Raw genomic sequence first — 67,900 nt, 5'->3', positions numbered from 1 at the left:
CTGGGGTTCACAGGTGAGTTCGTCGGAGCTGACGAGTGGTCACCAAGCCAGAGGAAGAGCGCGGATGCGACTCTGGTCGCGCTGGCGTTGCCATTTTTGAGTAGTTTCCTAGTAGGCAAGGTGTACTCAATAAGAGGGTACTTTGTTGGTGAACCCGAGTGTGATCGAGGGGGGGCCCAGTTTTGCTACATTTTAGTAGGTGGCGTTCCCAAACTCAACATTAAGGACTGTCAGAGGTTACAGTTCTGCATGTTGGTGTGCGGTTTGCAGGAGCTTGGGCGTGCATGTGAGCTTCGTCCGAAGCATCACGATGGATGCGTGGAATGAGAAACAGAGGAAGATGATGACTCTGGGCGGCAATTCGCGATGTAACGACTTCTTCAGTGAACAGGTACGGTCTTGTGTCTGTTACGACCTCGGATGCTAACGGCGGTGACAGACGTTTTCCGGCAGATCGTTTGTAGGTGTCCACTCTAATTCGATCTGCGTCAGACTGCTCTTACTGTCAACCCCGAGGCGATGCCCCCAAAGTAATTTTCCCCCCTTTGTCGTGAGGCTGTTTTCATCTGCATTCATGTTTACGTGTGTTTTCGTGACCCCGTGATTTCTGTACAGGGTATCGCGGACCTTCCCATCAAAGAAAAGTACGGGACGAAGGCAGCCGCGTACTATAGGCAGCTGCTGAAGTCACAAGTGGAAGGTACCCCACCGCCTCCTCCTCTTCAGGGGACAGAAGGGAAGGAGCCGGAATTCGGTCCAGCTCGCAGCATGAGTGCGAAAAGTCGGTCAGGCTCGGGCTTGCGTTCCGTAGCTCCGCCGACTTCTTCTTCGTTTAACGAGAAAATGCAGCAGATGGCGGAAAACTCAGCAAGCAACAATGTAAACCGATCTGGCAACTCTAACTTTGAGGACAGCAAAGCGCTGGAACAACCTCGGAGGACGCAGTCGAGCTGGGCTGCTGGTTACGTGGGAGAGGGCGGCGCGAACGTCCTTGACACCCTTGGATCGGGCTTTGTGAATTTCGTTAGCGGCGCGAAAGACTACACGAATAGAGCGATTTCATCAGTTAGAGGGGACGGGTCTTCTTCAGAAGCAACAGAGGAAGCCGCGTCGTCAGGCCCCGGCCTTTTTGAGAAGGCTAAAGACACTCTTTCCAGTGTAAGGCGAGAAAACCTCGCAGTGCTTGGGGGGCGTTAGAGGGAATCTTGCTGTTGTTGATGATATCGAGGTACTGGTACAGTCTAGAAACAACACCAGAAGTCGGGCTGGCGTCGACGCTGTTGTGCCGGCTGAAGCTCACAGTCGCTTAGTCCTTGTTCTGTCCTTGAAGAGGAAAACATAATAAAGGATAGAGTCGAAAGCACGTTATATACAAGAGTCCGTTCCTAAATGAACGTCAGGTACGCCTCCCGGCGGTGTAGCCGCGTGGAGGGTCCAAACGGGTGCCTCCCTGGTGCGTGTTTGTCTCTTTGCCTTCCGCCTGTCCCTCGAGTTTGGTTATCCGGCTTGTACATGATTATGTGTGTTATACGTGCGTTGAGAGCGTACAACAGCACATACAGCTCGAAGCAGGACAATATTTGATGACGGAGGGCTGCTGCCGCGTGCTCTGGGGGCTCTTGATGCTGCTTGTTACGGTTCTTCAATGACCCGCTGAAAAGCTGCAGTGTTGTTTCGTGTGCTTTCTTTGTGTCTGCTGTTAGGGTAGCGAGTGGATTGCTCAGAAGAGCCGCGATTTCGCCAGCGGAGTTGCGACGGCGGCAACAGGCCCCTCAGGCCCTCCACCCCCCGGCGATGTCCCTGGTAATGGTAAGAACTGAGACATACACGGTGTCTCAATCAGTTCTTAGCCTCGCGTGTGCTTATCCTTCGGGTTACTTCTGTATATCACAGCCGGCGACATAGCCCGCCCAGACGGTATGCCCCGGAGGTAGACAGGTAGAGATGGATAGATATTCAGGTAGTGAATGCCCAAGGATCCTTTTGTCCTAGCTGAAAATCACTGGCACTTGACGACCTTAGGGTCTTGCTGGTGAGCCACGGGATCGCACCCTGGCATGCAGGCTAATTCGCTACAAGCAGTCTCCAGCAGCTGCCGTACGACCCATGCGCGGATGAAGCGTGGGGTGTGCGTAAACCTGACCTGTGGGTCTCGTGCGCGGGGGGTGTAGCTGGTTTCTCATTATGAACGTCCATGTAGTGGCTCTTTTTTTTTTGCCCAGGCACTCCTCCGGAGTCGGGAGCTGCCGGAGATGACGGTTCCGAGGTTAAGTCGCAGGGTTCCCGATCTGAGGGGGGTGGCCGTATGCTTGTGGGCTTCAACGCGGGTCTGCAGAATTTCGTGCAGGGAGCTAAGGAGTACACAGCGTCGGCTTACAATGCCGTGGCAAGCAGGGCTGAGGCCGAGACCAGCGAAGGCGGATTACTGGACAGAGCCAAGTCCACCTTTCATTCTGTGAGCCTCTCGTGTGAAGTGACAGTTTCGAACAACCACCGCGTGTTTGCTTCATTTTAAGCGTTCTTTTGTTCCTTTCTCCAGCGATTGCGGTCTTCAAGAGCTTCGTTGTTTTTCGATTGGACCCATCTGTAAAAAAGCCCCCCCATGATTGAGGAACGTGCCTACTTACTTGCTGGAGTACATGTAATTTCTCTCTAGCTGCCAGTTGTGTGGGCCACGCACCTGGACGTACAGTGGACCAGGCACGTGCACAGACATGCCCCATAGGGGTGCACAGATAATTATTGCGGCAGCGGACGTGATGCACTACGGAGTGAGAAGACCAGCTGCAAGTGGAATCTGTGCTTCTGAATGCCTGCCCGGTCAGCGGTAATGAACGACAAACCCGTTCAAGTGGCGCATCAGCTGAGTCAAATTGAGTCTTTTCTCCGGCATCACTATTCTTTCAGCCACAGTGTAGGCTGGGAATTTGCAAGGCTGGGCTTTTCGCCTGGCGTCTTTTCATGCAGACGATATTCTTGAAAAAGTGCAGAGGTACGCAGTTCCCGTGAAGCGCTGACACCCCGTTGTCGTGTTACATGTATCGCTTTCGAGCTGCGGAGTTCTTGTCGTGCTGCGTAGTCGTCCATATATCTCGAGCGTTCTCACTTTTTCGAACTCGGTCTCAGGTCTCCGCAGGCGTGTCGGACTGGCTACCAGGAGTGGGAGGAGCGGGGACAGGGGAGTCAGCAACTCCGCCTCAACAGGAACGTAAGGCTCTGAAACAGTGGCGGTTCGGGTACCACCGAGCCGTTACAGTGGTTTGTGATTTGATCCCGGTAGCTGTGGCTCACACTTCGCTTCCCGGTAGACAGCTCCTGTCTTGTGCGGGTGTGAACCATAAACTGCCGGAACCAGGCGCTTCGTAACGACGAGGCTTTTCCTTTTAAAGCACGAGCTCCAGCGATTGCTGTTACGACTTTCGTGTCCCGCACTGTATTGTGACGCTGCAAGAAGCTGTATGTCCACACACGCCGTAAGGTGCCTGCGCGTGAGCTGCACAGCAAGTACACCGATCTCTCGAAGCAGGCGGGTCGCAACGCGTTTCTTGATGATGTAGTAATGCTGCAATGTACGAGGCGGTACGTCCTCTTCTCTTTGGGATACTTTTCTCGACAGTTGTACCTCTTGGGTGTCGTAATCCAACGGTGTCGCGTGTGTGCCCATTGTCTTGTCCACTGTTAATTTTTCTTCAAAGAAAGTCTGCGGTTCGGAGCCGTTCAGTGTGCGAATTTTTGCATCTGCCTGCTCTCAGCATCCTTCTTTTCTCTCGGCACTCTCTTCCAGCAGAAAGGGGGATCAAGAGACATGCAGCGCGGCGGCTCGAGTGGCCACGGTCTACTCAATGAAGGCTACGGGTCTACTAGTGAAACGGCAGACGAACACCCTCCTTTCCCCACTTTGAACTCGCGGGGTTCCCGGGAGGAAGGGAAGAACATGATGCCTGCTGCTGCCTCCGGGAGCAGCAGCTGAGCCACAACAGGATGAGGACGAAGTTGTGTTTAAAAAAAAAGGATGATGGCGCTGTAGTTTCAACTAACGGGGGAGAAGAGGGAGCAGGTTGAAGGGCAGAATACAGCATGGCACCGGCTGGTGTGCGGTCATCCTCGTGTGTCATACTTTGCAAAAGCCCCGCCTTCCCGAATCGCACGGAAGGAAGAAAGGGTCAGCGGTCACGCCGGGATTCTTTTTTGGGCTTGCTGACAGAGAGCGCGAACGGTGAGTGGATGTGTGGCGTGCCTCCGTGTTGTCGCGCGTTGGAACGAGAGAGGGCGGAATGGAGTCAGAAGGCACCCAGACCCGGCGAATCGGTAGTTGCAGCATCCACAGCTCAGAAAGTTGACGGATTTTTGCATGGAACACGGAAAAGAGCATAGGGTCGGAATTTATGACATCACACGAGCTGTAAAGCGGAGTGCACGGTGCCAGTGACTGTGTTGTGAAATCGTTGCGAGTGCTAGGACTTTCCCGGACTTTCAGCGACTTGCCACCAGCTCGCACGGTGGGCGCATCGAATCGGATGAAAAAGCCAGGTGCGCCGAATGTGTCCCCGTCTTTGGAACACGTATGGAAACTTCAGCCCAGCGGCTGCTATTGTCTGCTGCATTGAAAAGCCTGCAGTTGGTGTTTCACAAAGTAGGCGTCTACCTCCCGGGGCGATTGTGTGTGCAAGGGATCTGCGAACCAGTGTGGTTCTCCAAACACGCCGCCAACAAGTGTCCTACAGTTGCGTGTTCTGATCAATCATTTTCAAAGAGACTGGTAGTGACTCATCAGTGAGCCACACCCGCATCTGCTCTGTGAGCAGATATACTATTCCGACAACGGCGAAGGCCGAGAACCAGGACCGCACTGTCGTCCGGTGCTTGCCCGACGAGCCGTATGGAGCGTGGGGGCAGCACCAAGACTTCGCGGGAGGTTTCGCATCCGGACACAGCTACAAGTGACACCAGGTTTCCTGCTTCGTATCTCAATGAGAGGGATATAACGCCGTCAGCCCGGCTGCGCGACGTGCGACTAGTGAGGTGTGTAGACATCAATTGTGACAATGTGAAGACTGATTGAGAAGTGGCCAGTCTTTCTTGAACAGCAAAAAGGACGGAGTTACGCAGTTATCGACGACTGCGCTGACGTTACATTGCTGTCACTATAAAACTCTGTGGCACGTTGTCCCAGGCGCCGACCGGTGACTGCGAGATCGGACTGGGGAGAACCCAGCAAACGAGTGCCGGTGGTAGCGGGCAGCAGCCCGCTACGGGGAAGGCGGAAAAGACGACTGACAAAAGGGTGTGCCCGCGTGTACAAACAGCTTCCAGTTAGGCGGACTTCTTCCCATGTGTCGTCCAAAAAGTTACGATGACAGCTTTGCCGGCCTCGTTTTAGTCCACCGCGGCGGCTTGCCTTTTGGCACTGACCGTGTCCTCACACTGAGCCACTCAGCCTCGCCAGGAGTTATTTTGGTTGCTCTCAACAAGCCGGTTATATCCATTTCCTGGAGAAGCACACAACACACGGACATCCTAGCTCCACTCCCATCTTACTGAGTAGTTATACCATTTCTATTTGTTGGTTTGTTATGTGTGCTGCCAAGGCACACTCGGTGACCGCGAGAGTGCAGGAACGTGTCACGGCGTTAGACACTTTCAGTCCTGCAGAGTCGCCCGACCACCGCAAGGAATGATCGCGTCCACCGGGTGTCGTTCCACACGGCACGACTCGGAGGGCCGGCGAAGTGTGGGTTGGCTTTTGTACGAGCTGATGAGTGAAAGCTACACCCCCTACCCCCGGTCGTTACACTTGTAGGGGGGCTTGCGGTGACGCTGGCCGTACGGGCTTGTCCGTACCTTTGCGTCTATCCATCCGCGCTGGAATTCGCGACGGGTATCAGTGATCACGTTCTGAAAAAGAGAGGAGACACACCACAATATTTCGGAGCCGCACTCACCAAGCGAGTCTAACGATTCTCGAGAGGGCGAAATGTTAGGTGCAACGCAAGGCTACGAAGATCCCCGCGGCGTTTCTGGGTGACTCCTCCCTATGAAGTAGTCAATGTGAAGCCTCTGTAAGCCGCGCCTGGCCGCCGACTGGAGCAGAGATGGTGCTACACCCGGAGATCATTCCGTGCGGTACTTTTTCCCACTATTGCTTACGTGTAGTCTTTCCACCTTCTTCAAGCCTTCCTCGGTCGCTTTCTGTTCAGGAAACGCACAGCGCGCGAAAAGTCTTTTTCAAGCTTCGTCTAGACGGCAGACCGGTAGTCTTACGACACCACACAAGTTCAGAGAACCCACATACTGTTCAGCCAAGAAGGGCCCATTGGAATTACCGCGAATGCCTCAGTCATGACGAAGGCCATCATTACCGGGGTTGTAGAAGACGATACTAGCAAGTCAAACACGCTGCTCTCTACGCACAACAGGGTCCAGGATGCATTCCACCAGGCGAAAGACCTTCTCGAGGCATACATACCCGGCCGTAAATCAATCCGTGGGGATGCTCGGGACCGGAGGACCCAAGCAGCCACAGTAACGGCACCCGCTTCCATGTCACCGTGACAGTGCAGTTCACTCCCGCCAAAACACAGATGGCGGACTGCGCTGTATATCATCTTCTCGTCTGGGCACTGTAAGCACGGCGACCAGCTTACCTCGACTTGGGATTTTTCGGCCTCGATTCTCTCTCTGTCTTGAATAACTCTCTCCTTTTCTGACCACGCTTCCTACACATATAAGCATCACAAGTCCGTTGCTAGGCGTTCGCCGCACCCTCTGCTTAAGTTCCCTTGTGGTAACGTGTACGGCCCTGTACATCCGGTAGGTGAACACCGCGCGCCTTCAGTGAAGGTAATGCGGCTATGAGGAGCTGTTCGGGCTCTTGACAGTGAGATAGCGCTGCCAGTCAGTCACACATCAGAGGTGGACGACGTCGCATTCGAGAATGCCACGCAAACGTGGACCATTTGCACTGCGCCACACTGCACTCTGCGGCCCGCCTGGGCGCAGGCTTCACTCTTTCACAGCTTGGTCGTCTGGACAATCGGGAAGCAAACGCCGTCCCAGAGTGCTCCCGTGAGGAACTGAAAGAGTATCAAAGGCGTACCCTATTCTTAGCCGAATCACACTGCTGCTGATGTAACAGCTGGATAAAGTATGGGCTGAAGCGTCTAAGTCCCGCAGTACGCGAAGTGACACGTGCAGCTCACCAGGTATTTCGCGTATTTCCGCTGGGCCTCATGTTGCTGCAAGCCAAAGCAAACAGTGTGCTAAAAACAGCCGCTCTACCTGCGCGACTCACAGAACTGGTTCGAAACTGACGAAGACAAGCCTCTCGTTGCGCATCCTAGCACATTACCTGATGTGACTAACCGTGATTGACCACAGCTCTTGGGCACAAGCACGCTCGTCACAGAAAGGTACTGTTTTGGTACCGGCCGCATGAGCTGCCACGGTTCGTGTTCTATGGCAGTTGCCGGTCATCCAGGCGACTACCCTCTCTTTACGTCCCGCTGTCCAGGCATATATGCAGTACGCGGCCTGACTGCGTGGCAAGCCGAAAAGACTTCAGCCGGGACATGGCAGCTACGAAATTGAAATTGCCAATCTGCCTCAGTGCACAATCTCGAAACGTCGGCGGGACGCTCGAGAGAGGGGAAGAGCCTCGACTCGGGACTACTGACAGGCTGCTTCCTCCCGTCCATCAAAGATAACCTGGAGACCATATGCTTCGGCAACCAAGAATAAAAATGACTCGGTATACTCCCGATACTTATTGTCGTTGCCCCTTCCGTGTACAGCCCTTTGCTCCGTACTAGCTTCGGTAGAGAAAGGAACTTCGCCCCGTTTGACAATACAGATATACATACGGATATGTGCCGGATCTATTGTGGAAGACGCGTTGTACCCTCATGTGCTTGGCGTGCACGGGGAACACGGGGATTGCCTTCTACCAGCGTAGATCGACATTGTGCATGCTAGACCTTGTCACCGTTGGCCGGACTGTAAAGAGATGCGCGCACGAAGCCGTTGTGAGAGAGAGGGACCCTAGTAGACTGTCGGAAGGCTTACCGTAGCAGCGACCTGTGTACTCAAGTCAGAGATTTCGTTCTTGAGCTCCATATTCAATTTCCTTCTACAAAAATCACAACTCGCCGCACACGAGACAAAACGCTTCTCTAACACAGACGCCCACAAGGGAGGTGTCCTTACGAAGTGGCCCGTTGCTTGGTCCCCACGCGGGAGACCGTCGTGTCTCGCTTCCTCGGACAACAGTATCCTGAACTCTACCCAAGTCAAATACATCTAGAAAGACAAAGGGATGGCGCAGCGGAGCCCCGGTCACACGCGAGGACAACACCGCCTAATGCATGACAGCACTCCTGCCTCTGAGTTTCCCCACAGTGATACCCTTTCCGTCAACGGATTCATCTGAATGGTACACGGGATGGTCTGCAATCATCGAAGCCTGTGCGTTGACTGCGCCCTACATCACAATGAGACCTAGGGCCCTAGCCCGGCACCACCGCTGTCGCTTCTTGCGCAGCTCGCAGAGCTCTTCGGTGTCCACACAACAACCCGGTAACACAAAGCCTCTCGCTAATACGACCGCCTTTCGAAATTGCCAGTGTTGCACTCCCGAGCTTCAAACCATACGATCAACCCGCCGAAAGTTGAGGGTTTTTGACTTCTGCAACCACCTGAGCGCCGAAGAGATGTCCAGCCTGACCAAACTGACATGCTCCTGCAACCTAAGGAGTACGTTTAACAGCACGAAACTGTACGCCACCGGCCCGTCCCCCCCCTGCCACCACAATGCGTGTCAACTGCAGTCTCTAATCAGGACAGATTAGCGTCTCTGGGCATCATCCCTTTAGCTGCGCAAAGTGAACGGGACCTCTGATGTCAAGCAATCTGGAGCGGAGGGACCTGCTGGTCGCGTTTCTCTCCGCTTCCTGCTCGAGTTTCCATCTCCGGTGTAAGCTACTGCCAAAACCTACTCTTTATCCCGGCGCCTCCTCGCAGCGATATACAGACTCTCTGCTTCATCCCTCTCTCGCTGCTCTGAAGAAGAAAGCACGCCGATAAGCACAGGACCGCATACTTCTACATCAACACATCCAAACAGCCTCCTGCTACTGGATGGAGCCAGACTGAAGTCCCACACCCAAGAACATTGCAAGCCACCAAACAACTTCGTCAGAGGAGCAGCTGCTTCTCTGAGTAACAGTTGTTTACTCACTTCAGGTGAAACGACCGGCGGAAAGTTGAGCTTTCGTCCAGATGCGTAAGCAGCGACTTGCGAATGCTTGCATTAGCCCGGCCGTTTCACACAGCACGGAAAAGCTCGCACCCACAGATGCTCCTTCTCACCACCAGATGGTAACAGTGACACGGCAAGATCACAGCAAACACGGCACTCGACTACCAGGTCATTCGACGGTGGGCGCCCCCGGAGGCAGCGCACAACGCGCACAGACCCCGGAGAGCTCCAGCTAGTCTCTTTTCCCAGCCCCATCGGAGGTACACCGACGCCGTGGCAACATACAGGAACTCTAGTTTGATGCATCAAGCGTTCCCGGAGTCCCCCCTATTTTTGCTTGTGACGGCTGTAGAATGACCTGCAGGACCCCGGCCGAACCTTAAACATAACCTGCGAGAGTCGGCTGTCGACGGGACTGTGGCAGACGCTTCGTCCGCACTTGCACTGCGGTGTTACCTTGCTTGTAGATAGCCAGAAGCTCTTCATACTCGCGCGCTTGCTGTTCCGCCTGGGCAGACAGCAGGCGTAGTTCCTCCGTCTCATCCTGAACATTCTGCCTGCGGCAAACGTATACGCAGTAAGCGACGACGCAGCGGCAAGAGCACGGTCCCCTTGGAACTGTGAACTGATGCCAGGCACAAGTCTATCTCTCGAGAAGCGCAGACGCTCTCGATACAACGGAGTAAGCTGACCCATCTATTACTCGAACCTGCTATACCTGTAGTATGGTGCATTCAAACATAAGCGCGCGTGTACTAGTAAGGAAACGAACTCAGCAGCCGAACAGCTGAGAAAGATTCAGCGCAAGTCTCTTCGACAACAGCAGCAGCGACCGAATGTGCCACTGGCTTTTGACAAGTGGTGCTGCGCCTGATCAGGACCCCCCTGGGCAAAGCTGTCTCTCGATGTGCAGTTAGGAGGGCGCTGCTTGAGCCTGACCTCTCCCGGGAGAGGTGCATCACACAACAGCCCGGCTATTTGCAACGCAGCCGGACGGAACTGAAGAGAGGTCGTGCCGTTGTCCCGGTCGCTGCAGGATAGCGTAGAGGAGTTCCTGGTGCCTCACCGATCTCTGGGCTACCTGATAAAGCTTTCGAAGAGGGCAAGTGCGAAGCACATCGACGCGGGGAATCTCTAGTGACCGTCTGTCGGTCACAGCACTAGACGCCGCGCTCATGACTTACTCAAGTTGATTGACTTCCTCTTGCCATGCCCTCGCAAGCTGGCCGTAGCGAACAACCTCCTGCTTGTACTTGTGGTTGCGGCTTGCCCATTCCCTTGCGTCATACTTCAAATACGATACCTTCTGCAGCTCATGTGTAAGCGGAGCGTCTACACTGTTGGACCGTAGCCAGCCAGCAGTCACTTGGTCTTTTGGAGGGATGATGACATCCGCCAGAGACGCAGTACCACTGCTGCTTCGAGTGGAGCAATCTGAAGAACCGCACCTCCCCCGCATCGCGTAGTAGGTCCGTACGACAGGCTTAAGCCACGCGTAGACTGCTCGGGACCAGCGGCAAGTCCCAGTCGTCCTAACGTGATAGCCCTTGGTTGGCTCACGTGTTCGAGGCTTAGAATGTTGAGGGTCACCCCTGGGTCCTCCTACCCGCCCGCAGCAGCTGCACAGGCTCTCTTGTACGGTGAAAAGAAAAAGGCATGGCAGGTGACAAGGGATATCAGCTTCTCAGTCGTCCCCGCAAATCGAGCAGCAGTGCTATGAGAGGCCGCAGCACGAGGTTTTTTTCATCGATACTGGCCAGGCCTGACAATCGCGGGTTTGCTACCTGAAGTCCTCGGCCCACACCATTCCTCGTACACCACGAAAACAAGGGTCAGTCCGCGTACAGGTAGCGACAAATGAACAGTGGTCTATGAAAAAAAATCTGGAACGCCAGTGGGATGCTTGGTTGTCTTGTCTGCTCGGATCGCCGACAATCGACGAAAGCGCACCGGACGAGGAGGCGTACACAGGCGACCCGACCGGGAAAGCCTACAGGCCAGAAATGGTGGCTTGCAGGGTTTCTACCCAAAAAAATCAGAAAGTGGCAACGGGGTGAAAAGTTGCTACGTCCGGTCTCAAACCAAGAGCGCTCGCTGCCCCGCCGCCAGCAGCTCGAAGTTCACTATCAGCGATGCAAGTCGGCCAGGGGAAAGCTCGACACGCGACTCGTCAACGAATCTGCATAGCCCGCGTGTCGGGCTGACCGCCTTGACGACAGTTTATGCAGTTCCTGCTTCAGAAAACGTGAAATCTTCCAAGCTTGGTGGCCTGGGAACCACGGAGGGAGTAGCTGGAACACAGTGCTACATGGAGGACATGCGGTGAAGGGCCACCACACGCCTACTGATCTTCCGCCAGCCACTGGCATTTCACCGGCCCCACCTGCAGTCGGAGGACTAGCTTGGTGAAGTAGCGATCAGTCAGTCTGATGAAATGTAGAGTGAAGCACTGAACTACGTTTCTATAGACAGTCCACCTGGGACCTTGGTGGCACCCTCTTGCTCGTGTTACCATTCTCACGATGGACGACGCGGCCCAGTGCTATGACCGACTTGCGCTTCGTCACCACAGCGCCGAGGGCACGGGCTCGTACGCTCCTGCCGGGCCCGTTGACTTTGCAAGCGAAGCGACTGCTTGGAACCAAGCCTGCATGGAAGCCTGGCTCCGTTGAGAGGCGCCGCTCTCCCAGCCAAGAGGAACGCTGCCGTATGACGCTGCGGACGCCCAGTACTCTGTCCGAGCCGCAGATGCTCTCCAGCGTGCTGTCCAAAACGGAAAGACTGATTCTAAGCAGACATCTGTCCACTGCCACTTCTCTCGTGAGGGCGGCAGTAACATATGCGAACTTGTCGACCCCCTCGTGACATATGAATAGTCCTATTTCGTCATTTATTCCAATACAAACGTCTTGAATCTTCGTTTTCAGCAAGGCTGCCTGGCATGGGAGGGAAAGAGCTAACCATTTCCCTCGGATCCTCTCTGTCCGGAAAGCTCGCCCAGCCCGTTGTCAGCTACATCACAGTATGTCGGGTTGCCTGGCTGTTTGTCTAGTTACGCGTTGTCATGTAAATGCCCCGGATACTCAGGTTACACACAACAGAAATCAGTAGTTCACTAAAATTTGCGCCATGGAGCGCACTCGGTCTCAGGCGGCTAAGACGACTTTTCGCCAGTGCGGGGCCTCGAAGGCTTCGCCTGCAAAGCTCCCTAATGCATGTCCCGAGGAGGTCACGATGGTGACAATGCTCTTGCCCCGTGGCCGTACTGGACTATTTTGTCGACCCGGCCGAAGAGAGCCTTCAGCGCAGTCACTGTCGGAACGCCATGGCGCTGCGTCAACCCGCTCACAGGGCCCTGCCGTGCTGGCCCGCTTCTGACCTATCACAGACTCAAGAGGGCTGGAGGCGCTGGGATACGTTGGATACGCGTTTTCAATCAGGCGGTGTCGACGCAGGCCGAAGCATAGACGCCGGGGACGCAGCAGCCAGTCCCGTCCTAGAGAGCGGGCCTTACTCCTCCTAGCGCACCTCTTCACGAGACTTTCAGTACTCCTATCGAGCCTCCTACAAGCGAAGCAACAAGGCGTGGCTTGCTGTCCCCAAATGAACGCTCTGCCCGGCTGCCTTCGGGCCCGCCGCCGGGCCCAACTGATGTCCCGGGACGGCAGGGACCCAGGGAGCCAAGCAGTTCTGTCTGTAGAACCTTCTGCTATCTGCTTTCCGAACGTTGCCCCCGGCAAAGAGTATAAAAAGTCGATCAACGTGCTAAATTGCTGCATAACACCTGCCGCCGTACAGCTCGTGTCCTGCTCCCCACAATGGTTCCGTGTAAAGCCAGAGAGGTTCATTATTCGGGGGCTGGGGTCTCAACGGGTCGAGCTATCGCTGACAGTTACCAGTCAGCCTCGTGGAGAACAGTACTCCGGAACGGCAATTCAGAGTGACAGCCGATTCCCTGATGAAGGAAAATGCATTACGACTGTTCTTACCTTGAAAACAAAGGACTTCCGAAAAAAAGTCCCGGTCTGTTTCACCTTGCAAAGAAAACGAAACATTGCATCCCACCAAAGGCAGCAGTCCGCTTCCATGGCACCCCCCTGCCCAGGGCCAGGACACAACACCGTTCCTCAACCAAGGCGCTCGCGGAGCCGTGCACCAGGCACCTGCAAGACGGGACCGCTCCAGCGGTGTAAAAGTGTCGACCCTCGACTACCAACAGGTACAGGGAGAGAAGGACCCCAGGCCCGTAGAAGAAGCTCAAGCGAAGCAAGCGCACGGTCACTCTCGCTACCGCTTCTCGAAAAAGAGACACGCCTATCATCGATCCATTCCACTTCAGTCGGGTACACCTTCACTATGGGGGGAAGAACTGTCGCAGATCCGCGGGCCGAAGCCTGTCAACCCAGCGCAGTTTGGGACGGTCCGCTCTACAGCCGAGAAGAGCCTTGTTCTTCGGCTGACGTGCAGTTACACAGCCAGCTTCCCCCACTGGGCATGCCCGATGCCACGACGGTCTGTTATACCACCCTAAGCTCGGAGGAATGCTGCCAAGAGTGTCTGCTTCGCGATAACGGGCAGCGCCTCGCGCCCTGGATGGTACCGACCGGCACGGCAGCAAGAATCATTGATGATGTGAGGGCAGATCTTCAGCAGGCCGTCAGACGAGCAGAGGAAGCAGAACGGAGGGAACGTCAGCTCCGATCTGCTGTCCAGGATGTGGAGCAGAAACAGACCGCGGTTGTTGCTGCACTTGAAGAATACAGGTCTCTTCGGCGGACCTCGGCCACGAGTTCTTTGATGCCCAGGGTACGAGAACTCGAGAACGACAACGAAGCACTACATCGCGCCGCGCAGAAGCTGGGATTTGATTTGGCGGAAAAAGACCGTCAAATTAAGTTACTCTGTAGCGAGAAAACACAGCTTAATCGCGAGCTACAGTCGTCCAGACAAGAGCTTGCGTGCATACGCCGGGCCGCTGATGCGGCTGTAGCAACCGCACGCCTTGTTCGCATACGTTCTTCTTCCGCCGGCCCGGCCTTTCCACGCTCCTGTGGCACAACTGAAAGTAGAGTGGTAACACACCGGTCACACAGTGTAATTTCTTTTGACGATGACAGCCTGTCGTTTACCCGGGGGCTGCTCGACACCGAAACGCAGCTACGACTGATAGACCGAGACACTCCATGCGAATCTGTACTCGACTCACCTGACGGGCGGCTTCTCGAAAAACTTAACAGCAAACTCGCCGACACTGAAAAGAGGCTCTGCAGCCTGCAAGTCGAGAAGGAGGAGATGGAGAGGAAGCTCAAGTCAGAGATAACCATACTGAGTGCCAAGACACGAGAGTTGCCCATCTGTAGAGACGTGCAAGTGCAAACAACGCGTCCGGCAGCGTTAGGATACCCTTTCCAAGATTTTTTAGACTTGAAAACCCAGTCTGACCTTGCCCTAGCTCAGGACGTCCAGACACGAGTACTCCAAATGGAGCAGGAAAAAAGCGACAAAGAAAGAGACCTCCTACGTCTCGTCGACGCGCGAGAACTCGAAATCGCCCATCTATCATCCAAACTAGCGGTGACACTTGAGCGACACGCGGCCGAAGAAAAAACGATGACAGACAGGCTCTCTGCGAAAGAAGCAGAATTACGGGAGTACAAGGATAAACTCGAATCGATGGCGGCAAGTGTTGAAGCAGCTGCTTTCACCAAAAAGGAAGCGCTTCGACGGAAGGATGAAGAGCTACAAGAGCACCGCCTCGCAGGTCGTAAGCTTGAAGAGAAAATTCTAGTCCTAGAAGGGAGGCTGCAATCGAGGTTGGACGAACTGAAGGAGACGATCAGGTCGCTCGATGCATTTCAACGGGCCCTTCGCGGTGCCGCTGCTCCGCGTCCACCATCCGCCATCTCGACCCACGCTTCACCCAGCGAGGGCAACAAAACGCCTCTGCTGGAGATCCCCGAAGAGTTCAGAAATTTCAGCGAGGCTTCACCGGAACAAAGCCCTCGCGCACTCAGCCCGCAAGGTGGACCGGCAGAAGCCGGACTCCGCAGAGCGGATACTACGAATTCATCCAGTTTCGATTCTCCGACCTCTCCAGTTTCTACCGGCCGATGGAAGGAGAACTACTCGGCTGCAGAGACTCTAGCTTTGAGCGAACGTGTCTGCGTTCTTACGGCGACACTACTAACCAAAATGCACGGACTCTCTCTCGCCGAAGAGAGAGTTGTTGACCTCGAAAACCGAGTGAAAGAGCTGAACAGTAAAGTACACCACCTTGAAGTGGCGAATGACGAAGCTGACAAAGTGAACAAAGAGCTCCTAGAAAACCAGGCCATCCTGAGAGACCGTCTGAAGTCACTGGAGGCGGCTGCTAAAGCTCTCACCACGGAGAAGGACGCCGCGGCAGAGAAAATAAACCGCTTGGAGCTCACAGAAGCCAGGTTGCAGGATGAGTGCAGGGTTCTCCGGGAAGAACACAAGATTTGGAGGCGCCAGCTAGAGATAGTCCACGAAGACCACGTCTCGAGAGCAGCCCGAGAGCGTCGGGACCACGGACAACTGCTTGCAGAGTTGAAGCATTTGATGGTTCGCGTTCAAACAGACACCGCAGTCCCGTCTCCGAAGGCGGGCGGCCCGGCATTCGCTTTGCCAAGTCCGTTATCCGAGCCATCGCACCCCTTCAGCGCCTCGCCCATGGTGACCGATACAGTTTGCGCTGCTTCCGAGACATTTGAGGGTAGCGGGCTCTGCCTGCATCGTGGAAGTTCAGACCTTCTACATGCGATACGGGACCTTACGGCAGTTCTCAAGGTTGTCGCGGACCAGGCAGATATTTTGAGAGCGAAACAGAGCACCGAGTTCACTGATCAGGACCGTAAGAGACGATCACCTTGTGGTATCGCTCGCGGTGATTCCGGAGCAGTCCCTGTGGAGAGTTACGACGCGTGCCCACCGGCAAGCAGCTGCCAGCCAACCGCCACAGCACTAATCCAAAGCGATCTGAGTTCTCGCGGGTTCCCTCAAGCGGAAGGTCAGAGTGGGACTCAAGAGGGAACTGCCGCTGGACCGGTGATTCATCAGCTCTGCGAAGTGTTTCTTTCTGTTGGCAAGCGCCTGCTGGCTGTAGAACGGAGAGCTGCTTTTACAGAATTCACTTCGGTGCTCTGTTACAAACAGTGGCAGCTTCAGAGGGCTCGAGAGGCTGACTCCATCCACGACAAGAACATCCTGCGCCAACGGGTGCAGGCGTTGGAGACACAGGTGAGGACTGCCAGTACAGCTCAACACCATGCGGTTAACGGAGCGATCCAACACCAGTCCGATACTTTGCGTCACAGTCGTTTTGCGATGTCCCTCACGCAGGCTCAGGCAACTGGAGCGTCCGAGGAGCGGCTGGCCACACGCCTGTGTTCTCTGTATTATCAAAGATGTGCCGAGCTGGAACGCGAACAGGAAATTAGCACGCAACAGTTGTACGCATATGAAGCGCGGTGTGCGCGTCTCACCTGCCATCTGGACAAGGCCAGAGAATCTGTCTCAGCTTTGAAGCAGCGCATGTCGTTCCTTGAGGCTAGCGTGAAAGAGCGCGAACTGCTCGCCGAAGCCGGTGCTGAGGGGAAAGCAATAGAGCGCCTCCAGAAGCATCAAGCAGAGATAATGGAGACCCTGGTCGGTCAGGCAAGCGTTGTAGCAATTCCCTACGCAGCAGCGCCCAGCATGCACGAATCGTCATCGGATAAGAGCCAAGTGGAGCAGCTTTTGACGCAACTCAGGCAAGAGCGGCGCGACCGGGCCGCAGCTCAACTTGCGCTCAAAGAAGCTCAGGAAGCCCACGCAAGATCAACAGCCTGTTTGAACCAGTCTAGAAATCAGTTGGCGGTAATGCGTGAACTCCTCAGTCATGTTTCTACCACCAACGCCTTGATGCTAAGTAAGTTGGTCGAGGACCCAGAAAGTGTAGCAGAACCTGGAGACAAGCCAAACACTTCGGACTTTTTTCCTGCTGCTTCTAGGGTCCTTCGCCCTGGCAAGTCTGGGTAATTACTCTCTTGAACTCTAGTCGTGCGGCAACGGCTTGAATACAAGCTCAATAACAATACTGTCGAAAGGGTGTGAGGGATCAGCCAATGTCCGTGGCCCGCAGCTGCCGGTCATTTGCCCTTAGATCGGCTGGACACCTGGGGAGCCATAAGAGTTGCACGCCTCAGGCGCCTCTTATGGTTTTCCATAGGCGCCGGCGACCCCAAGCGGTGGCGGTCATCAAGCGGGAAGTACGCCCGCTGTCCCTGCCGTCGGTGCTCGGACTTGCCTGCAGACGGTGAACGGATTCGAGGTACCGAAGCCTCCCCTGAGAATGTCTGCACAGCTGGCTCTCCGATGGGTAGTTCTCTCAAGGAACGGCAGAAAACTCCCGAAATTTCGGAAGCCCGGGTCCTTGCGCCACACGGCCCGTCAATCGTCGCTCTGCAGAGGCAAATTCTGAACCTTCGGAGAGTCGTTCACGAACAGAGGACGGAGAGTGAGAGAGAACAAGCAATTTTCTCACGGTGCCGCCTCGAAACGAATGCCCTCCGGCAGCGTAACGAAATGCTCTGCAACGAAGTGCGCCTTTGCACGGCGCAGCTTAGCGAAGCCAAGACTTCACTCGAAGAGTGCGGGCAACTGCGGGCGAAGCTGAAAGACATGGAGGTGCGCAACTGCAGTCTGCTTGTTTCCCGGGTTGTTCACTAAAACCCCGATTCTGAGCTGTGAGCTGTGGCCGGCTGGCAGCGTGACTGCATCTTGATCGGACAACGCTGCGCTGAGGCTTGAGGCAACACCGAGACTGCGACGGGCAGTCGGGCGACAAAGGGGCCCTGCCGCACGGGCCTCTGGCGGAGAAGTGGTCCAAAGAAATGCAGAAACGCGAGGCCCGCACGAAGGCCTGACATTACTCTGGAAGTCGCCTGGCACCTATTGGTGGCTTTGCCGTTCCAGACGACATGGCTGCGGACTGTCTGCGTGCTGTCACAGGACTGGGCAGCACGACTAGTGGAGAGCCATCGAGCGGAAGTCAACAGCCTTCGGTGCGCGCAAGAATTCCGGCTTCAACAGATCGCCTCGCGGAATCTTTCAGAGGCTAAGCACCGGCTGCAGGAGGCAGAGGCTGCGAACTCTCAGCTACGCGAGCAGATTGTTGACCTCCACAGGGAGACGGAGAAACAGCGCCTGGCAATAGAGAGACACAAGGAAAGTGCGCGTCGTCACCTCACCCTGCAAGCCCAGTTCCAGTGTGTTCTTGAGGAGTGGCAAGCTATGCCGAGTTCTGTCCTGGAGCCTTCACGTGCCCCGAGCAAAGCAAAACTTGTCCCTCGGGCTCTGCGGAAGGGGGTGAGTGGGAAGTCAAGCGCCCGTCTATCGACGTGGTGGCTGTGACGGGAATGGGACCTTCAATCTAGCATAGTACACCAGGCCGTCTCCCTGTGTAGCTTGTCTGCACACCGCTTTCCCAGCCTCCAGATCGCGAATACTGCTGTGGCACCGGCAGCCGCGAGAAAGCTTCGTGGGAACTTCCGGAGACGGCGCGTCGGTGACCAACGAGAAACAGAGCGTCGCCGGTCAGGCTCTGCCTGTCAAAATGGCCTCGCTTCCTCTGTATTCTGCAGGACTCAAAAGTGACAACGAGAACTCGGCCAGAAACTCGAGAAGCTGGCCCAAAACCAGTTGACACACGGGCCAGCAGCAGGTGCCCTGACGAGAACTACGTGCCCTTGAGTGCAGTGCGCCATCTCATCAATGCTGTTATCCAGGTGTGCTCAGAACTCTCTCGTTCGAGGCGGGGCAGGATGTCTGACCCTGGAATTGCGGTGAAAGTTGCAGTTACTGTTAATGAAAGGAGCTATGCTGTCTGCAGAAAACCAGAAGTGTGTAGACACCTTCCTGTCGTAGGAAGCCCGAACCTTCACGAAATTTGCTCGTACAACTCGTAGGCTCGCCTGACCTGGCAGTCAGCTGAAAGCGCGACTCACGCGTCCTCGTTTTTCCCATTAGAACCCGCAGCTCCTCTGACTGCGACGGCTTCTGTTAGCGGTTTTGCTGTTGCGTGCTATACGGGCGCAGCTCTGTGTGCAGCTGAGTGTGGCCGAGCAGTTCATGATGGCAGAGAAGCCTTTCGAAGAGGTGTGGCCCCATCACCATTCCCAGCCGTCCCTTCTCTTCGGCGGTTACTTGGCGGGGGCCAGCTTATCGGCTACAGAATCTATACTACAAGGGCAACGGCTCGTGATTACGTGCCTATTCTCCAGCCTTGCTCGCCAACAGGAAACGGCCGACAACCTCTCTTTCAGCCGCCTTTCGGTGAACCGGGCTGAAGCCCAGACGTTTCCTTTTGGGAAGCAGATTGTCCAGCTCAATGAACTCTCATCTCTGCTCGGCACCACTAAGGGGTCACACTGCTCGCGGTGCTCTGCGACGGCTCTGGCGCGACGGGCACTCCGGAAACTCCCGGTTGAACAGAGAAATTTACAGGCGGACGTTGAGGCGGGTGCGGAACGGCTTTTGCTTCTTATCGAGCGGAGTCTCGAGGGGGTTGCGACTGCACGATATTCCCAACTTCTCCTTGCCGAGAAGCTGCACCGGCTCGAAGCTCTCCTGAATCCTTGTTGGGAGGCAGACACTTGTGCCACACAACAGAGTACTGAAAGCATCCGGGAGTGTACAAGAGCTTTGAAGGCCCCTCTACATCTGCACGCCCTCCCAGAATCACAGCAGAAAAGCTATCCTGTTTGCTCTGCACTGCTATGTTTGAACAACCTGTTCTCTTTTACTTGCTGCGTCGCCAGTGAGCTAAGCCAGGCACTTGAAAAAAGTGAAAGCCTCGCACGGTCCCTGGCGAGGAAAGTGGGGCAGGTGTTCACGGTTCCGTGCACACTACCGGAAGACCCGTTCCACGGATGTTCAGTAGAAAAGAGCTGCCCGGTCACTTACCATGCCTCGCTGCCCTCCGGGTATACAGCTCCCCGACAGGAGCGGGTTACGCCACGTGTTCGTCTGAGTAGGGCTGCGCCTGGTAACTCGCTGCCAAGCAAAGAACACAGCGTGAGCTCCTCTCACGTTCCTGCTGGGGGTCGGTGTTGTGAAGCAAGGATGAGGTGCGGAAGTCGCGCACAGCCGTGGCGCCTACCGAAGCAGGCCAGCACAGGCCGTAGCGCGTTGCCTACCTCCATCTGCTCGAAATATCAAAGTGGGTACGGGAGCCCATCAGCCTCCCCTTGGATGCGGCGTGGTAGCGACGTCCCCGCGAGGTTCCTAACCAAGTCCCCGCGTCAGCGGAGACGAGGCTCAATCTATAGTACCTCTGACGTGGACTCGTGTTTCGGGCTGGCGCTGTCGAGGGAACAGTGGCCTCTTCGCGGGCCCCGCGCCACGAAGGCATCGCGTACCAGCCGGCGAGTACGCTCTTGCTTCACGGCAAGGCTTCACCCACAGTCGCCACCACCTGCGGCCACAAGATTTCCAAGCCCGCCGTTCTTCTCGCCCTCAGGTAGACACAGATTTCCTCCTTACTGTCGCAGATGCTCGGGTAGCCCACCCCCTATTTGCGGCCGTCGAGTTCGGAGTTATTCGTTTCCTCAAAGTCACGCTGTTGCATCCTGTTCTGTGAGGGGGTCTAGCATTCGGTGCCGGAGATCCCCAGTGCGTGCCGGATCACCTGCTGCCACAGTCACGAGCGGGGCACTCGGTGGTCACACCTCTACGGCAGATGCCACTCACTTGTTTCCCGAGCCCTTTCGTCAGCTGAGAGGAAGCAGGTGCATCTCGCAACTGTCTTTGGCCATGGGGAGGAAGCACCGGTCTCCCTCATTTTCACCTGCCTGCTTGTCGGGGTCCTCTGATCTGTCAAGGCAGCCCCCCCGCAGCTTGCGTAGTCCCAGCTCCTGTTACGAGGAGCAGGCGCGGCAGCTGTGGTGGTCGCACCCTCTTGTTTCTCCCGTTGCGCTCACCTCCGGACGGCCCACTTGGCTTCCCCCTCTCGAGGCACCCACACCGCCGGCGCCGCTAGCTGGTCTCGCTTCCCCGAAGACCGGGAACCCGGCCCAGTCCACACTCTGCAATATCGCTGATGAGCGCAACGGGCCCAGAGAGTCTCCCCTTTCTTCTTCCGACCACTCTTGCCGCCCGAGCAGCGTGCAATCAGCGAATAACCGCGGAACTGGAGGACCGCCACGCCGGCGTCTGGACACATCGAAAATGCTGGTACCATCGAGTACGAAAAAGGAACTACAGACCTTCAGTGGATCCCCGTCTCCATCTGCAACTGAGCAACCGGGAACGTCTCTGTGCCAGTCTCACGAAAAAAGAAAGCAATTTCAACTCTTCACTGCCTCGTCCTCGAAAACATCTCTTGAGAGCAGAAAGCTGCACTTGTCCCGGGAAAGAGATTCAGCCTCCTGTTGCTGTTCAGCCGTTCCTGTCAAAGTGAGCCGACCGGGGTACCGAAAAGGCTCTGCAGCGCCCCTCCCTACTTCTTCAAAACGTATTACATCTCTTCGAGAAGCAAATGCAAAAATGCGACGTCTTCGGCTTCGTGAAGCTGTGTCTTTAACTCCAGCTAGTCTGGACATCTCGGCTACGCGTAACGAACAGAATGCCTTTTTCCAACAGAAGGCCGGTGATGCCGCAAGCCCCTCCATTGCCTCAGAACACAGCTTGCTCAGCTGGTCAGCATCTAGCGGAAGGACAGGACTTTCCGACCACAAAAATCCAGTGAACCGTCACGCAGTCGCAGGGCCTCTGCCCAAGTCGCCCCCTTTTATTTCGAACTCGGAGATGGAACAGGCGTCAAGTCCAATGCGCTCTCGCCTCCCCCACTCGCTCCGGGCTGTACCTGGCTCCCGGCTTTGACGAATGAGCGCCGGACAAAGACACTGGTAGTCTAGTGATCGAATTCGAAAACGGGATGAATGCCCAGAAGTGGAAGAATGCATACCACTCGTGCCTATCGTTCTGCACTTTCAGGTGCTCCTTCTACAGACGTGCTTCCAGAACTTGTGCCCCAGAAAAGCGGTTCAGGTTAGCAGCTCCAGTGATTCGCACTGGTCTCCAGAAAGGCAGGATGTCGTTGGCCACGCACTGTAAACGGTGAACTGAGGCTGACATTCGAACTCGTTTCGTAGCCTCGCGAGGCAAAGGCTCCAGAATTACTCAAACCATGCCGGAGGTGCATGGGATCACACGAGACACGCAAAATACTGGTCTGTTACCTGAAGATTTCTCGGCATGACTGATTCTCGCACATGCATTCAGCTTCTCAACCGCGCTCGGACTTCTGATGATACACGGGCTCCAGTACTACTGTGTAACCTCGTTCTGTGCTATTCCCACGCTAGCAGTTCCCGACTCGTCTTTTTTGAGAAATGGAAGGGGCGTCCATATGCACCACTGGACCTCGCTCGACCCTGGGCGGTTTCGGAGGTTGAGCTGTCTCCTGAGATGCACCAGAATGTGTGATTCTGTCCCACAGAAGATGGTCTCCGCCACAGCAACGCCGACTGTCCACTCTGCGACTTTCACTGACGGTAAAAAGGAGGCCACACGTCGTACAGTCCCATCGTGTTGGGTGAACCACGACGGAATGGTGTTGTTGCAGCTCCTCTGTGAACGTAAGAATCAAGTATACGCTTCACACCAAACTCGGATATGACAGCACATCCAAGACCAAAGCTACAGGATTGACAAGAGCAACTCTGTGTCACACGTTTGACGCGGACTTCTCGCACGCGCCAGCACCGAGCGAGAAGAGCTGTACCGAGGGACCAGCCCAGAAAAAGAAAGACACAGTGAGATTTCCCCTCAGGCGACGTGCGAGTGAAAAACAACACAGTTTCGAAGAAGAAAGGCGAAAGACCACTGCCCCTGCTGCAGAAAAACAACACCAAGTATTCTCGAATACCCCATTACCCCGAGCAACCAGACGGAGACACCCGGGCTCCACACGCCAAGCTACCGCGCATCATGCCACGGGGGCAAAAGAATACGAACGACCTTCTCTTCTATCCATGCGCCACGCAAGCACCGCAGACGGCCTTCAAAAAAGAGTGAGCGATTCTGAAAAAGACGACTTTCTCCGAACTCCCTGCTTGCACTGGGGAAGCAATTCCATTGTCACCTTCCAGGATTCCCGGGGTCTCGTACTAACAAACACAAGGAAATTACACTTTTCTTTCCACTTCATCCTCGTTCACCTGCACGTCGCAGCACCTTGGAATTGTTGCTGTGTCCGCCCTTAATGACGCCAAAAAAGTTTTGACTCATTCGTTTTGCCGAGTGCCTGCACTCCACAGGAGACACACGGACACCCTGAAAACTCCACCGAAGGTGTCTCTGTCTCCTAGAGAAATACCTCACAGCGGCATTAAAAGCCGGAAAATACCCAGTGGTTTCCGATCACATAAAGGACCTACCCAAGGTACGATGTCTCGGAATGAAGGATGCAGAATGAGGGTCCTGTATCAAAAGAGGGAAGACGCTATGAACGAAGAAGTCAAAATAAGGGAGACGGCCAAGGAGAACGCTGTATGTCTTTTTTTTTCCAAACAAGAAAAATAGCTATCGGCGGAAGCAGGGCCGAAGCCAAAAGACCACAGCGTGTGACTCCCTACTCGAATATCGATACCTTCAAACAGGTTACATATCAAGGAAGACGCACAGATGTCAAGGTGTCTACAGTAGACCTCAAGATGTTATCGAACACTCACATCGGATAACTTCTGAGGGCGAAACCAGCTAACACGGATGGTCCTTTCAGAAGTCTAGAACGGATGAAACCACTTCAGTCTTTTCCTCGTCGTGAGCGCCCATATGGCGTCCTTCGAAATTCGTGTACAAGCGAAATCCTGATACTGCAGAAGAAAAAGGCCGTGAATCTTTTCCATTGTACGGACTAGAGACTTGACTGTGTATGCATCTATCTGTAAAACAGGTTCGCATCGTCGGTGATGCCTTCTAAATGTCTTGTCCTTTCCTAGAACTGCTCCTCTGCCTGAATAACATAGTGGAAGGTGGAGATCGGGGAAGTCATCGGACTCGAAAGCGACCCGCTCGCTAGCTGTCCCGCAACCCAAGGTTTAAGAACACGTCTTTCTGCAAGAGATAGTCGGTATGGCAGAAGTACGGGGGAAGGACTCAATGATTTGATCACCTTCGACGATAGAAGAAATCAAATGGTCCTCTTCCACTACATGCTACATGTTTCATACACTTAACAACACGAGAGATTCCCTTCTCTCACCTCCTTATCTGTTTCTATCTCATTCACTCTCACTATCAAGAAGAAGACTGGTGTGGAGTCTCAGATATCCTCTTTCTGAAGGAGGGTTGCCGCCTTTGTCCCGTCTGGTATTTCTTCTCGTCGACTCCTTTCTCTTGCTCCGTGCCTTCTTCCGGTCTTCTTTTGTAACGAGATACGGATATGATTCCACGCCGTCCTCCGACACGGCAGAATGTCCTTCCCCATCAGTGCTGCTTCCCGGGCTGTCCGTGGAAAGATGGCGGAGTGTGTCTCTAGAAACACGTTCAAGACGACGAAGATACGCGAGACAACGGTGGACTTCCTGTTTAGAAACGAATGGATCGCAGCACATGCGTCATGTGTAAGTGCTCCTAGAGCAGACGTCCTCTTGTACACACTCAAAAACTCATATTTAGGGAAGCTGACTCACTCCGGACCTTATACACGTAGCCATATCCATGTATCTACAGGTCGACGGATACGAGGATGTACCTCCGGGAAAACAAACGTACATACAGACACCTTTTGCAGAGAAAAAGTAGAGAGCGCTTTGTGACTAGGAAATCACGATAACAAAAAACAAGACGACACAGTAGAAGGAAAGAGTAGAGAACACAGAGTACATGTCTCAGTCTGAGCTTTGGTTAGGACGCTGGTAAGCCACAACCACGCAGCGCGGGTCCCCCTGAGTGAAAGAAAAGAAAAACTCGCTTGTTTAGTCGTTGGCACAGGCAACACAACCTTCCAGGAAGGATATCCTCGAAAACGAAAGAGAAGAAGCAATCGAAACAGAGTCAGCAACTGAGGTAACTCAGACGTAAAGACAACGAGGCCTTCAAGTCTAGACAAGGAATCCCTTTGGAGTGTAAAAGAAACTTCGCACGAGGTGCGCGAGTAGGGAGGCACCGCCTGGAAGATGAGACGACAGAGGGGAGCGACAGCGCTATCTGTCCTTTCTCCTCAGGCTATTAAATGCTCTACAACGAGCCTCCTCGGAAAAAAAGAAACACATGTATAAGAAGAAAAACACGGGATGCCCGGTGTATGAGATCTAAGAAGCAGCTCCCCCAGAAGAAACCAACCTGATACGTCCTTCCTCTTGTCGACAGATAGGACACCAACAAGTTCTTGACAGGAAACTTACCTCCGCAGTCATTCCACCATCTTCAGAAACGAGTTTTTCAGCCATCTGAGCAGTTGAAACCTTCTTCCTTTTCTCTGTATCTCCGCAGGATATTGTATGCTGTTGCTTTGGAGTTGTCGCCTGGGAGACCCCGCGGAGATGAAAAGATGGAGACGAGGGTACCTGTGTAGGTTGACTCACTCCTCGATAACCTTTGCTTGACGCCTTGGCTTTCAAAAGCTTCGACCTAATATTCTGTTCTCCCTGGTTCCACCGTGAAGAGGAAGATCGAATATCAGGAGGTACACTTGTTGAATATCTGTCCGGTGTGTGTACACCTGAAGGGACACGATGTGGGGAGGGAAAAGCAACCTGTTCTCGATGTGAGACTGGAGTCACCCTGGAGGATTTAACAAGTAGATCAGGTGAGAACCAACATTTCTTCTTTTCCTTTTCTTCTCTAATCATATTCTCCCGGTGCGAAGACAAAACACCAGAAGAATACAACCTCTCTTCCGTACTGTTGTCCTCTCGGGCAAGTGCCCCCCCGGAGACTGGATGAGAGAACCCTAAGGATGAAAGAGGTGTAAAATAGAGAGAAGCGTTGTTGCTACCTTTGTCATTATCTTTCTCTTCTTGTCCAATAACAACTTCACCACTCCAGCCCCAGACACTTTCACTCTCTTTTCCTTCTTTCTTCTCTCTACCTCGGTCTTCTCCTTCTCCTTCATCCAACGATCCACCGTCGATCCTTCCTGCTCTAACAGTCGGCGGTATCGTTTTCTGTACCTGTGGACTCTTAGGAAGAAACGTGCCTTCCAAGTTCCTACGTTGGGGAGTGAGACTTGTACTATTCGCTTTTCTAAAGAAGGATATCAGACCGTCTTCTGCCTGTACAGAGTGCACCTCCTCATCATTCTTCTTCGAGACAGCTATCACCTTTAGCTTGTCATGACGCATATAACCAAAGGTAGAAGGTTCCAGTGCTGTCGTTGCTTTGTCTCTATGTAGATCAGCTTCAGAGGCTGAACGGCCTGCTATGTCGGCGTGATGAAAATGGTAAGGCAAACTCACATGTCGATCCTCGAGGTCTCTCCTACTGCCTTCTCCTGTCTTGCCTCGCACTACTCTGCTACCCCGTGGAAGAAGAAGTGGACTAGTTTGAGAGGATCTAACTGAACTGTTTCCCTCATGAAGTACACTAACACTAGAGACTGTCCATGCACAGGTCTTATCGTGTTGCCGCAGAGAGGGAGGTCTCTGATGTGTTTGCTGAGTAGCCGTGAAAACCTCCCGCGCAGGACTGTTGTCGAGAAAGAATGAGGTATGGCATGTGTCCGAATTGAGGTTATTCCGTGAAGAGCCCCCAAGTATCACTGAGGATGTTTCTGCGTGTCTTCTTGTATCTTCACTACCTGCTTCATGAAATACCGTGTAAGGTAGCAACTTATCCTCACTTTCAGCAAGCTTCTCTCGGTCGTTTTTTCTCCGCAAAGACACGTTCTCTTCCTTCACGTGCCGAAACCCTGATCTCTCTTTTCGTCGCGATTGCGTCTCTGTCTCTCCATCTCTTTTTCTCCTTACGCGTCCCTTGACGGCACCTTGACTCCCGGTCTCTTTCTCTTCAATTCTCTGACAGGCAAATACTCTTTGTCTGTTTTGGTCCTCCGATTCCTTTTCTCCGGTAGACGAAGCGTTCTCTCCTCCCTCTAAACCTGAGCGCATGAAGACCTCGAACGAGACATCTGGGCGAACCTTAGCAAGTAAAGCTCGAAGAAGACGTTCTTCTTCCTTTCTTTCTTCATTCATTAGTCTTGATGTTGACAGACTATTTTTGTTGTCTCCCTCCCTCCTTGTTGACAAACCTTCTTTTCTCCGGGACTCTTTCTCCACTTTCATTTTCATGTACGAACTCTCTGCATCTCTCTGTCTTCTCATACCCTTCATCTCCTTGATTTCAAACACAAGATTCTTTTCTCCCTGCTGCTCAGACAGAAGGTCTTCTGTTTTGAATTCTCTATCTCGTGTCACACCGGCATTCCTATGAGAACCTGATGAGTCAGTCTCCTCATGTCTCTTTCTCCTTTCCCCTTTCTCCCCCGTACTTCCACGATCACACGGTTTCGCATCTCTCCTGTAAGAATCTTTAACCTTCTCCTCTCTCCCCCCCACCTGCGGATGTTCGTCGTCAGGTTTTCGAGAGAACTCGAGGCCGCCATCATCACGTGCTTCACTGTTCGTATCTACTATAGCCGCGGCGTTCTGCTTCCCCCGGCTCTTTGCTCCTTGTTTTCTTCCTTGCCTATCTCCGTTCTCAGCAGGTGTAAGTGTATGCCTACTCCACAACCAAGAGTCTTCTTCTTCGATCTTCTCTTCCGGGTCAGTTTTCTTTGGAAGGAAACAATCCCCTATATTCTTCTTTTCGTCTCTGGTCTTCCGCAACTGCTGAACGTCAATTATGTCGAGTCTGTCAAATGAACTGCCTCCTTGTTCTCCAAACCTGCTCTCTTTCTTTCTTCTCTCCAGATGATCCACACGTCCTTCGTCACTATCACAAGAAGAAAAGCGAAGATGTCGATTGTTGTCACGGCTGCTTTTCCCGCCTGCAGTTTTCTTCTCGTGTCGTCGACAAGGCGACTTGTGTGTTTCTTCTTGGGTGGTAATCTCACCGGACTGCTCTACGTCGTACATGTCTTTTTCTCTTCTCCCTGTTTCAAGAGAGTTATTCTCACTTCTTTCGTCTGACATGTCTACAGAAAACACGACATTGTTTGTCCTGTGATCCTCTCCAACAGGCAACAGTTCACGTAATGTTCTACGTGGCTCCCGATCTCTTCTTCTCGGTTGTGTATGAAGGTCATCTGAAGGAGGCGGTAATGCGCTCACAGTACGCTTGTAAGACGAAGTTGTTGACACCATACCTTTCTCACTAGTTGGTCGTATAGCCCTAGTTTCTTTTGACGATGAACAAAATCTTTTCCTATGTGGTGGAAAAGGTTTTGTAGAGGAGACAGGCTCTAGAAGTCTCTCCTGTCCTTCACGCTTCTTCTTCAGTTGATGTTGTAACTCTCTAGAAGGCTTGTCAACTGTCTTTTTTGATCTCGAAGCTACACTTTCATCTTGATCGCCCCAAGAAGACGGATAGGAAGAAGAAGAAGGAGGAAAAAAGACGTGTCTACTCAACTCACGTGCCGCCTCATGGCTTTTTCCGTGTCTAGTCTGGTGAGCTTCTAAACTTCCCTCTGCTGGCTTAGTAGATACAGAATATGAAGGGAAGTAGACATCGTCAGGGAAAAGGTCTGCTTCTTTTTTCTTCTCCTTCGCCTTTGATGAGCTCTGCGTGAGACTACCCCGGAAGTCTCTCTCTAGAGAACAGGGATTGTAGGAGTTCGAAGTACTTTTCCCTACGAATGGAGATCGAGGAACATTCAAGACTCTTTGCAACAGTTCTTCTTCTTCTCTTTTGCTTGTCTCATCTCCAACAACATTCATCTCATCTCGTTCTCTATACTCTTTCCGCAACAAAGTTTTACCATAGTCGTTCCCTCCTCCGCGTGAGTGATATGGAGGCCGTTCTTCTCCCTCCGCATCGCCGGTATTACTTCTTCTAGATTTCCTTCTGTCTGTCTTTGTCTCTTCTGTCTTTGACGTCTCTACTTCTCTCCCTGCTATGGTATTTCCTTTTTCAAACCTTTCCCTCGACTGAAGAAAAGCATCTTTTTGCAACAACTTGTTCGTCTCTGCTTTTCTCGTCACCGTTCTCTTTTCACCTGTCAGTACACTCCCATGTTTTCTCCCTATTCCCTTTGTACGTAGCATCTCTTCTTCGTACTCTACAGAGGACGCCTCGTAAACACGTGGAACCCTGAGATCAGAAGTCATTCTTCTTGTCTCCTTCTTACATCGTTCTTCGTAGCTTTGTCCTTCCCCTCCCTTCTTCTCTATCTTCATGTGCGTAGAAGCTAATCGAGGTTGGTCTTCACGCCTCTTATGATCCTCTCTTTTTGACTCTTTCGCTTTTCTCTTCGTCTTCTCTTCGTCCTCCTCAACGGCCTTCTTTTCTCCTAAGTTTCTTTTCTCTCTCGTCATTTTTACTCTGTTACCTTCTTGAACCCTCCTTCTTTGTGTAGAAAAACTGGAGAACTTGAAAGAGCTCGGTTCGTGTGGTTCTGTGTTTTCTCCATTCTTCTCCTCTCTCGTCTTGGCCCTGATGATCTGCGTCCTATTCTCAACATCCCCTGTAGACTGTGACGTCCCTCTGAGGAGTCCTTTTAACTTCTCATCAGAAAGGCCTTCTCCTCTATCTTTCTTCCTTTGAGAGATAAACGTCTCTTCTTGTCTCTCGACATTCCCTTGTCTTTCTTCTGTCTCTTGAAGATTCTCCTGATACACGAATGCCGAGGACCCACACGTAAAGGGGCGATCTTCCTCTTTCGTCTTCTTCTTTGTGTCCATTTCTCTATCTCTTCGCTTGTTCTCTCCGTCCGTCCTTTCCTTTTCGTTTGAAACTCCTTCACCATCCCGAGATCTCTCAAGGTTCCCCTGTAGAAGTAGAAAGAGAAGAGCTTGGACAATGAGAGAAAGAGAAGCGGATCGGGGAGGCGTCCTCGACTTGCCTTGGTTCCCTTCCGAGTTGAAGGATTGAAGAGAGGAAGAACGTAAAGAAGTTGAAGTTGTCCTCACCCTTCGTGAGAGAACTTTCTCCTTCATGTTGGCACGTCTTTCGTCTGAAGTGTGGTCCATACCATCTGTTAAAAAGACCGACTCTGCCGGCGATGTAGAGGCACTCGAGCTTCTACCGTTCAGTTGTCTACTCGGGTCGTGTCCTCTTGAGTCGTATTCGTCTTCCCTTGTCCTATCACGTTTTTCTATCATCCTTTTCATCTCCTGTAGAAGCCTTTCTTGTAACACATCATAGACCTCCTGAACAGCATCTCTTGTACGTTCCTCAGTCATACCCCCTCTTCCCCTCTCTAGTGTCGACGAGAGCTTCAAAATGCAATCCTCCCCAGAGAAAGAATTTTCATCTCTCTTTTCTCCTTCCATCAAGGACTCCTTCTTGAAGCTCTCCTTCACTTCTTCTTCTTCTGACCTCTCCTTCCTCCTAGGACCCCTTTCTCCAATTTCTTCCTTCTCTTTATCTTTTCTTTCTCTTTCTTGACTGCTCTTTCCTATCTCCGGAATCCCTTCCTCCTGCTGAGATCCAGACAGAGAAGAAGAGGAAAGTAGCGCGTGACTTCTTGCATGCAATCCAGACATCAACTCTTTTCTTCGTTCATTTGTTAAGTCCTTCTCTGGTACTTTGAATGAAACCTGTTGACAGCCTTCCCGTACCCATGAAGCAAGAGACTGAATTACGGATTCTTGTAAAGGATGCGCCTCCTCTTCTGTAAAAGAAGACAAGAGCAACGACAGAGATGAAGATACCTGTAGAAGACGGTCTTCTTCTAGTGAATGATGATCTTCTGATGGCATTTGAGGAAAGAGATGAAGAGAAGATGATTGAAAGAATGAACTTGGGAGACATTCCTCTCCCTGTTGAAACAAAACATCTTCTTCTTCGGTTCTCCGTCTTCCTCTCAACTCCACTCCTTCCTCTCTCCTGTCCTTCCCTCGTTGCTTTCCTTTGTCTTTTGCAATCTCTTCTTGTTGCTCTTTTGAAGCAAATGAATGTCCAAAAGAGATGAACTGATAGTAAGGAAACGAGAAGGAATCATCCGACTTCCCCTCTACTTGTCTGGTTTCTATCGTCTTTCTTCTCCCGTATCTTATCATCAGCTCGGGGTTCTTCGATGCACCTACTACTGAAGGAAGAAGAGGAGACGTCTGTGAAGAAGTGTCTTCTCCCCCTTCTTGTAATGCTGAGAGAGTAAGAGGAAGCTCTAGAGATCCTTCTCCTTCATAAGCGATTTGAGAGATATCTGTTCTTTCTTTCCTCCTATGCACGACACCACCACCATCACCATACAGACCTTCCCCCCCTGTCATGAGACAATCAGACGATTCTTTACCGAACTCATCTGACAAAGAAGACGCAGAAGAGTAAGAGTTAACGCATTCAGATGAAGACAAAGAAGAGGGGATATCATCATCAAAACGGTGGCGGTGTCTCCCCCTTCCTCGTTCTTTTGAGTCAACTTCCTTACTTGAGGAATGAGAGAAAGATTGCTCTCCAACATCTTTAAACCGTTTCGCATGAACCGAAGGATAACTCCTATTACTAGTAGCAGCTTGATCATGACTCCTTTCTTCTAATCTTTCTCCGCTTCCTCTAACAACATCTCCTCCTCTACTTTTATCTTGATTTGTTACATGAGAACCAGAACAAGAAGAGGAAATCGAAGTCGAATCTTCACTCGTGTTGTGTGTCTTTCTCTTAAATGAGTTATGGGGAAAGATCTCGACAAGATCAGGAGGAGCTGTGGGTGCGTCTAGCTTGACTTTTTCTTTTTCTACCGGAAGACGAGGAGAGCAAGAAGATATAGGAGACTTCCTTCCTTCTTCTTTTTCTTTTTTCACTGGACTCTCAACAACCGGAGCCTTCTTACTCGAGATGCTTGTTGATCGTCGGTGACCATCCATCTGGAGATCCACCACCCTCGAACGTACATCTTCTTTCTTGCTGTTAGACGGACAGGTAGAACGACAACTAGTGAACATCCGACTCTTCTCTCTCTTCTTCATATCCGTCTGCCTCTGTGTATGTTTCGCAGAACTCACTAAAAGAAGAAGAGGTCTAAGAACAGATTGTAACTCCTGCGATACTGAGACTTGTGCTAACGATGACGTAAGAGAAGCTGAAGCTTCCTCATGGCAGCTGAGAGATGCAGAGAGAAGGGTTCCTTCTTTAGCTTGTATTGTGTTAGGGTCTCTCCGGGTCAGAGGAGAACAAGAGGAAGACGACGACTCTAGAGCTGCCTTCGCTACAAGCCGAGATTGAAGAGAACGAGAAGAAGGGAGTGAATAACTTCTCTGCTGCGATGACACCAGAAAAGGGTTCATATTTGTACATAAAGAAGACGACGAAGAGCTGTTAAGAGAACAAGTCTGGGTGAAAGAAGACGAAGACGAGTTTGACAGAACTTGTGAGGAATGAAGCAATACTAAAGGGTCACGTGCAAACGACGAAGATATAACATACCGAGGTCGTGAGGGAGGAATAGAAACATCAGACACTGTTGATATGATCCTTCGACAATTTTCCTTCTTCTCACAGACGCCATTAGAAGAAAGACAAGGAACCGGTGGACATACACCTTCAGGAGAAAGAAGATTCGGTTCTCTCGAAGACGGTTTTCGAAAGGAACCTCTAGCAGGCGTCACTCTCGATACATCCACACCTCCTTGAGCTGAAGAGACTTCAACTAAAGGCGGCTCTTTATGATGATCGTCGCCTTCAGCAGAAGAAAAAAGGGGAAACGAAAAGACCGATGTCTGTACAGCCCGAGACTGAGAACTAGGTCTGACACATGGAGACGAAGAAGATGCAGAAGACGCCCACGCATTCTCGGGAGGTCTCCCTACTGAAGGCGATAATGACGAAACATCATATCGTTCTCTACGGTGAAAATCATCTCCTTCTCTTGAAGAAGCAAAGAACGAAGTCCTCTTTATCTCTTCTACTGAACTAGAAGGTAGGGTCCTTTCCACTTGTATTGGTTTGTTTCCGACAACACCGCCGATGTATCTCTCAGAGTTTTGTTCTGAGAGGCAATCTCTTATAGATCTCTTGTCCTTCATCTGGTTTTTTCTCCCTTTCCTTTCGTTATCTTTACTGTCTTGTGCTTCACCTAAGAGCCCTCCTTCCGCAACGACTACTTCTTCTTTTCTCTTGTCTCCTAACATCATTCTATCTCTCTCTCCTCTCTCTCTTGGCATGAACGCCTCCTTCTCTTCTCGATCAGGAACTCTCTGCGCTTTTGAAAGCAGTTTCACATCAGATGCTTGACGAAGGTCGGTATTAGAAGTAGACGGTCGGAGAGATGAAGTTCCGTGAAGAAGATTCTCAACAGACGATTCAATGGTAGACTTATGACGACTTCCTTCACCGCACACTCTGGAGATGATGGGAAGGCTTCTTCCCTTCTGTCTACCATGCTCGGAGAAGAAAATATCCTTCACAACATGAGAGTCCTCACATCCCCCAGCAGCAGCAGCATGAGGGGGAGACGATGGCTGAGGCTCATGTGAGAGTAGAAGCAAGCGAGAGGAAGAAGCAGAAAGGAGAGAAATCGGTCTTTCCGAAGGGATGAAAGAAGGAGATTGCAAGGCAGACGAAGAGAAAGAGGATGCGGAGGAAGAGGTAACATCTTTCATGACCTGGATCTCGCCCTTGGGAAAACCAGCCTGATGTTTCCTTCTCTCACTTTCTACCTTGGGTTCTCCATCGTCATTTACTCCTTTCCTGTCCTTCTCTTCTTTGAGTTGTTCTCCCTCCTTCTGTTCTACAAGACTAGCTCCTGTCAGAGACCAAATGTCCCGATTCTCCCCATGAACATCGCGACAAGGAAACTCAGGATGATGTACATCTTCTACAGTTTCTTTTCCTTTCATTGGTGAAGGATATCTTAGCAAGACCTCTCGTTCTGTCTTTCGAGAGGAAGGAGGTGAGAAAGAAGAAGCAAAACAGTTTCTCTCCTCTTGTGTTAGCCGTTGCTCTCTCTGGCCTTTCTCCTTGATCATCACTCTCTCACACTCTTCCAAGAGGTTGTGTCTACTTCTTAACACCGCTTCTTTCTGATACATTCCTGAGCTTAGACCACCAGCAACTCCTCCTCTGTCTTCTTTTCTCTCGACATATTGAGAAGGCTTCAGGATCTTCTCTTCTATTACGTCTACATCATGAGGTAATGCCCCCCACATATTACTTCCATTCTCTTGGTTTCTGTCAGTCGGACTTGTAGAAGTAAGAAGAGGAGAAGGACCACCACACAACAACTCTGGTCCGCTGCTTTGATCTTTCTCTCCGCGCAGTGTTAGGTGATCGCTGTTCTTCTTTCCTTCATCATCCAACAATGTCTCTGTCTTGTGTCCGTCCTTATCTTCCCCATACTTCTTCTCTCGATCACTACTCCATTGTTCGCTCCTCTCTCCATGAATGCTTTTTTCCTCTTTTTCTCCTTTCCAACTTGATACGTCGTTACCTTCATGTCGTTTTTCCCCACTGTTGAACTCCGAGGCGTCTTCCCTCCGATTCGCCATGATACCAGAGGCATGCACCTCCTGCTTACCCTCATTCTCCTGCTCGGGAAGTTCCATCATCGTAGGATCAGCCCGGTTAGGTTGAAAGAGAACGACATCCTTCTGGTTTTCTTCTCTCTCTGTATAATCTCTTCCGTTGTCACGTACTACGTCATCTATCTTATGTCTTGTTGAGGCCTGTCTCTCAGTGAAGGTGACCCTTTCTGGTACTTCTATCACATGATATTGAACTTCATCTCCTCTGTCTTTTCCTTCCAAATTCTCTTTTTGTCTTCCTCTATGCAAACGCTCCTCCGTCTCCCTCATATCTCCACCCGAACTGACCTCAGTCTCTGCTTCACTCCCCTCTCTTCTTTCACCTGTTTCTTCTCCCTCTCGTATCTCCGACTTGTGCCGCTCCTGTTCCTGAGGAGCTAATTGCACATGCTGATTACTCTCTCCAGCCGTTTCTTCTTTCTTACATTCACATTGCAAACTAGGAGAGACACGGTGATCCTGGGGAGCTTCTAACTGAGTAGACGTCTTTTGTTTCTCATCGACCATCTTTTGCGAGCCTAATAGAACTTCTGCTTGACGGTTGTCAGAAGAACAATCTTCAGCTGCTCTCCTTTGCTTCTCTTTGTGTAACTCCTCATACGATACACCGAGACCCTGGGGTGGCTGTATATCATCATCATCATGCAAAAAGGGAGCATTCAAGGCCTCAGTCTCTGCAAGTGTTTGGTGAACAACAGGTGTAAAGGCGTCTTGGGGTGAAGTCTGTATATCAGCACGACATCTTTGAGAGTTCTCATCCATCTTTAAGAATCTCTCCTTCCCTCTTGCCTTTTCACCTTCTCTTTCTTCGTTCCCGTCCTTAGCGTACATAACCTGGTGAGTAGGCCTAGACACCATCATCATCTCATGCTCAAGGCGAAGCTTTTGCATGAGCATTTGAAGGTATTCCTGCTGTCTAGAGATTTCACGTAACTGCTCCGCCTGCCATTCTTGTTGTTGTTCTCTATGAGCTTGTCGTCTTTGCATCTCCCGTTGACCCTCACGAATCTCTTCGAGTTCAAGGAAAGCTTTAAGAGAAGTTGGTGCTTGTCTTTGCATGTCTTTAAGATTCCTCCCCATCTCTGACGTATTATCTGCCTTGTGTACAGGAAGAGAATTTTCATGCATAAGAACTAAAAGAGGCGAAGATTTATCTTGTTTCCTTTCGAAATATTCTTTTACCTCTGCTGACTGATGCGAGGGCGTTGTGACTCTGTCCATCTCACTCATATCGATGGTCGTTTCTTCTTGTCCGTTTTTTCTCACCTCTCGATTCACGCTCTGCTGCGACGGTGGTGATGAGAATGACGAAGAAATTTCATTCAGTTCCATAGTCTTGCCTTTGTCCCCCTCTGCATCTTTCATCTCCATGGTGCCACCGCTCTTCATTGGAACTTCTCCTCGGAAACTTACACACCTTTCCCTCGTCCCTGCAGCTGATGAAGATGGCAGTTCCTTCTGAGTGTCTGCGTATAGCATGGGAGACGAAGAACAAAGGCGACCCGAGACATTGTGAGCAACAGACGAAGATACACCAAGTTTGGAAACTGTAGAAATCGAGTTAGGAGGGAACCTAGAAGAAGGAGAACTCGGGATTTGATTCTCTCGGCTTGTTTGACTTGCTCTCCCTCTTAGTCCTACATCATCACCGGCATGCTCCTTCTCAAAGCAACTGGTAGCTCTACGAGCTGCTGCAGTGGCTGGTGATAAAGAAGATGAGCTTATCATTGTTCGTCGCCATTCAATTTCCTTCAGAAGTGAAAAGAAGCCCAAAGGAAAGATCTGAGGTGATTTCTCCGGATGAGGAAAGGTTTGAGAAGAACCATCTGAGATAGGTCTTTCACGGGGTGCTTCAGTCTCAGTTTCTTTCGGAAGTCCTCCATATCCCCCCCGAGAAGAAGAATCTGTTGTGTGATGAGAAGATAGGGATTTCATACAAGAAGGAGGAGAAGAGGAAGCACTAACTCGTTGATGTGGTGAGGTTGAAGGAATAGAAGATGATGTCGAAGCGACCGATTGGTTCGCTTCACCAACAGGAAGTAGAATAGAAGACCAGAGATCCAAATGAGAATCGGCTGTCGATGATGAAGAAGTAAGTGCTGCTGCTGCTGTCCATTTGTCCTTACGCCCTGAAGATAATGCAAGAAGGCTTGGCGAAGATGAACGAGAAGAAGATGAAGAAAAGAGAGGAGGAAAAGAGTTCTTTACAGCATCAGAGGACATTGTAACTTTTGATTCGTAGTTAGGCTGTGCCCCTGAGGCATCTTTAGGACTAGAAGACTCAGCAAGACACGCAGTCGCCGCTGTCATCCCTTTCTCGGAGCGAAGAGATGCCGAGGAAGAGGAAGGAGGTAGTGCATGTAACATGGACTTGGTCGTTGTTCTCCCTTCGCTTTTCTCGTCTAATGACGTTAATGACATTTTGAGATCAGCGGGAACCTGAATAGATGACCAGAGATCTAAATGAGAATCTGGGAGAGACTGACATGAAGTAGTCGAAGACAATGGAAGAGACACCGTAGTCGTCTTTTCACGAGCAGGTTGTGGGGATGGAGACATTGCCGCACTTGGATCTCTAGGATACGAGGAAGTGACTTGTCCATCACCCACATGAAAGAGGCCTGTGTTTCCATGAGATCTCTTTGTATTGCCTTGTAAGCCAACGCGTAAGGAAGAAGAAGACGAGAGAGCACTGACCTGAAACGGAGAAGAAATTGCTAAAGAAGAAAAAACCTTTGAAGAAGAAATATCGTCTCTGGGCTTAAGAACAATCCCCTTCCCTACAGGCGAACGACGACCATTTGACTGGGTAAGGGAGGACATACCGCCCCCCCTAGATGAATCAAGAGCTGATATCGACAAAGGTTTGTCCATAGAAAAGATTTCGACTCCGTCTACAACTCCAGGAAGAAGAGAAGACTCGTGTATCCTTGGGCCTTCTTGTGCGTTTCTTCTCGAAGCTCTTTCTCCAAGGCACTCGCCATCTTGATGGTTCCCTTCGCTTCGTCCATCCCACCGTCCGAACATAGGAACGGGGCCCTCGACCTGTGTAGATGTAGGCGGTGCGATGAGTGTAGTGTTGTTTGGCTGCTGTGGAACTTGAGAAAGATCAGGTGTACTCTCTGCCCTTCCACCCGACAAGAGAGATGTGCCTAGCTCTTTGGTGTATATACCCCCCCCAAACAATGGATCCACATAAGCATCAACAAGCGGAGTATTCTCACGTGAGGAACACTGGAGCTTCGTGTATAGTTGAGAGGTGTTCGGAGAAGACAGTTTGAAATCCTGAAGATGATAGAAGAGTCCTGTATCTCTCCGAAAACCGGAAACTTCCTCTCCGGCGACTGACGTTGCTCGGTCTCGTTCCCTTATACCTTGAATTGCACGTGAAGAAGTCTCCAGGGTGGTAGGAGGAACAGCGTTGGGCTGACTCTTCGAGACTCCTTCGCTTGGTAAAACACTCAAGAAAGCAGACTGAGCATTGCTGTCAGCCTGCCCTAGTTCACTTCTCCACAAATCTCTCTCACTGCGACTAGCCAGCCCTAGATACGGGGAAGACGAGGAAGAGGAGCCTAACGCAGATGCGGGTGGAGGAGAAGAAACCAGACTCGAAGAGTTCTTCTGCTTTTCCAGTTCCAATGTCTCTAGGAGGCGTGCCTCCTCTCCTGCAACCCAATCATTCACCACTTGTGGTTTTGGATGGACGTCCACTTGAGTCTTCCATGACACGGAAGCCCCTGTTCGGATCTCAGGAAAGGATTGTGTTGAGACATAGCTAACCGTCATATCTTCATTCTTCTTGTACTCTTGCAAGAATCGAGCAGAGGAAGACAACAGTGAAATAACATCTTCAGACGGAACTGGAAAAAACTTCTTTTCCCCTTTCTCAGACAGTGCAGTCTTTTTCAGAGGAAGACAGGAAGATAAAAAAGCATTCTCCATCGTTTCTACTGTCCCTCGGAGATCTCCGAGTTCCTCCGGTCTAGGTGACCTTCCATTATCGGAGAAATTCCTGCTATGCAAAACAAACCTTTCACGCTTTCCTCCCTCTCGCTTTGCAGAAGGCGTCCGAGACTTCGAGCTACTCAGTCCACGTCGGCCGTGAGATTCACCTACGTGTGTCTTATCTTCTTGGCTACGATCCTCGACGACTAAGGTATCCGACAGGGCTTGTAAGAACTTTCCTTTCCCCTTCTTCTCTTCTTTATGAAGGCTTGACGGAGAAACAAAAGAATTTGCATCGGTACGTTTTGAGTCGCAGTCTAGGAAAGATGTCTGAGGGAAGGAAGAACGACTAGCCAGAACAGAACCAGCGGTACTACGTTGAGAAAAAGATTGAAAAGGAGGATGACCGAAATGTGTAAACTCATATTCTACTTGTCGGTTTCCCACAGAGACAGATGTCCTCTCCTCAGAAGAACAGTTACCCGAGTGTGACTGTTCCTGAGAAGACCTTTCATACTCAGTTTCTCCATCAACGAGAGACTCAACATCCGTGAGGTATACAGGGGAAGAGAGAGGAATCTTTCGAGCTGCTGAACGAATGATTTCCCCTAATGAAGAAGGTGAGGTCGACGAGGAAAGTGTTGGGAGATTGTCCGTCTTTGTCGATTGGCTTTCAGCAAATTTCCCACTATTCACACCTGAGAAAAGACGATTATCTTCGGTCCGCTTCCGGTGTACGTACAGGTGGTGACCCTGCGGCTTTTGAGAAACATTATGTTTCTTTTCCTGCTGGCGCACCCGCTGCTCTTCTTCTGATTGAGCAAGAAGACGCTGAAAAACAGGAAGCTCTACAACTGAAGGAGTTACTGGCGTAGGAGGCAATGTTGAACAGCCTGAGAGTGATAAAGAATCCGCGGGACTAGTCGATAACCCCGGCTGCACGGACACTCCGGGTGCACCCAAAGAAGCCCCTCCTCCCCCTCTGCTCGACACAGGGGCGCTGTGATAGGCAAAAGAAGAAACCGGTATACGTTCACGGCCATTTCCTTGTGATATAGTGGACCCGTCATGGACAGGTTCCATCTGCTCGTCTTCTGAAAACGGAGACTGGTCTACACTCTTTTGGTTGTCGCCACGCCTACCCCCAAGTGGTGAGTTCAACGGATGCCGTGCTCCTCTTGCGCCACCTGTAACTGACCGGTGTGTAGACATCGCTCGACTGCCGTGCGACACCGACAGCTTCCGCTCATCTTTTTCGGCTCCTTCGATAGAGGCAGACAGGGATCGAGAAGAGCCACCGTCTAGTTGTAGCGTGGTGAGAGGTCCATCTGGGTAACGAAAAGTGTCACTCAGTGATTCCGCAGAAACAGAGGCACGGACCGCCTGTGGGTTCTTTTCTGCCTGTTTTGAGTGTGTCATCGGACAGGATCCCCTATGTTCCCCGGGAGTTGAGACAGCTAGCTGCCGAGGCTTCCTCGGTCGCAACGCTCCCGTCCTGTTTCGCCTCCTAGAAGCGGAATCCTTCCGGTCGCCGGCCGCGTGTGCAGAGAGCCTGGCTAACTCTTCAGAGTTGGGCAAGGGCTGGCCGGCTGGCCAAGAGGCCGTCAGGAGCGTTGGACCATGCGGAGTTGCCATGGTCGGAAAAAGCAAGGAAGGGACTGAACCCCGAGCAAGACCTGTCATACGATGCTTCTAAAAACTACCATCTCTGATCAGAAGGAAACGAGAAGAAGAATGGCAAGTCTGGAAGAAGACCTCCCGCTCTCATACCGGGGAGATTGGTCAAGTGACCCAAGAACAAGGTCGCCAAAAAGCGAACATCCAACCTCAGCTCCCCAGTACCCTTTAAAAAAGAAAAACTGGGCAGATGCACACCCTTTATACGGGAACAGCTGTCATGAAGAACGCCTCTACGTGTGTCTCAACCCCGGCCTGTACATATAGCGGCCGCACGTCCTGGCGGCCAGGTCAGGTGCTTCACCAAGGGGGAGACGGAACCATAATTAGAAGCCAGCTACTTGGCGCCCTCTTAGGTGCGGTGATGAAACAAGTTGTGCAAGAAGCTGTCGAAGACGCGCCACAAGGAAAAAGACGCATGTCATGGGAGAAGGCATGCGACCAACCAGGGAGAAAGGCTGCGCTACACACGCCGACTGAGTGCGGACTGAAGGTCCGCTACGGAAGATGACAACCCTTCGGAAAGAAAGGCGGCAGGGGAATCGAGTCCGAGTGTTTTGTCTTGCCTTTTTTTATAATTATGTTTCTCGTCCCTCTCGGGGTGAAGGAGACAGGATACCCTGTGGCGAATCTTGTAGTGAGAACCTGGCGGACGCACGAGCCGGGAAAGCGTGCCGCTCCAGGCAGTAACGTGAGGAATACAGATAGCAACGGTGATGCTACTTAGGAGCTCTGCGAATCCCCCTTCCAGAACTCACTTCCTCCCCTGGCTTTCCGTACTCGTCTCGACAGATTGCAACCGCGGCTTCCTACACAATGCTGGCTGAGTAGCGGTACACCGGGTGTCTTCCGTTTGTCGAACGTGGTCGTACTCTAGCCCGCCAACTGGGGTGTTGACAGCGCTCACAGGCACTGTCGTAGACTGTCCTACTACATAGGATGGGGATCGCCATCCTGTTTGCCTGCTCGAGGTTATAGCCGTCAACGAATCGTATTCCGGACTGCATCGTTCAGCTCTTCGGCAGACTAGGTGCACCAAGTGCTGATTCGAACGTTGTACGCGTGGTCATTATATTAGCTGCTTGAAGTGTCATCGTATCAGTCCAACAACTTGAAATAAAAACAGCCAAAAAGAGAAAAAAAGGGACACCCAGGTTTGTCACGCTACGCGACCAAGTGCAGAGCGACTGGCAGGAACGCCTAGGAAAGTTTAGCTCCCTGCCTTTGTTCAGCACCAAGGAGGAACAACACAAAGCGTCATATAGACGCACGAGGCTGTCGCGGCCGCCGGCGCGAGAGCCACAGAGCAAACGAGGGAACACGCAAGCACGTAAACGGTGAAGAAGAGCTAACTGGACCGTCGCCGCGTCGCACGGGAAACGCTTCCGTCCGTGCGCAGGCGGTGCCTAGACACTACAACAATGAAGTCCGTGGAACTCCAGACAAGACTGAAAGGTTCCGCGGAAGGCTACAGGGACAAAGACACTCGCCCCAGTGCTGTGTTCAAGAATGGGACACAGCTGAAGGTCTCGTAGGCCTGGACCGGCAGCGAGTCAGACGGCGCAGCCTTACGCCAAAAGACTTTCGGTCGGCAGTTTTCAATGGTGTTTCCCGAGTATACATGCCTCAGCAACAGCTGCCACTGGAGTGACTTGCTCAGGGGTAACCATATGAAGAGAAGCGAAGTGGACTGCTCGCGCGAGCGAGCTTGCAAAAGGCCGGAAAGAATTGAAGGGCAACTTGTTGCCCGTTGCCGAGGCGCAGTGTGGATAGCTTCCTTTCCGTACTCGGGGAGCGAATCAGCGGTGTCATGTACACTCATAGGCCCAACTTGAGCCTGCCAGCGAGGGTGGGTCCTCCGTTTCCCGAGTGGTGCAGCTGCTAAGTCCACATTCACATCTGTGACGGAAAACACCCCGACCGTATGCGACAACGCTTTCAACTACCAGAAGTCAAGTCCGGATAAAACGAACACCCCCGTATGGAATGGTCGTACGTATAAACAGAAAAACGTTCTTCGAAAGCTCCAGAAACGTGCCACCTTTCTCGATTCAGGAGTTGCTTCCTCTTCCGTGATCGCCAGGCTATACTACTGTCATGCGAGACCGTGAATTGGCCAACTCGCAAATCGAACAGGCTTGGTTAGTCTTACTGCTTGTGATTTGATATCTTGGGGGATAGCATTCACTTGAAGTGCCTTGTCCGTCTTCCTGGTCGGAGCTGGAACTGTAAGCATCACAAGGTCATTACAGTTTCATCTCGGGGACAAACCTTGTGAATTTTCCCGGACATATTTGGGGTTACACGCTTGGCGAAGCCGGACGCGGACCGAGGGGATTTGAACACTCAGTAGAGCTCGCTGCAGTTCATTTGACTACCTTTCGCTACTTGGTATTTGGTTCCTATTTTGTTGTGGAGTGTTCCTACTGGTTGAGGGAGACCTTGCAGCTACCACGTTCTCTCTTCAGACTCACGAGAGTCAGCTTTCTTCCCAGGGCATGGAGTGTTTTTTTCTCTGTTGCATGCGCTAAGAGACAAGAGAGCGAAGAAGCCAGGGGCCATTCCGGAGAAGCTTTCACCTTATGTGAACTTACTTACTGCCGGATGGTTTTTGTTGTGTTGGGAAACATAGCTGTAGACTTCCGTTTTTCGTCTTTCTTGTCGATGTCGTGCCCTTTCCCCGTGTTGCTGTCTCCGGCGGGCGAGAGTTGAACACAAGGTTTCTTGTTCTTTCTAGACTGTGGATTTCGCTACAGGCGAACAACTCGTTTTTCCTTGGAGTCTTTGTTCTATTCCAGGTTTCACGCTTTCGAATCAGTTTTGTTTTTGCCGTTCGCAACAGGCGGTCTTTTTCCTCAGTTCCCGTTGCTCGCCATCATGGTTCGAAGTCCTTTCTTTTCATTTCTTTGGTATGCAGTTTCTTTCTTACTTGCTCGGTGACTGACGCCATCTTTCCTTTGTTCTTAATTCTTGTGCTTGCTCTTTCATCATACGCGGACGTTAGCGCTCCTCATACACCCGCCTGGGTCACTATCGTATGCGCAGCTCTCTTCGATTTCTTTCCGCTGGGGGGAGAGGTTCAAGGATAACGCTTTCTATGATCGCATCTCCTTACCTCTCCCTACGTCTCTTCATTCTTACTTCGTATAATCTCACCGTTTCTCCCAGCAGTCCTGCTCCTTCTTTCGTCTTCCTTCCCGCTCCCGCCTGCCTCTTCCTCACTTCTTTCCCGTGTCCTTTTTTGGGCTCTCTTTAGGCTTCTATTCTTTCCTGTATCTTTCTCCCTCTCCGTCTTTCTTTCCTTCTTCTATCCTGTCCGTCGCATCTGCCTGCGAGTCACCCCTTCGTTCCTCTCACCTCCGTGCATCGTGATTGTGCCTTTGGTCTGTTGGGCACATTTTGAGAGGTTCTTCTCTCCAACTTTTTCTCTTTCTTCTTCCTCTGTATATCTTTGTTGTTTCCCTCCACCAAGATGTCGTCTCTCTCTTCATCAGCATCGCTGTATTCTTCAGCTCCTCTGAAGAAAGTCAACTCCTTACAGTTTGGAGTGTTTTCTTCAGAGCAGCTTAGAAAGATGTCTGTATGTGAGGTGACAACTGCAGAACTCTACGAGCATGGAATGCCTAAAGCAAATGGTCTAAATGATTTACGTCTAGGGACTCTCGATTATCGACAACAATGTCGTACATGTAATATGGATGTGAAGAACTGTCCCGGTCATTTCGGACACTTGAATCTTGCCAAACCTGTGTATCACTATGGGTTCCTTGGGGCTGTCCTTCGTGTTTTACGATGTGTATGTTATGCATGTGGAAAGCTTTTAGTAGATCGTCGTGATCCCAAGTTACATCATATCTTAAAGATTCGTGTTCCTTCTCGACGTCTACGACATGTCCTTGACGCGTGTTCAGGACGTCGACGATGTGAAGGCTATCTTCCTTTATTAGGTAGTGACAATCCCTCAGGAGGGTTGGGGGAGAATAGCGGAGGAGGGGAAGGTGGAGAAGGAGGCTGTGGATGTGTACAGCCAAGATACTTCAAAGAAGGTCCAAACATCATGGTTCTTTTTCCAGATAATCGTGAAGAGGGAGATGAGGAAAGTAATGAAGATGTACGTCGTGTCTTTTCAGCAGAAGAAGCTTATGCTGTATTACGACGTATCTCTGAAGAAGATCTCAAAATCATGGGATTTGATCCAACAAAAGCACATCCGGCCTCTTTTATACTCTCGACTCTCCCTATTCCACCACTGGCTGTACGACCCTCTGTACAGTACGGTAGTGCAAGGAGTGAAGATGATCTAACTCTCAAACTTGTCGATATTGTTAAAACAAATATGTCGCTTAAGCGACAAGGCGATAGCGTCCCTAGCGCTGTTCTACAGGAAATGGTTATGCTTCTTCAATATCATGTTACCACGCTCTTTGATAATGACGTCCCTGGAATGCCCGTCGCAACAACTCGAGGCAAAAAACCTATCAAGGTAACAAGCGTGAGGACCATGTTTCAAACCTATGAATCACTTCGTCTGCTTCAGTTTACAGCCTCGTCGCTTCTGAGGGTGAAGTATGTGTCGAACATTTCTCTACAGAGAAAGGAAGGTGTTTTGGGGATCTCTTCTTCGCTGTTTTCGCATTATCACTAGCATGGGGGGTTAGAGGAGAGTGCAGAAGCCTGTACCTCACGCATTTCCTTTCTTTCTCTCATAAGAGTCGGCAGCTACGTACAAGTCTGGTACCTGACTCCTTTCCGTGTTCATTTCTTTGAGGACACCTTCCGTCACTCGCTTCAGCGTGTCGCTCACTACGCTAGTTTTCTTCCCCTTCTACCACCTCGACTTTAATCCTCGCTCTTCCACGTCTTGGTTGTACTGAGTTTTCAACAGTAGTGGCAGTCAAGTAAAACATGTCTGGTTCTCTCGAGGACAGCTTCCGTGGAGATTCAGAGGCCTGGCCTCTTAACCTTGACAATTCCCATCCTTTCCGTGTGTGGCTGGTGCATGCATGCACGTATATATATATGTATATATCTGTCTATGTATATGCATCTGTCTATGTATATCGGTATTTTGTGCTCTCTACATTTCTAGTCTGTCAGTTAGTTCGGAGATCTGCTGCTGTGAAGACGAGTCGTTGCTTTGTATTTGGGGGTAAGGAGATGGCGTGGATCTCTTTATTTTTGTCGGGTATATGTTCAGTCTATCCGATCACGCCTTAAAGGAAAGGAAGGTCGCTTACGTGGGAACCTTATGGGGAAGCGTGTGGATTTTTCAGCTCGTACTGTCATCACGGGTAAGCAGCGGTTTGCAGGCATTCCTTCTCTAAGAAGAGAGAAAGGAGTTGTTTTATCTGTCGTGTCCTGCTTGTAAGCGTGTAGAGTAGAAGGTCGAGGATTTCTTGGTGTGTGCCTATCGGGAGATCTTTACACTTCGAAAGCAAAAAGAAAGACTAGGTGGTGTGTCCACTCGAGAACAGCTACCTTCACATTCTCTTTCCTGCACAAGCGTCGCGTCCAACGGGGGGAAAACTCTCCTCTCCCTTTTCCTCTCATTTTTGTCACCGTAGGGAGCAGCTCTTGTCGCGTGGTCGTCTCTCGTTTTCGAGAGACTCTACGTGTTCTCTATATATTAGTACAGGTATATTGTGTATGTACCTGGGGGAGCAATCTTACATCGCTGGCTTCTGCTTGGTAATGCTTTTTTATTCGAGAGGATTGCCAAGATCGTTTTCTCCGGGAGCTTGAAGTCGCTAGGAGCGCTTCAGTAAGGTGTAAAACATTTACACGTAGACTGACTCCCCCCTCTATATGTGGTAGCCCGCGTGCACATACACTTCACCGGTTCGAGTCTATGCACCTGTTATGGTGTTGAGCCTCCCTGTTGTTGTCGTCATGTTTGCGATCTTCTCCCTTTCCTCGTCCCGGACATTCCTTGACTCTCTTTATGGTTTTCTCTGAAGTTCCTGTGCTTCTGCTTCATCTATCTTTATTCAAGGCAAGCGAAGAAAAGATATCTAATATAGTTCATTTTTGCACCTGGTGCACTCCGTGGTCTTCTTTTCCTTCAGGTGACCCCATGCTGCCTATTGACACTGTTGGAGTACCTAAGAGTATTGCTATGACGTTAACGTATCCTGAGTTTGTTACACCTCTCAACATCCAGCAGCTTAAACAGCTTGTTAAGACTGGGCCTTTTGACTGGCCTGGTGCCAAGTATGTAATTCGTGACGACGGGAGTAGGTAAGCTCAAACTCACATACCTTTCTTTTCTCTTCCCCCTTTCTTTTTCTTTCTGACGATGTGCTTCGTATCGCCTTGATGTGAGTTTTGCTTTCCGATCATACGGTGACGAGTATGTATGTATCCATATACTCCTTACTCTCTTTTTCTATATGCACTTGAGGATGTGGCCTCTGTCTGCATAGCTTCCTATCTCTCATGTCCACTCCCCAGCTGGTTCACAGGACTAAGACGCCTATATGTATGTGTGTTTGGGGATGGTCATCCTGACATCTCCAGCCTCTCTCTGTACATGTGGTTTTCTCATATGCTGTCCTCACCTGTAGATTTCTCCCTCTATATACATCTGTACCTCTCAATGTCTCTCTTTTCTCAACCCGTCTCTTTCTTTAGATGAGAGTCCTTCTTTTACATGTCTCTTCTTTGTTCTTTCACTGATCAGGTTTGATCTTCGGCATGCAAAGAAAGGAGGTGAAGTTGTTTTGGAAGTAGGCTATCGTGTCGAGAGACACATGAGAGATGGTGACTTCGTTCTCTTCAATCGACAGCCGTCTCTCCATAAAATGTCGATCATGGGTCATCAAGTTAAGATTCTTCCTTATTCTACTTTCCGCCTTAATCTCTCCGTCACATCACCATACAATGCTGATTTTGATGGGGATGAAATGAACTTACATCTCGCTCAAAGTGAAGAGACAAGAGCAGAAATCAAGCATCTCATGAAAGTTCCGAAACAGATTGTCTCTCCTCAAGGAAACAAACCGGTCATGGGTATAGTGCAGGTATGGATCTTGAAGCAAGGTTGTGACTCTGGACGGAGAAGGGGGGAGAAGAACCGAGGTTAAGTAGAGACTGGATATTCACCTCATTATCTACAGTACAACTGTCATGTCTTTGTCAGTCATTCTTCTGTTCTCCGCTTCGATGCTTCACGAACTGTTTGTCTGAGAAAGGACCCTGGTTTTTCTTCACTCTCCATCGCCACTAAACGCGAAAGCCAAATCTCACCTACTTTAATATATATATATATACATATTTGTACATATATAAATGTATAGGTTTATGTATGTATATATAGGTATACCTATTCGTATGTATGGATATGGAGGTGTAAGGTATCGTCAGGCGGTATCTAAAGTTAGATAAACTCTCGTCTCACTCTCAGTCCATCCATTCACGTAGAGCTTTCGTCAGTCCTCGTCCCTCGTGTGAGAATTAGAACGACTAGCAGGGAGAGAGAGAAGAAAAGGTTGCTTGATTGCACCCCGTCTTTGCTTTCAAGTCGGCACGACGTGTTTAGTCATCTCTCTCCCGGTCTGTTGTGACCTTTGCTGTATGTGTATCTCTTTCTCTTCCGGTGGCTGTCTTAAAAACCTACTTGTCTCAACAAGAACGGCGTGATTTTTCCTTTGAAAAATGCCGAGCAGTTCTCTCACACGTGCTATAGGATGTGTACGTACACTGTGTAAGACGAATCCTCTGGAGGCGCGCCTTCCTCGTGTCTCGTAGTTCTCAGAGATTTTTCTCTTGTCTTTCTTACCGTAGTATGTCTTTCTACTTTATCACTGGGTATAGACAGAGCGTGAGTGAGAAAGGCGTAACGAGAAGAAGAAACTTAGAGAGAAGAAAGAGAAGGCAACGAACTATGTTCTTGTGTTCTCTATTTTCTTCCTTTCTCTTTGATACCCGTCTGAGATGTGATTCTCATCGACAACGAGGTTCTCTGTTTATGTTTTTGTTTTTTCCTCCTGTTCTTTTTCTCTTTTTTCTCAGGACTCTTTGTTAGCGACGAGTAAATTCACACGTCGTGATACATTTTTGACTAAGCCGATGGTGTATAATCTTCTTCTCCAGATCCCGTACTGGAATGGCGTTGTTCCTCCCCCAGCGATCTTTCGTCCTGTACCTCTTTGGACCGGAAAACAGTTATTCTCTCTTTTACTCTTCTTTGACGCTTCGTCAGGAGGCTCAGCAGGTGGTAGTGCCAAGTCACGCATCAACATGCAGAAAGATGTAGGGACAGGTTTAGTTGTTGATCGTAAGAAAGAGAATCTCTTTGTCAGTGAAAGAGACGAACGAGTTATTATACGTCAAGGTGAACTGCTAGCTGGAAAGATTTGTAAGAAAGTTGTCGGTTCAGCTAGTGGGTCTCTCATCCATCTTCTATGGCTTGAAGCAGGACCTGAGAGAACCAAAGACTTTCTCTCAACTCTTCAAAAGCTCACGAACTACTGGTTATTACATGAAGGATTCACGGTAGGATGTAAAGATATCATTGCCAATGAAGAAACCAACGAGAAAGTCAAGGATATTCTTGATCAAGCCAAGAAAGAGGTGTTAAAACTCACCAGACTTGCCCATAGTGGACGTCTTGAATCGCAACCTGGTAAAAGTTTACGAGAAAGTTTTGAAGCAAGAGTGAATAAGGAGCTCAACAGTGCCCGTGAACGCTCGGGGAAAGTCGCTGCTGAAAGTCTTGATGAAAGTAATAACATCATGGCTATGGTAAGCATCAGAGTGCCGAGGGAGGAGGAAGAAGAAGAGGAAGGAAAGAAAGGCAACGGGGGAAGGAAAAGAAGGGAACAAGTTTCAATCGGCAAGAAAAACATATCTCACCCATGTATATAGGGCGCATGTATGTGTGTATCTGTGGCTGTTTTCACACGGAGAAGTACTTCACATCAGTAGGGCCGTATGGTACCTTCTGGTCTGTATACGTACGTATATATCTATCTATTTGTATGTATATATCTAACTCATGTGTATACATGTGTATATACATATATATGGATATGACTCGGTTTATGACGATGACAGTGGTGCTGTACGTCGCACTGGATGTCGGGAGTGACAAGGAGGGAAGGTTATCTGTTTTTTTCTTGTTTCTTTGTATTCCAGTTCTAGCTAGTTTTTGGTACGTAGCGCTCTATGGATGCAACATGCACTCTTAAATTGTAGCAGATAGATCTGTGCATGCGTCGACATATCATTTGTACACTAGCCAGAAGTGCATACACGTACACCACGTTCGAGCCGTCACTCCTCAGTACTAGTCTTCTCCATGTACACTTCGAAGCAATGGAAGATCCGACCTTTTTTCATCCTCATTCATCATCTTCTTCTTCGTCTTTTTTCTTCCTGTCTTCACGAAAGAAGGAGAGGGTTTAATCCTGTCTGTCGATCCATTTGTGACTCCATTGCATGTGTTGTTATCGGTTACAGAAAACCTAGCTCTACGGATCATGTACTGTCCACACAGACGCTCAGTACGTATGCCGTGCATCTCCATCTTATCACTCACCGTGATGTGAGTATTTTTCTTTTTCCTTCTCTTGTCCGTCTTCTTCGTTTTGCTCAGGTGTTAGCAGGGTCTAAAGGAAGCACGATTAACATCTCTCAGATTATGGCATGTGTAGGACAGCAGAACGTTGAGGGAAAGCGTATTCCTTTTGGATTCAATGAAAGATCTTTACCTCATTTCTATAAGTTCGACTATTCTCCTGAGAGTCGTGGTTTTGTTGCGAATAGCTATCTCTCCGGATTAGAACCTCATGAGCTCTTCTTTCACGCTATGGGTGGTCGAGAAGGTATCATTGATACAGCCTGTAAAACATCTGAGACAGGGTAAGCTCACCCGCCGCAGTTCAATCCTCTTCCATCATCTTTCTTCTTTTTCTTCGTCTCTTCAAGAAAGAAGGATAGGGTCTAAGTCTGTCTATCTCTCCGTTCATGACCCCATTGCATTATCGGTAATAGAAAACATACATCTACGGATCATGCACTATAGGCAGAGACACTCGGTACAGTCTGCATCTCGTAGGATGTCTCTGGTTTGTGGTGACCTTGTGCTTTTTGCCTTTCTGTGGCAGTCTATCTAGAAGTAGCTACGCCTGCACAGACATAACGCTGGAACCACACTTGTGGTTGTTATCATGAGGTTCTATTTCTATCACACATTCTGATGGTGTTCGTATCGAAGAGACCTGAGGGAGAGAGAGATTCAGTAGTTAGAGCTGAGGGGTTAGTCTTCGTTCTCCTGTCTACATGAGCGGCGGTGTGCACTGAGAAACTCTCTTTCTTGTTATCAAAGCCGTAGTAGTGATTTCTCTAGGTCTCGATCTAGGACTCTAGATCAACGTGGATACGAATCGTGAGTGTTGAGTCGTGTTGATCTTGTAAGACTGCAGCTAGATGATGAAGTGAGTCCCAGCAGATCTCGCAGAATGCACGTTCTCTCTGTGTTTTCTGTTTGCCAGTCGCGCTTCCATCACACTCACGAAGAAAAAGAAAGAAGATGTGATCGAGTTATCTTAGAAAAGCGAGAAATAGGAGAGAAAAATCCACTTGCTTTACGATCCATGCGGTGGGGACGACTGGTGAGTTGTGATTCACAATGGCATTACTGATTATCTCGTTCTCATACTCCAAAATTGTATGGTTGGGTGTACGTACAGCTGAATCCCTGTACGTCGTCCTCATAACCCTCACGGCAGTTGAAACTCATTCTTTTTTTTTCCTCAATATCTCTCTATGTATTTCTGTATCTGTCTTTCTTTCTCTATGTACCTATATATGTTTCTCTCTTGTTTCTGCCGTTTCTTGTTTTCCTCTTCTCTCTCTTTCAGATACATTCAAAGACGTCTAATGAAGGCTATGGAAGATGTGATGGTGCACTATGATCGTACTGTGCGTAATTCGATCTGCGAAGTTCTTCAGTTTCTCTATGGAGAAGATGGCATGAATGGAGAATACGTGGAAGATCAGACTGTTGAACTGATGCTTTTAGATAACGATAAACTCAGAAGACTTTACCGGCACGATGTAGAACAACAAGAAAGTTATGGGAAAGGATGGATTCTCGACGAGGAAGTTCGGACAGAAATCTTGACGGATTTCGAACTTCAACAAGTTCTTGAAGAAGAATATGAAGCCATTAAAGAAGATAAGAATCGGCTATGTCGACATATCTTCAAAGATGGAGAGACGAAACAACATATTCCTATCAATGTTTTACGCTTACTTGAATTTGCGAAAGCTCAGTTTCCAGCGACTCCAGAACAACTAAGAAAGCAAAATCCACTGGAGATTGCCAAGAAGGTGAATGAACTTCTGCAAGAGAAACTTGTTGTTGTCAAACAAACCAATAAAACGGATACCATCTCTGTGGAAGTTCAAGATAATGCGACCATCTTCATGAAAGCACATCTTAGAACGGTCCTCAACTCAAGGCGTCTTCTTGAAAGAGAACGACTAGGACCAAAAGCCTTTCAGGTCAGTCAACATACAATCCGCTTCTTTCAAACAAACAGACAAACAACCATTCTCTTGTCTGTTATCATTGTGTCTCCTTGTCTTATCTTTATCTAATCTTTTTATTGTATCTTGGGATTCTCTTATCCATAGAGGTAGAAAGGAAGGAGAGAGACGAAAGAAAGAAAAAAAAGCTCGGAAGAAAAGATTTACACACTAGAGAATGAAGAATAAAAGAAGAATGCTATTCCTTCATATAAAATAGATCAGACAACTGACGTTTCATATCTCTAAAGAGAGAAGAAGGAGAAGAGTTGGAACTCTCCTTCTATCTTACTTATGCTGAAGATGGATTGTATTACACACCATCTAAAGCTCACTGTTGTATCGTATAGAGGTAGGGTGACTGTCTCATCCGCTTCTCCGTCGTCTACATATCTGAATGATCATCTGAGAGTTACGCCGCTTGAAGGACAGTGTCTTACTATCCCTTCATAACATGAGGTTTCGACTTTCTCCTTTCTTCTTCAGAACGTATCACAGGAGACACACTCTGTTTGCATGAGTCTCCCCCGTACTGGTCTGCTTACGTTTTTTTTCCTTTTCTCTTCTTCGAATCCTTCTATCAGAGTACAGGTGATGAGTTCTTTCATTCTCATCTGTTTCCTTTTCTCACCTTTTGTTTTTCCTTTCTTTCTTTTCTTCTGTTTGTTTGTCAGTGGTTGCTCGGTGAAGTGGAGAGACAGTTTCATAGAGCATTAGCTCATGCAGGTGAATGCGTCGGAGCGATCGCAGCTCAGTCTATCGGAGAACCGGCGACTCAGATGACTCTAAATACGTTTCACTTTGCTGGTGTCGGAAGTAAAAACGTTACGCTTGGAGTCCCTCGTTTAAAGGAATTGATTAATGTAGCAAAGCAAGTCAAGACACCTTCCCTTACCGTGTATCTACAGGATGATATCGCTGTAGATCAAGAAAGAGCTAAAGATGTCCAGGTAAGGCAAGACCCGGCCAGAGGAAGAGGAGGGGGAGAGGCTGGATGAGAGTCAGAAGACGACATCTTCCTTCTTTTCCTCTCTCTTTCGTTCTCGCTTTGTCTTCGGTTCTTCTGCTTTTCTTCTTCTTGTCTCCCACTTTCCTTTCATCTCTTTGTTCGTCGACCTCTCTCGGTCTTCGTGTATGTAGGGGAAGGAAGATAGATAGAGAGCGAGAGAGAGGGTATCAGTTGGATAGATGAAGATGATGGGAGTCCTTAGTGCTTCTGTGAAGAGACAGATCAAAGAGAGGTAACATGCATGAAAAGGAGGATCCGTTGACCTTGGTGAACAGCATACGCAAGAAGATAGTATCAGACATTCTCGTATAGGCGTCATGTCTTCGCTCTTCTTGAACTGTAGCTTGGTGAACAGGAATTATCTCATGTGATGGTGCTTCTAGTAAGGATGTAGGGATAACAAGCGTGAGTCTACACGTATCTTGGTCCGTATTCCTTCACTTTTAGTAGCCTTCTTGTTATTCCAGTCATTATAATTCGTCGGTCTTTTCCTCACGTTAACTAGCTATTGACCTCCAGTCGTACTCCCATTCTTGCACAACAAGCCGTTTTTCAGCTTTCGTGTACGGATGAATAGAGGGAAAAAGAGAAGCAGCCAAGCTCGACTCATACATATATGCATGCGTGCATGCATGTGAAGTTCGAGAGACTCTGGGTAGAGCGCATGTAGATAAATAGATAGGAAGAAGAAGAGATGGGACAAATACTTCTCTTCCTGCATGCTTTTCCGTCTTTCCTTTCTCTTTCCTCCTCTCTCTTTTCTTTTATCACGAGAAGAAAGATATCGATCTATCTATCTTTCTTGAATCTTTCTTGCTTGCTTTGATGTATCTTTTTCTCCCCCTCTGCCTCTCAGTCCGTGTTGTCTCGTCTTTCTACTTCCTTCTATTTGTCCCTACTGTTGTTTTCTTCTTTCTTTCCCCCTTCAGACCCACTTAGAACATACAACCCTTGATCGAGTCACCGTCATGTCTCAAGTGATCTACGATCCTGATCCAACAGATACCATCGTTCCTCAAGATAAGGAATGGGTCCGAGACTACTATGAGTTTCCAGATGATGACGAGCTTCCTAATAACCTCGGTCGATGGCTTTTACGTATACAGATGGCAAGTAAAGTCATGATCGATAAGAAGCTGACGATGAAAGAAATTGGTGAGAAGATTTTTATGGAGTTCCCGAATGAAGAGCTTGACTGTATATGGACAGATGATAATAGTGATGATCTTGTCTTGAGGATTCGGATCAAACAACAGCCTGGTGCAGCAGGGACGGATGGTGTAGGTGGAGGGGGTGGAGGCGTCGGTGAAGAGAAAGAAGATGACGATATCAATGAAGCTGAAGATCGATTCTTACAGAAATTAATGGTACAGTGTTTAGCTGGCATCACGCTTCGAGGCATCACAAATATCTCCAAGGTCTATATGAGAGAAGAAGCAAGAACGATCTACAATCCACAGTTGGTACGTTGTTATACGGGGATGGAGAAGAATTAAGACTCCCTATTTTCATCTTCTTTTCTTGTGGGTTTCTCGAAGGAATGATCAGCACGGATAGATGTCATTTTAGGTCAAGACAGATGGGTAGATGGATGAAAGGAAATTTACAGGAAGCCCGTTGAAGTGTTGATAAGGGATGATGCACGGAGTCGTGGTAGACATGAACAACGTGTGTGTCCGAGTAGTCTTCTCTGTATGGACATGGCAATACCGGCTAGCACCCGCTGTCTTCCTCTCTTTCATATGAACTTGTTGGCGAGGGAAGGTATGATGAACGAGGATTCTTCCAGAACAAGGAAATTTCTCTGGTCTACCCGCAAGCTTTAGAGGGAGATAGATAGACAGATCGATGAGAAATGGAGGTGCATTTTTCCGAGGTGGTATATATGGGAGGTTGTATAATCTGTATCGCTTGATATTATTGTAGTCCCTTCTTAGGACTGCAGAAAGTCTGCCTTCGGGTAGTTGCCCTACACATGTGTATGTGTTTGGTATGAGGTTGGTTTTTTCTTCTTTTCAAAGGAGATCCGGTGGAGATTCTCGCCGGTTGATTCTGCTGTTACTACCTGTTGTTGTCGTTGTGGGTGTGAGGTACAAGTTTTTGTCTATGTCGTAATGTGTGTGTGTGATGTGTGAATGCTGTTGTTCTTTCTTTCTTTGTCTGTTTCTCAGGGCAAGTTTGAGAGAACGAACAACTGGGTTCTAGATACAGATGGTTGCAATTTGGAGGATGTTCTTCCTATCCCGATGGTGGATGAGACTCGGACGACGTCTAATGACATGACAGAGATCTTTCATGTCTTGGGTATCGAGGCTGTACGTCGTGCTTTACTGAGAGAGTTAAGAGCAGTTATCTCCTTTGATGGAAGTTATGTGAACTATCGCCATCTAGCTATTCTGTGTGATACTATGACACAGAAGGGATATCTTATGAGTATAACAAGGCATGGTATCAATCGTATAGATAAAGGCCCACTGATGAAGTGTAGCTTTGAGGAGACCGTTGAAATCTTGATGGAAGCAGCTGTCTTTGCTGAAGTCGATCATTTACGTGGAGTCACAGAGAATATTATGGTAGGACAGCTATGTCCATTAGGAACAGGGTATTTTGATGTCATGATTGATGAAGAGAAACTGAAGGACGCGTCACATAGTCTAGATATCTTAGGTCCTGGAGGGTTAGGTCCTGGAGATCTTTTAGATGGATCAGGAGGTGGATTATATGGATCACCTTCGTCAACAAGTGATCCTTATATGATAACACCAGACGGTTCTTTCACACCACATCAACTCACTTCCGTCTTTTCTCCTATGCCCTTTTCAACTGTCTACACATCTTTTGCAACAAGTCCAGCGAATCCTCTCTCACCGACAACAGGGGGGGTAGGCGGATCAAATGCTGCAGGTGTAGATACACAACAATTAGGTGGGAAATTCTCTCCTACCCAACAAACTCCAAGATCACCAACTTCACCTATGTCACCTCTTACATGTTTCTCACCTCGAGATCCTCATAGTCCACTGTCACCATCTGGACATGCAGGAGATGTTTTCTCACCAACATCTCCTATCCTGGGAAGCGCATTAGAAACGTCTTCACCTTCTTATTCCCCTTCATCTCCTCAGTCAGCTTACTTTGGTAGTGGAGATGGAAACTCATCTGCAGTTGATATGGTCATGTCTCCGGGTGGAGCAGGAGGAGGTGGTCGACAAGGAAGTTCATATTCACCAACATCCCCAACATTATCGCCGTCATATTCCCCTTCATCACCTCCAAGTTATTCTCCTACATCCCCTGCATATTCTCCAACCTCAATTGTCATGAGTGTTGCATCCCCTGCACCGGATGGAAAGACGCCTATGAGTCCATTCTCTCCTAATAATAATCCCATGTCTCCTCATTTCTCGGCTTCTTCTCCATCGTATTCTCCTACGTCTCCTGTTCAACAAAATCCAACATCGCCTACGTCTCCGTATTCTCCTGCATATTCTCCAACCTCTCCTCGTTACTCTCCAACATCTCCCATGTACTCTCCAACCTTTGCTCCTTATGCTCAAAGTCCCAGCTATGGTGGAGGCCCAGGCCAGGGACCTCTATCACCAAGTAAGTGAAGCATGCGCTATTGAAACAGAAAACGCGGGAGACTTCATGGAATATGCATGGCTCTAACTCGTAGTAAATGTGTGGAAGGGAGGAGGTGTGAGGTGTAAGTCACATTCATCTTGATCTATATACAGTGAAGGAAAAGATGGTCATTTTGAGCGGTGTACGGACAACGTGAACGGACAGGATATTAAGCATGTATACACATCTGTGCATATATCCTATGGGGTCTTGTCACACCGTATAGAGAGGCTTCTCGTTCTCTACAGTTCTGTGTTCGTGTTGGGGGTATACTTGATGTGCGAACACTTGTGGTGGAGTAAAGGTCATGTAGGTATTGCCCTCGTGCTAAGGGCTTCTCTGCAACATGTGACGGTTTCTCGTTTTTTTCTTGTCAGAGTCTTCGTTCTGCGAGTTGCTCATGTGTTTCACCATGCTTAGGTTTCAACGTCCAGTCTCCAAGATACTCTCCTTCGCCAGCAGCCTATTCTCCGACATCACCAGTCCCACATGGAGGGGTAATGTCACCAACGTATGACGAACCGCGAGGTGGAGCTGGCAATTACTCCCCTACCTCTCCGATGTACGAAGCAAACGGTGAGTGATTGCTTGGGAGCACCGAAGCTACTTCTCGAGGTTGTCTGACAACAGATTGTAACCCGAATTCTTATCTTTGTGCTGGAGGTCATGTACCAGGGAGTATGTGCAAGCATTCTCAAGGGCGGCGGATGCAACGAGTAACGTCTGTCACTTTCTTAGTACACAAAAGAAGGAGAACAGGGGCACCAGTGGTGGTACTCTGACGGAAGGGTTGGAGTGTATCACGGCTTGTAGTCTCCCCGGCGCTCAAAGATCGAGAAGGAAACACCGGAGACAGCCGGGAACGCCGAGAACACCACCGGCCAAGGAGAAGAAGTCGCTCTCACGCATACTTGCTGTAGGCGCGGGGAGTGGCGCCTGGCTTGGCCTGTTTCCCGGGAGAGAGATAGTGAAGGTGCCGTGCAATAGCTGGAGACTCTTACAAAGAAACGCAGCGGAACACCAAATGGGTAATGGCTAGCTCGGCTGCATGTGCCGTTCTGTCATTCACACGGGCGTGCTGTCAAGCAAGCGGTTCTTCCATGAAGACAGTCAGGTCAGTCACCCAGTCTCAACATCTGTCCCACTTTGTGTGTTTGTTTTTACTTCAGATCCCTTCTCCCCGGATCCGTTTGCGGCCGAGGTGGTAGACGAGGAAGACGAGGAACAAATCTTAGATAGTCCCACCGCCGATGGTGAAGGGGACATGCAGCAGCAGGGCGATACAGAAGCCTGACTTCTCCGTCCCCAAAACTGATGAATCAAACGCCTTACGGGGGGCATGAAAGCCCCCCCCCGCCCCCCGGTCTTTGTTGTCTAACCGTTGGAAAGAACTTGTGGTGTGGACAAGAAGGCTTCAGTTCCTTTTATGTGCACAACCGCACAGCTGAGACGTGCACCACTTTTTATGAGGCAGGTGACGCTTGGTTATGACCTGAATTTCGTGAAACAGTCAATCGGAGCTTCGTGCTTAAAAACAGGTGCAGTTCTGGCTCTTGCCTTTTGGGCCGTCTTTGCAACGGGCGTCTGTCTACGGAGGACGGTACCTCAGCTAGGCATTCATTTACGTACAGAGGTGGCGCAATAGGAGGACTACACACAGAGTGAGGCTAACTTGCCCGACGCCCTCCATCGGTGAAGGTTTTTTTTTGATACTCTTGCCGTTGACCAGGAAACGGGAAATCTGACATCTTGTCGCAGCGCAACGACAGCCCCACATTAGCTCTCTGTGTTCATTACAGAGAAGTGCTGATACGAAGAGGCTCTAATGTGTTAGTAGTTCATTCTGGGTTCGAGGCAGTATTGACCAGGTTGTGAGGGACTGTGCTTCGCCTGTCAGGTGCAATACAAAGCAGCTGAACTCCTCAAAGTTAGCGCGCATTGGGTGACCACACAGTAGACTCTCCCGAGCCTGGCAGTTTGAACAACGGCAGAACAGTCTCGCGGCGATTGTTCGTAACTCTGATGAGGAAGTGCTGCCGCTGGTCTCGTCGGTGTCGTTGTCTTGGCCGTGGAATTGCCAGCTGAAAGTCTCTCTGGCGCCGCTACTCGGCTGTCGAGTTTGGTCGGAGCAGTCTTTTGCTACAGCTGTTTCTCGCCCTTCGCACCTGGCTCTACCAGAACATGTGTGTAGAGAAGCCGTCACCTTGGTGAGGTTTACCGCAGAAGAGCATTATCCAGCTTATTGTCCCCCTTTCCCCCATCAGTGTCGTGGTCAGTGCTCAGTTGCACGCTGTAGTGCATAGCGTGAACCGTGAAGCCCGAGGCCTTGTTGCGGCGGAAGAGTCGTGCACCTCAATAAACAAGCCTGCGGCTGACGGTTTGGCCGCTACCGACCATCAGGTTCTTCTACCACACGTGCGCGGTGCCGCGGCCCTCAGAAAAGATGTAGCCCCTGCAGAGTGTCGTACGCAGCTCGCCGGGAACGGCGAGCCAGGGCCCGTCACCACATGCGGACACAGAAGCATGCATACGCGTTTGGGTCGGCAAACGTGGCTTTTGAGCGCCGCAGTTCCACTTTACTGCTAGAGGCCACGTCTGAGCGCCGCTCCCTGGCGGCAAAGCGTGAATTTTGATGCTAGGGCGAGTTGTGCTTTGTTGTACACCATATGCGCTTCGCGTGGTAGCACGTCCCACTTGGCCCGTACTGCTGGGGCTAGCAAAGGTGTCTTCTTCGGACTGCCGCTAGTGAAATTGCGTAAAATCTGCTGTGTGGATTTTCCCGTCCCCAGTCCGTTTCTCCTGTGTACTCGGCTTTTTGCCAAGCCAGCGGCGGAGGTTGTTGATGTGTTGGTGAGCTTTCGACGGCCTTTCAGGACCTCTTCCATCTTCTTGGTCATCGGGCCAGTTTTTCGCTTCCGCGCGGGTCTTCGGATGTAGGCGGTAGCTGAGCCAGCAAGATGCTTTTTGCGTCGCCGTTCTTGCTGGGATTGTGGCGGCAGTCCATGGTCCGTTGCGCGGACAACACAGGAGTTATCAAGGCATGCATCATTGGCATTCGTAACAAGTACGGGACGGGAAAGATTGGAACTCGAATCCGTGTATCAGTACGCGACAAAACTCCGGAGTGCACCGTGCCGAAGATGCCAAAAGGCATAATTGTCCGGCGGAAGAAAGAGTCGGCGCGGAAAGACGGTAGTTATATCAAGTTTGATGAAAATGCCTTCGTTATCATCCAAAAAAACAAAGCACGTGGCACAAAATTGAAAGGACCAGTTCCTATGGAGATTCGACACAACTGTAAGAGTCTTGCAAGGTGGATCTTCTGAGAGCGCTTTCCGAAGAGACTCTGGGTTACCGGACGGACTACTACAGTCCCTGGGCAGCTCCTCTAAAAGGCGATTGCTCGGTTGCCTCTGTTGGCCCGCGCCTTTGACGCAGGCTCCCTTTTCCGATCTGCTTCACACGGGGGAGCCAACTGAGTGGTTGTTTTCCTTCTGCTTTCTTGGTCTGTACCGCAAGTGTATATCAGTGACCTGGCGATGAACACGGGGTCGGCCAGGTAGCAGGGGTTCCCACCCGTGACTGCGTGCCGTGATCTCGTGGCCGTAGGTGCGGTACAGACCGATGTCGTTACCTCCGTCTAATATTTTTTCTTGACCAGCCTACTTTCTCGTGCCTCTGAGTACTCAAGAATCGAACCGCCGCATTCTGGTTGGTTGGGGGCCGCTTGCGCACCGCGAAACTGGCGGCCGAATGATCCCGAGCTCTGCGGTTACGTCTGGAGTTGAATGCGAGATTGGCTTTCCCAAGTTTCCCAGACTGAGTGTCTGCTTGCAGTTTAGAATAGGAAGTCGCTATCATAAGACTCACCCCTCAAGCTAAACGAAAGTCTTGCTCGAAGGCGGACCTCAGACGGGCGCAGTGCTCTGTGTGGCATCCCCCGTGTGTTTGCCTGACCAAGACAGGATGCATACCTATCGCAACTCGTTGAGTCGAAGTCATAAAACATGTCAGTGTGCGTGGCGCTCTTCCGATGAATAGACTTGCTCTTGTCGGATGTAGGGCAAAATCGCTGGCAATGCCAGTGTTTTCGTGAGGGTCGCTTCGAAAAGTGGACAGGTCTACACTTGGCCTGCGCACCGGTCTGCCTGCTTAGGTCTAAGGGAAGAAGCTCAGTTGATGCCCGAACGGCTTGTTACTCTACGGGCCGCAGGGACACAGTAGCCGCGGCGCAAGGCCCACATCTTACAAGGTGAGCGTACTTGTGACCAGGTCGAGTTGTTGTTTTAGGACAGCGGAGAAAAGGGACGAAGCAAGGATATAGCAGTCTTCACTCGCGGGCCCTGCGCAAGTATCGACGCGATACGAGTAAAAACCTGGGCCTGTATGGTACGGCAGCGTGGCCACGCTTCGTCGCGTCAGTATGGAGCTACCTGCGACTCCGCTAGAGCGGCACAGGACACGTGTCGCCCGAGAAAGGCGTGTCTACGCAGTGCATCACAATGCCGTTCTTTTTGGCGTAGAAGTGCCCGGGTAATGTTAGCCCCTCACCGCTTAGGGTACTCTCAGTGTGCGCAAAGAACCGCAGCTAACGCCTCCAAAGATAAGTGCCGGCGTCAGCGCCTCGCAAGGTTTCAGCCAGCTTGGATGCTCGGGCCCTTACGCTCGCAGTGGATAGCGCGTGCAGAAGACGGACAACGGAACATCGCGAGCTCGGGGCGCACATGCAGTTCGCCGTTGTTTCCGGTGCATGTCGTCCTTTCTGTCGATTGTCCCTGCAAAACTCGCTTAACTTTGAGCAGCTCTTCAGAGAGACTCCGCTCAATTTTCTTCATCTCCAGAGGCTGCTAACGTTTTCCAGAATGGAAACCCGGTGGACCCCTGCATAGCTTCGGACTGCGTCGCATGCGTCAAGAAGTCGAGTTTTCACGTGCATGCCATAGCTCTATACTATTTCTCGAAAGACGGAAAGGGTCTTGCGCTTGTGCCGAGGATTCTGAGACTCCCTGTGTACGAGCCTGGTTTTTCTTCTGCTGTCTGTATTTGCTACAACCCGCCGGGTTAGGCCGTCCGCCGTGAGTAAATTCAACGCCGGTACACACCGGTGACACCAGGTAGCGATCCATATCATTGGTTCATCTCCCTGAATACCTATTTCTACCCGCTCTACGAGGCGCTGCCGAATAGGTTCTCCCGCTCCCAAGCGATTTCCTTTCTTCTGGCGGCTTCGTTGCGGTGCTTGGCCATCGTGAAAGTGACCGTTTCTTGCCCCTGCAGATGGGGTTGGAGATAATGGTTCTTTCTTTTTTCCGTGGTGACAAGTCCCCCGGAGAACGTAGTATTTCTTCAAGATGTGGCGCTCCTTTCCACGTCTTTCTCTCTCTTACCCGAAAGGGTCTTTTCATGAAGGAAATATAAATCCATTTGCAGACGTACAATGGTGAGATATGGTCGCAGTCTGCGGCGAGAGTCTCCGTACTTCCTCCGACGTGTTGCATGTCCTGCAGCAAGGGAAAAGTGGTTGTCGGTTTTCTCTTGCCTAGCGTCGATCGATCCCGAGTCTCTTTTCCACGATCGCTCAGGCTTCTCAGCCAGGAGACGCTGTCATGCGCCGGGGAAACTGACTGGGGGCTACCGTATTCTCCTCGTGTGAAGAGCCCTCCCGTAATAAAAGGACGTTTCCTCTCGGACGTTGTCCGATTTTCGATAGACAGGACAGCTCCGTTCGTGCTTTTCACCTTTGTCTCGCCGTCTATAGCTGTTTACACGGACACGTTCTGAAAGTCCTCTTGGGGGGGGTGACCGTCCGCATCACTCGTGTTGTTGCGTGTAAGAGTGTATCCTTTTCATTCGCCTCCTCACACCCGTCACTTCCTCTCTCTTCTTGTTTTCACGTTTACCTGTTATCTGTCCTCCAGGATTAGTAGACCCTTCATGAAGCGTAACATGCCTCGTGACCACCACCCTCTAGCGAAGGACTACACAAGTCTAAAGGCGTTAACGATGCTTGATGAAGAAAGTGGCAATCACTGGCATGTCTTAGATGCCAAGGGAAGAGTAAGCTAAGAGAAAGAGGGCGAAAGGGAGACAAGTTCCTTTCCGAACTCTACTCGATCTCCCTTATCACAATCCCACGAAGTTCAGGTCACATAAGACGCCCGTCTGGCAGTGTACAACGATGACTAGACATCGCGTCTCCTTGTCTTCATCTCATGGCGGGGTTGCTGTAAGTTTAAACTGGCGTTCATGGGCGAGTGTGTGCTCAGATGTGTTCCATGGGGGCACGCTTGTGAGATATGTGAAAAGAGAAAGTGTGCTTCCGTGTGCATATTCATGATACGTGTGCCTCCTAAAAACATTTGATCTCTCTCTATCTTGACGCATGTTAGGATAAATACCTAAACGGACGTCGCCTTCCTGCGAGTAGTCCGGTCGAAAAGGCTATCCGGCACGTATAAGATATACGCATGCCTTGTGCAGAGCCTCGTAAAGGTGACGATGTGTCAGATCTCCGTTTGAAAGCATCCGTCGCCTCTGCCACGTTTTTGTAGCAGACCTGTAGAAGCTGGATTGGGTGTACATGCATACATACACCTGTGCCGTGCTTTGTGCATATATATATATATATATTTATACATATGTATAGATGTGTTTCGATTTGGCCGTTCATCATGCAGAGCGTAGGAGGTCTTGCGGCTCAGATCGTTCGGCTACTGCAAGGAAAGCATCGTGTGGACTTCACACCCCGAACAGCAGCCGGAGACAGCGTTATTATCGTGAACGCGATTCACGTGAAGATGGCAGGGCATTCGTGGGATACAAAAGTGTACAAGTTTGATAGAAAGAGTGAGTTAGGAAGTGCAATGCGGTGTCTCTTGACGTGCGAGGTTCCTTGTATGTATCTTCCTTTGAATGCAACGTGCAGCGAAGGTTCTACTTTCAGTTCGACTTTTTTCCCGTGGAGCACACAAGATAGTTGCGCTCTCTTCTCTTAGAGTAATAGACATTCTCAGCACTTGACCAGCGGTGTGCTCTCCGCACTGCGTACCCGCTGGGTAGATTCCTCGTATCATCTGAGCTTATACCCGGGGCGGATAGATGGTTCAGATGAAGGGGAGTCTCTCCGTGCTGACGTATGGAATCAAGTACGAGGGTGTGGATCCATCCTAACTTGGTTGAGTATCTAGGTGTCAACGAGTGAGTACAAGCGTAGTAGCTTTCTCTCTTGATAGCGAACACATCATTACCTTATGTAAGCTCGCGACGATGGATTTGTGTGGAGAAGACGTCGTAATGCGGTAACGGATCAGAGAGAGTACAAACAGGGTATTGTGATCTTGAATCTCCGAGGTGCACACAGGTCTTTCTTTTTGTTAGTAAGGTAAATCACTTGAATGAAGAACGAGATGACTGATAGAAGAAAGGCAAATCACGCGTGAGAAGCAGGCTAGTCACGCATCTCATGTCCAAGTGCTGCTACGCACTTCGCGTGATGACCCGACTTGCTCGTGATTTCATTAGTCTCCCAAAATGTATGTTAGTTGAGGATTCACGAGTTAACGGGGCTCGTGGCTGACCCGCCGCTGACTACGTGTACGAAGTCGTCCTCGCCGTACACGCATGGTCATGCTGTGCTTGTGTGGTTCTTTTTTTCGGTTCACCAGCCCATCCCGCAGGTCCTAAGATCATCACTGCCAAGACCATAATGGCTCGGAATCCTGCAATGATTGTACGTCTTTTTCCTCTATAGCGCCACAAAAACACCCAGGGTCCTTGAAAGATAGACAGATTCTAGTAGTAATGCCCCATGGAGCCGAGGTCCCTCGCGATATATGAGTAGAGAGGCAGAGTTTGTTCGCCTGCAAATCGTGCGTCTGGTGACCCCGACTCGTTACGGTTGAGTATGGTGTTGGCTGGTGCCGAGGGGAAGCGATCTGAGATGTCAAAGTGACGGTGCTCAAAGATACGAATAAGTCTTTTATTCTGTACTGACTATCGTTGTCCATCCCCAACCACTTCCGAACTCGGAGATCTTACTCTGAATAACAAATATAGAACCTGAAGGTGCTACGAGGTAAGATACTGCGTTAGTTCGAGGGAACACTACCCCTGAGAGTTCCTAGGGGGAGGGAGTGCTGAGCAGACCGATGCTACTCGGGTAAGAACATAGCTGCTGTGTGGCTATGATGCTTTGCTTCTGTGGCAGCTCAACTTAGCTGTCAAGAGGATGTTGCCGCCAAACCGCCTTCGTCAAGTCATGTACAGGTGAGAGGACGAAAAGCATCGAGGTCCACTCGTGATTTGTCCCCCTCCATGACGGGGTGGATAATGATGAAGCTCTCCGTTGATCGCAGAGCGCCACGCTGCGTGCGCCTTCTTTTACGTCTCCCTATGCTTGCATGGCTTGTACATACATTAATTGCGTGAGAGGGTCACAGACATTCAGCTGCTGCTATCTAGTTCGACAGCGAGGTAATACAACTAAGAGCGTAGCTCTTTGGGTTTGATTGTAATCGGGGCTTCTAGCTGTACCTTCGAAAGCCCTAGTAACAGTCTACGAAAGTAGCTTCGCGTACTTGCTCTGTCGCTGTTATAGCTGCTTCCTGCTGTCTATCTTCGCTGCCTATGTCGTCGTTCGATCTGTGTCCAAGCATTGCCTGGGAAGCACACGCTGTTAGGGTTTTGCTCATTTACGTACACCGCTTGCGGGTACCCGTTTCTCTCGCCTAGACAATTTTTTGATGAGGAAGAAGGGACTAATCACGCCCCGTAAACGCAACGGCAAGTACTCGTATTGTTCATTTGGTTTCCGTGGCCTTTCTCATTGGCATTCGATCACCCCCGCTTCGCACCCCTGAGCGGACACTTGAAGATTCCGGTGGCAGACATCTGTAACGCTCGGCTCGGCCATGTTCGAGTTGTCAAACCGGTTTTCTTCCTCAATCTTCTCAAGCGTGTTGTAAACCCCGGGGTTCACAGATCTATTCTTCCTTGTGAAAGAGAATTCGTCGCGGGCACACGGCGCCTGTTCAAGGCAAGCCTAAGAGAAGATGTTTCCTGTCACTCAGTCTTTTCGTCTATCGATATTATTCGGGGCTGACTCTCCTTCAGCCTTAGTGAGCTGACTTCTATTCTCCTGTCCAAGCCGCCGCTCTTGTCCCCTAGTCTCTCCCCGGTGTGACAGAGAATGAGCGACTGTGGTTCTTGTTGTCCTTGCAGGAAGCTTTTTGTATACGCCGGAGCGTTGCACCCTCACTGGCAGATTCCTCAAGTCATCGTCCGTTCGACTCCACCGGCGGAAGTGCCGTTCTCTCCTTTTTCCATTGATTCTGCCGATCCTGCTGCAGCTATTGCTCGAATCTCAGCTCTTGAGGCAGCATCGAAAGAAAACCGTGTTTGAAACAAAACACTTCTTTGCACGGCTTCAGATGGATGTCCGACAAAAGCCGGCTTTTTGCCCATCTCAAAAAGGGGAGACGGTTAAGTCTCGGTTCGGATCAGCGTAGACGTTTTCGGATTAAGGCACGAACGTTTCTCCGTGTCTGAAGGAGTAGACACATTTTCAGGTGGAAACGGTTACATCCTCGCGAGGGCGTTCCCTTGCTTCCTTGCGGCCCTGTCGGGTTCAAATAAGCGAGGTTCCCCAGCAGCACACGAGAGAGACAAAAGAAAAGGATTGAAACACCGTGCAGTCCCGCGTCTAACGGGAAGTCTTGCTTGATGCCATGGCTGATTACGAGTCTTCCTTATGAATGGTTCCCAGCGTCCATGCAGTTCAAGGTCCCTCATGTAGGTGTTTTGTCTGATAAGAGTGGAAAGGAGATGATAGAATTGAGCGTGGCCTGAGTGTGTGTAAACGCTTGCTCACGGTTCGCCCTTCCTCTCCCCCCGTGAGTGGTAACAAGCTGTACTAAGGGTGCTTTTTCATGGTGGCGGATAGGTGAGCGCTGAAAAGGCCCTCTTAGCGGGGAGTAGTTCTCTTCTGCTTGTGGCTGATAACACGGATGTGCCTGGGCCTGCAGCTCTCCAGGGGGATACAGGTATTCCCTGATTTTACCTCGGAGTTATCCGGTCTATTTCTGTGCGTGGAGTTTTAGCCGGAGCGATGGAAGTCAATGCTTTTCATACAGCAGAACATCCTTCTCAGGCCACTGGGACGTTTGCCCAAGTGACCTCGATACGGTGCATGCAGATCAAAAACTTCTGTGCTCTACGTCTGCCGCTTAATGACCAGCTTTCACATGCGTACTGGCCTAGAGCTGGCAACGTCTCTACATGTGAGATGACACCTGTTAGTGGAACGGAGAGCGAAGAGCAGTATGCATTGAGTATGTATATATATATATGTGTATTCAATGCCAAACAGTTTGCTTAGCAAGCACTATTTGGCTTGTGAAATAGGTTCTTCCGTTGCGTTGACAGGTGCTCGGTGGTTTCACCAGGGGTTGTGCGAACTGCTGCGACAATTCTTGGCATGAATTCCCGCAACAGTGCCGCTGCCCTTACCTCTGTTATTCTTCTGCCACTTTTCCGACGTCCCGTCTGGCCACTCTGACACCTGGGCTGAAAGACTTGCCGTGTCGAGCGACACAGAGTTACGAAACAGGCGTATGTAGGAATGTTGTCTACGCCTATGTGCTACTATGCGTGTGCAAGGTACTAGCCGCGCTGATCGCGAGTAAGGAGGTAGCCCGACTGGAGCGTCGAGAGCACCGTGGTATTGTGCTACCGCCGCGCCAGGCAGGCGGCCAAAAAACTCTCCCGGTTCGGTGTTGAGTAATTGAGTAGCTGGTGCGGCTGCTTACTGGAGAAAGAACGCCACCTCTCTGGAGGAAAGAGGACGTCCTTTTCGTTGCGCGCAAAGTACTGTCACGAAAGCTGTTATGCTGAAGCCAAGAGATGAGCAATAAGTGTTTCAGCTAGCAACATTCACGGGGTAAGAGAGGATCGCGGTTGTCCCGGGTCGTGGTGGAGCTGGCGCCTGCATGTGTGCCGTGACAACCTGTTCCCACCCTGAGTTCATAAGCGCTGTACTCAGACTAGCTTCCGGCTGTCGTTGTGGCAGAATTTTGTTAAGGAGTATGCTCTACGAATTCGCACCGCTCGCGTGTAGTTACCGCAGTCTCAGTTCACCAGACTACATGTGCGTTTTCCCTCGGCCTGTATAGGTTGCTGTGAAATGGCTTGCTGGGGGCAGTGATATGCCCGCCAGCCTGCAGTGCTCACTCGGCT

The 67,900-nt window shown here is 50.4% G+C and overlaps 7 protein-coding genes across 7 annotated transcripts in view; 4 read left to right on the top strand and 3 right to left on the bottom strand.

The window, feature by feature from the left end:
• CSUI_006358 (arf1-directed gtpase-activating) overlaps positions 1-4,615 on the top strand; it is a 6,195-nt gene extending 1,580 nt beyond the window's left edge. The window contains exons 2-8 of the mRNA XM_068066521.1: positions 1-13; positions 271-391; positions 616-1,158; positions 1,704-1,809; positions 2,223-2,455; positions 3,127-3,208; positions 3,753-4,615. The exon at positions 1-13 is cut by the window's left edge and continues 60 nt beyond it. Of these exons, the coding sequence (XP_067921510.1) occupies positions 1-13; positions 271-391; positions 616-1,158; positions 1,704-1,809; positions 2,223-2,455; positions 3,127-3,208; positions 3,753-3,970 (1,316 nt within the window). The 3' untranslated portion in view covers positions 3,971-4,615. The remainder of the gene's footprint in view (positions 14-270; positions 392-615; positions 1,159-1,703; positions 1,810-2,222; positions 2,456-3,126; positions 3,209-3,752) is intronic.
• A 540-nt stretch (positions 4,616-5,155) lies between these two features.
• Positions 5,156-11,754, bottom strand: CSUI_006357 (moesin). Its single transcript, XM_068066520.1, has 9 exons — positions 10,438-11,754; positions 9,710-9,810; positions 8,991-9,054; positions 8,062-8,125; positions 7,200-7,235; positions 6,645-6,716; positions 6,148-6,189; positions 5,842-5,895; positions 5,156-5,489 (listed from the first exon to the last, which is right to left on the bottom strand). Exons 1-9 carry the CDS (start codon positions 10,710-10,712, stop codon positions 5,349-5,351), a joined length of 849 nt encoding a protein of 282 aa, XP_067921509.1. The 5' UTR covers positions 10,713-11,754; the 3' UTR covers positions 5,156-5,348.
• Positions 11,755-23,399: 11,645 nt separating this feature from the next.
• CSUI_006356 (uncharacterized protein) lies at positions 23,400-41,289 on the bottom strand. Its single transcript, XM_068066519.1, has 4 exons — positions 25,666-41,289; positions 24,522-24,843; positions 23,695-23,737; positions 23,400-23,561 (listed from the first exon to the last, which is right to left on the bottom strand). Exons 1-2 carry the CDS (start codon positions 40,507-40,509, stop codon positions 24,541-24,543), a joined length of 15,147 nt encoding a protein of 5,048 aa, XP_067921508.1. The 5' UTR covers positions 40,510-41,289; the 3' UTR covers positions 23,400-23,561; positions 23,695-23,737; positions 24,522-24,540.
• A 1,171-nt stretch (positions 41,290-42,460) lies between these two features.
• CSUI_006355 (uncharacterized protein) lies at positions 42,461-42,802 on the bottom strand. Its single transcript, XM_068066518.1, has one exon. It carries the CDS (start codon positions 42,737-42,739, stop codon positions 42,599-42,601), a length of 141 nt encoding a protein of 46 aa, XP_067921507.1. The 5' UTR covers positions 42,740-42,802; the 3' UTR covers positions 42,461-42,598.
• A 287-nt stretch (positions 42,803-43,089) lies between these two features.
• CSUI_006354 (dna-directed rna polymerase ii largest) lies at positions 43,090-57,994 on the top strand. Its single transcript, XM_068066517.1, has 12 exons — positions 43,090-44,986; positions 45,701-45,794; positions 46,569-46,740; positions 47,183-47,522; positions 48,514-49,245; positions 50,099-50,364; positions 51,366-52,011; positions 52,710-52,985; positions 53,974-54,507; positions 55,216-56,647; positions 57,089-57,244; positions 57,838-57,994. Exons 1-12 carry the CDS (start codon positions 43,976-43,978, stop codon positions 57,960-57,962), a joined length of 5,784 nt encoding a protein of 1,927 aa, XP_067921506.1. The 5' UTR covers positions 43,090-43,975; the 3' UTR covers positions 57,963-57,994.
• A 1,131-nt stretch (positions 57,995-59,125) lies between these two features.
• On the top strand, positions 59,126-60,465 carry CSUI_006353 (lsu ribosomal protein l14p). Its single transcript, XM_068066516.1, has one exon. It carries the CDS (start codon positions 59,626-59,628, stop codon positions 59,992-59,994), a length of 369 nt encoding a protein of 122 aa, XP_067921505.1. The 5' UTR covers positions 59,126-59,625; the 3' UTR covers positions 59,995-60,465.
• Positions 60,466-61,240: 775 nt separating this feature from the next.
• On the top strand, positions 61,241-66,684 carry CSUI_006352 (50s ribosomal protein l13). Its single transcript, XM_068066515.1, has 6 exons — positions 61,241-62,108; positions 62,587-62,725; positions 63,346-63,514; positions 64,333-64,397; positions 64,875-64,933; positions 65,888-66,684. Exons 1-6 carry the CDS (start codon positions 62,020-62,022, stop codon positions 66,066-66,068), a joined length of 702 nt encoding a protein of 233 aa, XP_067921504.1. The 5' UTR covers positions 61,241-62,019; the 3' UTR covers positions 66,069-66,684.
• The last annotated feature ends 1,216 nt before the right edge of the window (positions 66,685-67,900 follow it).

This window comes from Cystoisospora suis (assembly GCF_002600585.1).
Source record: "Cystoisospora suis strain Wien I chromosome Unknown contig_3203, whole genome shotgun sequence".
In the NCBI taxonomy this organism is placed as follows: Eukaryota; Apicomplexa; class Conoidasida; order Eucoccidiorida; family Sarcocystidae; genus Cystoisospora; species Cystoisospora suis.
The sequence above is the reverse complement of the archived record's forward strand: the minus strand, read 5'-3'. Positions and strand labels throughout refer to the sequence as shown.

Excerpts from the sequence above, each read along its gene's own strand:
- CSUI_006357 (XM_068066520.1), bottom strand. The coding sequence starts at position 10,712 with ATGCGGGGGAGGTGCGGTTCTTCAGATTGCTCCACTCGAAGCAGCAGT. Across the intron at positions 9,055-9,709 it reads TCTGGCTATCTACAAGCAAG|AGCAGCGAGAGAGGGATGAA; the intron begins GTAACACCGCAG and ends TTTCTTCTTCAG. Across the intron at positions 6,190-6,644 it reads CCGAAAAATCCCAAGTCGAG|AAAGCGACCGAGGAAGGCTT; the intron begins GTAAGCTGGTCG and ends TTTCCTGAACAG.
- CSUI_006356 (XM_068066519.1), bottom strand. The coding sequence starts at position 40,509 with ATGACAGGTCTTGCTCGGGGTTCAGTCCCTTCCTTGCTTTTTCCGACC. Across the intron at positions 24,844-25,665 it reads ATGGTGGAATGACTGCGGAG|GAAGTCCACCGTTGTCTCGC; the intron begins GTAAGTTTCCTG and ends GTTTCTAAACAG.
- CSUI_006355 (XM_068066518.1), bottom strand. The coding sequence starts at position 42,739 with ATGCTTACAGTTCCAGCTCCGACCAGGAAGACGGACAAGGCACTTCAA.
- CSUI_006354 (XM_068066517.1), top strand. The coding sequence starts at position 43,976 with ATGTCGTCTCTCTCTTCATCAGCATCGCTGTATTCTTCAGCTCCTCTG. Across the intron at positions 49,246-50,098 it reads GTAATAACATCATGGCTATG|GTGTTAGCAGGGTCTAAAGG; the intron begins GTAAGCATCAGA and ends CGTTTTGCTCAG. Across the intron at positions 52,986-53,973 it reads AAAGAGCTAAAGATGTCCAG|ACCCACTTAGAACATACAAC; the intron begins GTAAGGCAAGAC and ends TTCCCCCTTCAG.
- CSUI_006353 (XM_068066516.1), top strand. The coding sequence starts at position 59,626 with ATGCTTTTTGCGTCGCCGTTCTTGCTGGGATTGTGGCGGCAGTCCATG.
- CSUI_006352 (XM_068066515.1), top strand. The coding sequence starts at position 62,020 with ATGTGGCGCTCCTTTCCACGTCTTTCTCTCTCTTACCCGAAAGGGTCT. Across the intron at positions 64,398-64,874 it reads CTCGGAATCCTGCAATGATT|CTCAACTTAGCTGTCAAGAG; the intron begins GTACGTCTTTTT and ends CTTCTGTGGCAG. Across the intron at positions 64,934-65,887 it reads CTTCGTCAAGTCATGTACAG|GAAGCTTTTTGTATACGCCG; the intron begins GTGAGAGGACGA and ends TTGTCCTTGCAG.